Source organism: Varanus komodoensis, unplaced genomic scaffold, assembly GCF_004798865.1.
Source record: "Varanus komodoensis strain SLA01 unplaced genomic scaffold, ASM479886v1 scaffold6_4, whole genome shotgun sequence".
Classification (NCBI taxonomy): domain Eukaryota; kingdom Metazoa; phylum Chordata; class Lepidosauria; order Squamata; family Varanidae; genus Varanus; species Varanus komodoensis.
In genome coordinates, this window is record NW_025336347.1 from 21,031,646 (window position 1) to 21,084,254 (window position 52,609).

Consider the following 52,609-nt stretch of genomic DNA (forward strand, 5'->3'; position numbering starts at 1 on the left):
GTCTGTGCAAGAAAACACCAAGACCCTGAGATGTCCATTCTTCTATTACTAAAAACAAAGACAGCCTTGCTGGTCGTAAGAAAACATCCACATAAAATGTAATACCTTGACTGAGGTGACTCAAGGGTCACGAAATGTGCAAACCTTTGAGATCTCCAGATCTCACCTGGCAAAACTGTGAGCGCCTTCATGGTTGTTACCTTGAGCGCTGCCAGAATGTCCCTGGGAAAGTGATTCTGAAAGCATCCAGTTTCTTCCTTCCATGACCTCCAGGGAAATACCCTGTGACTGCTCCAGAAAAGGTATGTGGAAATGGGGACCGGAGAAGCTGGGTGAGGCGCATGCTTGCTGTGGCCTCTGGAAGATGTGTGTAGAAACGGAGGGAAACACCAGGCTGGGTGCCTTGCTTCTTGTGTCCTCTCATTTCTTCCTGTGCCTGAACGTGGCTCCTGCAAGGACTTCTCCTCTTAAGGGTGTATGTGACGTGATGGCTCAAGCTGTATTTCAAGGGCCTAGTAGCCTTTTCCAGGATAACCTATGATTAGTGCTCCCACCTGTAGGGGTTGCTCAGGGTTTTAACTTACAGTTCAGTGGGGAGATTCAGCAGCTCCCCCCTGTTCTTCCCATGGCCGTCCCCTTTCTGGTCGCTCCCCAGCCTCGGTGCCCCTAGTTGTCTTGCCAACTTGTCAGCAGGTCTGCTGATGCTTTTATTGCAAATTTCCCTAACATGGTAAACTCTAGCTGATTTGGACTACACTTCTCATTATCCACGACCACTGGATAGGCTGACTGAGGCTGATGGGAGCTGTAGTCCAAAACATCTCGAGGATGTTGAAGAGCACTGGACCTAGGACTGAACCCTGCAGTACCCTACTAGTTACCTTCCTCCAGTCTGAGAATGTGCCATTGATGAACGCCCTTTGTGTCCGATTTAGCAACCGATTTTGGATCCACCTAACAGTTTTTCTATCATTTTCTGTCAGTTTTCTCATGGTCCCCTTTGATCAATGCCAGCAGTACCATTAATAAGCAAGTGGGCTGATGCACAGGTGTGTGGGATATGTCTACAGAAGCTATCCCACGCGGCCACCAGCACTGGAGAATCCCCGTTCACTATATGGATATGATTTCTGTGAGGGGAAAACTAAAGGCACATCCTTGTGCCAAACCTTTTAAGCTTGTCTAGGTTTCTCTGGGTTTTCTTTTTGTCTTCCAGGCCGCTAGCTATTCCATCTAGTTTAGTATCATCTGCAAATGTAATTATCTTCCCACGGATTTCCCTATCAAGATTGTTCATAAAGATGTTGAAGAGTGCTGGTCCCAGGACTGAAGCCTGTGGTACCTCAGCAGCGACTTCTCTCCAGGCTGAGCAACTACCATTGATGGTCACTCTCTGTGACCTGTGCTGGAGCCCGTTGTGGATCCACCTAGTAATAGTTCTGTCAAGCCCACATTTTGCTATTTTATTTATTAGGATGTTGCACAGCACTTTGTCTAAGGCTTTGCGAAAGTCTAGGTAAGTTGTATGCTAACTTTTTATGGGGCCATGAGGGGAAGGGTTTTTGGGGGGGTTTTTTTGGTAGTTTTCTATTCTTTTCCTTTGTTGGGATTAGTTGTTCTTGTGCTTTAAGAATTCATTTTTTAAAGATGTCCATCCCCCCTGGACTCCTCTCTCCATTAGTGTGAGTTGCCAGGGTATTTTGCTTATTGTTGACTTGAATGTCTTAAAATTGGCCCTTTTGAAGTTGGGGATACGCATTTGGCTGCGGCAGATATTTGCCTTTTGCTCAACAGAATTCAAGAATGGTGTGGTCGCTTTCACCCCAAGAACCCGCGGTTGTTACTCTATCTACTAGATCATCTTTGTTGGTTAGTTTTCAGTCGAGTGTAGCTGTTCCCCTTGTCTTTTCCTCCACTATCTGCTGGAGGAGGTTATCGGCCACACATGTGGCAGATCTCTTTGAGGGGCCAGGTTTGGCTGAATGTGTCTCCCAGCAAAGATCAGGGAAGCTGAAGTGGCCCATGAGGACCACGCCATGTCTTCTAGCTGCATCGGCTTATTGGTTTTCAAAGATAACGGCTTTGTCTTCCCTTTGAGTTGGTGGGCGGTTGTAGAAGCTGATCACCGTGTCGCTACAGCTTTTTGCTCCTGTTAGGTTGAGCCAGATGCACTCAGTGTGGAAACTTGACTCCTCCTCCTGTATTTCATTGCAAATACAAGTATTCTTTATTATTTATTTATTTAGAAAATTTCTATGCTGCCCCATTCGCCGAAGCCTCGGGGAGGCTCACAACATAAATCAATTAAAATAATATAAAATAAAATAAGTATAATGTATAGTGCAATGTATAGTGCAATGATTCCTTCCCTTTTATCCCTTCTATTTTTCTTGAAGAACTTGTATCCATCTAATTTTGAACTCCAACTGAGAGAAGCATTCCACTATGTTTCAGTAATTGCCAGAAGATTGTAGTTGCCGTCATGTACTTGGAGTTCAAGTTCATGTTTATTACCCATGCTCTGGGCATTGGTGTAGAAACATTGCAGCTCCCTGGGGTATAACCAGGTTTTGTTTCTGGGTTGTGTTATGTTGTGTTTTGTCTTACGTTGCCTGGGCCAGCTGTGCTGATGAACCATGGATAGGTAACCAGGAACAACCTATGCAGAGAATGCATGGTTGTTGAGTTGTGAACTGTGGTGTATTCATGATTAACAAACCACCATTTGTTACCATGGCTGGATTCAGAAATTATGACCCATGTTTCAACAACAACCCATGGTTTAATGACAGCCCACACTCAACCTATATTCAAACCTTGAATTATGCTGTCTTAACCCAGCCAGAGACAGGAGTCTTTTCCAGCTTGCCCTGGAGATACTATGGATTTTAACTTACACTTCAACTGGAAGACTCAGTAGCTTCTGCGGTCTGGAAACTGCTGCATCAAAACAGGTGGTTACTACTGAACTGTGGCCCTTTCTTGAGTGCCTTGCTCTGCCCAGTTTATTGTTCAACTGTGTTTTTAATGCCCCAATTAAATCCCCCCCTCCATCTTCTCAAAGCAGGGATGGAGAACCCGTGGTCCCCCAGAAGTTGGACTACAGCTTCTATAACCCCCGACTGCTTTCCGTGCTGGCAAGGACCAACGGAGTCCACCAGCTGGAGGGTTGAATCTGGGTTCAAACTGGGCCAGCTGTGCTGGCAGATGTTGATTTCAGTACCCCATCCTTCCTTCTGCAGCTCCTCCAGCCTTGTGAAAACTCTGCGTAGGGAGTCAAAAGACCCTGCTGAATGGGGTGAGCTGTAGGGTGTGGCAGGGAGGGGAGGGCGAATTCCCAAAAACTGAGGGGAGGGACTTTCCATGAGCAGAGTCCCTTCCTCCTGGGGAAGGACTGTCCTGGATGCTAGCCATAGTCTGAGCTGGTATAAGGGAGTTGCAAAGGAACATGGTAATCTGCAAGTATGTGTAGATCGAACGGAGAAGTAACTTGATTAGCTGAGTAAAAAGCAGGTAGTAAACCAAGTAACTAAAGCTACGCAGTTACTTCTGGCTCTTGTAAACACTCTTGGGAGCAGACTGCTGCTGGTGATTAGCTGTGGATGACGTTTGCTTCCAACCTGGCTCCCTCGCCATTTTGCCAACCCTTCTGTTGGCCACTGATAACATGAGGAGAGGCGGGGGGCACAAGAAGAACAATTTAACAGTCCTGAAAAAGGAGATACCTGGCAAATGGGTTAAGAAAATGTGTGAGAGAGATCCCTCTTCTTTTGCTCTTCCTTACTGAAGGAAAGCATGAAGGCAGACCAGCGCGGAAATGATCAGCCAGCGCCTGTCAGTGGTGAGAATTTGTTAATATCATATCGCTTTTGTGCACTCATTGATTGCTGAGATACGTACAGCCATGGGCCCCAGGAGAGCCTGAAAAGGAGTAGCACCACTCAGAACTGACTTTTGCTCTAAGGAAATGGAATTGAAGGACACCCAAGAAATCACTGGCAAATGTTTTTCATTCATAAGGTAGAGGAAAACTGTGTGGGTGTTCTTTGGATCAGTCTGTAGTACTGTCCTATTGCATATTATTCTATTCTATTGTTTTCTGGTATTGACGTAAACTGCTTTGGGATTTGTACAAATTAGAAGTTTAGACATGCTGAGAAAAATGAATAAATCTCAACAACTCCAATTCCCAGGCCTCATTACTGGGGCAGCCTAGCTAGTGTAGCTTTGAGTTACATTTATTTTAATCTCTGTACTCTCCTTGATTCAGTGCAGGGATGTGCACATGATTAACCTCACACCATTCTTGTGAAGTTGGTTATGTAGTGACTTGGTTCACACATAATATTAACCCATGATTTGTTGACTTCCGGGCTGTTGTGTTATACAGCTGTATTAACCATGAACAACTCAAGAAGAGAACCCATGATATGTTGTTGGTTTGTACACTCTGGATTGTTTAAATCATGGATTGTTGTTACATGTCAACCCAGAACCGTAGGTTGTTCTACCAGTCTACAAGGCAATCGGCAAGAGTGTATTGGCTCTACATACCAATATTACAGTGCTGCAAAAGTATTTGGGGCACAGGGAAGGAGTGGTTGAAGAAGGAAAGAAACAAAGAACCCAGGGACTGAAAAAATAAACTCTGGTTTGTCCAATGGACTTCCAGATAAACTGAGAGATGGCAACCAACACTGTGATAAATAAAACATGGGTTAGCATTATGTGCAAACCAGGTTACTGAATGGCTTATGGGGACTCTATCAGTTTTGTGAGGATTTGAACCAGGATCTATACACTTTAACCGCTAAAACACAGTGGCTGTCATGATTTGTAAACAGGTCCTTTCTTGGAAAACAAACTGTTTATTAGAAGAGGAATAAAGTCCACAAAAGAGTAACTTCACCCAAATATGGGCCTGAAATTAATGTCTGGAGTTTTCTTATATTTCTATCCAACAGAATATGATCATTGCTTTATTTTAGAGACTGCAACATTTCCAGTATCTTTATTGGTATTATTACTATTCTTTTTTTTTTTAATCCAGTAGTCAAAGCTTCCAGTCTGCTTAGAAAAGGGTATCAATTTTCTGTATTTCTGCTCCCAACTTCTCTGCCTGGTAGCTTCTTGCAGGGACTGTTCTCCTGTGAAGAGTGTGGGCGAAGCTGACAGGGAGCAACCGTGTTCTGAGGCGTATGATCCCCAAAGTAGCCTGGATCCTCTTTTATAAAATCGGTAATTCTCCCTTGTATATCAAATCAACATCATGTAGCCATCAGCCATCAAAGGCCATTAAACAAGCACTTTTAGTGATATGAAATCTGAGACAGAAATGATACAACCAGTCACATTATTCTTTTGATGCTTCCTTCCCTGTTTTTTTAAACAGAGTTTGCTTCATTCCTCAGAGACCAGAATGGGAAGAGCAAGAAAATGAAAGCTTCTGTGTCTTCTTGTCACCTCAAAATGAGTTCCTTCCTACTCATTCTCACCATTTTCTGGGTTCTCCCAACTATTAATAATGTACATCCTGGTAAGAATCGTGTGTGTGTGACTCTGTCTGAAGCTCAGTTGCTTCTGGCTGAAATGTTTTACATTCCTCTGAAGGGGCAAAGAAAAGTTGTGTGTTACATTTCCTGCCAGGTACGACGTCTAAAAATTAGAATGAAATTGTATGGAATGGCCTAGTGGAGCAGAGCAGAGGTGTATCTACTCCAGCGTTCTGGGCTCCTCTCTCCACATGTGCCCGTGAACCCTCACTCAGGGAAGCTCCCTGGTCTCTTCCTACAAGAGGCTATTCATCAGTTGCATATCTCCTTTGGGTTTCATGGCAGAACTGAGATCTGAGCACTATGCAAATCTCTTTTCCTTTCCTGCAGTATAACCTCTAGGTGGCACTGTGGTATAGGCAGAATAGTGCAACTGCACAAGAGGAAATCACATACAGTGGTACCTTGGCTCACGAACGTAATCCGTTCCAGGACTCAGGTCGTGACCCAAATTGGTCGTGAACCAAGTTAAATTTCCCCATAAGGTTCAATGTAAATGAGGTTAATCTGTTCTGTAACCATTTTTTAAATCAGAAAAATGTGAAGCAAAGTGACAACAACAAAGATTGTGGCCATCTCCCCCATCCCGCACCCCAAGCACAAGCGTGGCCATCTCCCTGCCCCCCCCCCCCCGCCAGCATGACTGCAATTGCACCCATCATCCCTGCAGGCGCCCGTCATCCCGGCATACTGGGGGGTGAGGGAAGAGACGGGGGTGATCGCAGGCGCACTGGGAGAGGGAGAGATGGGCGCAAACGGTGCGCTGGGGGTGGGGAGGTGGCCGCGATCGCAGTTCTGTTCGTGCAGGGAAAGGGTGCCTGATCAGAGGCGCGCTCCTGCAGGAAAGACAGGCGGCATCTCAGACATCTCCCCCGCAGCTCTGCTTTGCTGCTCCCGTCTTTCCTGCAGCAGCGCGCCTCTGATCACGGATGCCTTCCCTGCACGAATGGAACTGGGATTGTGGCCATCTCCCCAGCGGAGATCAGAGATGGCTGCGCTCTTGGTTGCCACCCAAAGTGGAGTTCGCAACCCAAGTAAAAATTTTTCAGTAATTTTTGTTCATGACCCAATTTGTTCGTGAGCCAAGGCGTTCGTGAGCCGAGGTACCACTGTATATTTTCAATGCTCTAAAACCTGCTGACGTGCTGGTTAGACACAGAAGTGAAACTGGTGGCTTTCATCTAAAGCACCCATAAACAGCCATGAATATGAAATGGTGAGTGCAGGATGAAAGCCTTGTGTGGCATTAGCCCTAACCCTTACATCCTATGGACAGAGCAGATCAATACTTCCCAGGGCTTCTCCACTGCCAGATGCAGAACAGCACACAGGAAACTGCCTTAACACCGAGTCAGAACTGGTTCATCTAACTCAATATTGTCTGCACCTGGATAGGTAACCTGTGGCTCTACTAATATGTTAGCCTACGACTCCCATCATCCTCAGTCTTCATGTCCAGGGTTCGGGACTATGGGAACTGTAGTTCAAAGCATCTGGTGGGCGCTGAGTTAACTACCCCTGCTGTACACTAGGGATGCATGGGGCGGCTGCTTTGGGAGTGGGAATCCATCAGATTCCCTGGGCTCAGCTCCCCAGACTCCAGTCCACTTGACACAGCTGTGAGTCTGCATTCCTGGTGCGTTTGCCCAGCATTTGCAGGGCCCTCACCAGGAATCGTGCCCCACGCTCTGTGCAGGCAGCATCCCTCTTCTGTGCCGTGTGCAGCGGCCTTCGCAGAAGAAGGCTGCAAGTTGCACCACCTTTGTTCTGTGAGCGTGCATGGACTTCCTCTTGGCTCGGCTCACCTTGCAAGACCCTCTTCCACACTGACTAGCAGCCACTCGCCAAGGTTTCAGACAGGCGCCTTTTCTGCGCTGCCGGAGATGCTTCCGTGTACAAAAAACCCACTCCACTGCTCGACTGTGGCCCCCTCCACCCCCGGATCAGTTATTTCTGCCTGGTTTTGCACAAAAGGCCTTTTCATGCAAGGCGTGAAACAAGGAACACACTATGCTGGATATATCCAAAATGGTGGCTTTGCTTTTCAAGTATTCTTCAGCCCGTTGTCCCTGGCACATGGCTGGGGGATCACTAGTCAGGATAAACCCCCATGTATGACACTACTTGATCAGCTTAAGTAACCATTTGTGATTGTTTTTGGTTTGGTATGCAATGCAGCCCAGCTGACAGTGAATGGGCCACTTCAGCCGGTCACTGCTTTCCTGAGCAAGGATATTGTGCTACGCTGTCACCTGTCCCCCAGGACAAGCGCCCAGGACATGGAGATAAAGTGGTTCCGCCCCCAGAAGTCTTCGTATGTCCACCTTTATCACGGCGGCAGAGATCATCTGGAAAGGCAGCTGCCAGAATATCAAGGAAGGACCGAGTTTTTGAAAGATGGCATTGGTGAGGGGAAGATTGAACTGAAAATTCTCAATGTCAGCTTTTTGGATGAGGGACAGTACCACTGCTCTGTTAAGCAAGGGAGTTTCCACCAGGAAGCCACACTGGACATGCGACTGGCTGGTGAGCATGAGAATCCTTTTTAAATGGATGATTTAAGCTGTCATTTCCTAACGAGCTTTAGGGCTATACACTTAAGTTTTTGGAGCGGGTGAATTTGTCAGATTTCCTATGCGCCTTTCTGTCTCTCAGATCGCTCCCTCCGCTGTTTCCCATTGTGTTGCTTGTGGGGGACAAGCGTCAGCTTTCCATAAGAAACATCAAGCCACTCCTGGGCTTCTCCAGACAGCAGCAAGTCCCCTACACTGGCAGGCTGTGTGCCTGGTCCTTCAAGGACAGGCTGTACAGCCCTGTCCAGGTCAGCGGACTCCCATCCCGTGGGGAACTGGAGGATGGTGGCCAGGCCTGGTGCAGGCTCTCCCGCTAGGTGAAGCCAAGCGCACACGGGCTGCTGCTGTCACATCACACGTCCGCTGCTTTTCTCATTGTGTCCCCATTGCTGCCTGCAGTGTGTGTGCTGCCTCCGCAATGCACACTTCCCCCTTACCTTATCACGCCTCTTCCCTCGTGTGCGACCCTACCTGTTCCCCTTCTCTCATCATACCCACAAGAGGATCCTCAGCCCAAGCCAGAAGAGGGGTGGCTGAGAGCAGCTACGTACTGCCCTCTGTATTGCTTGGAGGATGTCTTCAGAGTGAAAGGAGGGCAGGTGGCTCATTGGTACCTTCGCCACGGCAGGAGGGAGGGCCTGGCCGGTGCCCACGGTGCCCTCCAGCGATTCTGAGCTTGTGGCTGCACCCTGCTGGCCTGCTTGCCCCCTGCAGCAAATGCCATGGCTAGTCGGGCTCCCTGCAGCACCTGCTGGAGTGGTGCAATTTGCTGATCAGCCGGCGCTGCCTCCTGAGGCGGGGGCTCCACCCCACCTCATGGGGGGACCAGCCGTGATGGTGGCAGCAGCAAGAGGAGAAGGGCTGCAGGTTGGTTCTCCCTGCAGGACAGGCGGAGCCCCTCCTCACGGGTCTATCAACTAGTGCTAGCCCTGATAGCCCAGCGGAACCTCCGTGTTTGGTGTATCACTCCATGCCACATACGGAGAGCGGCTGTCGCCTGCACCCCCTGCTTGCACACTCTGCTCGAGACATTGGCCTGGCCGCTGTTGGAGGCAGGACGAGAGGCTGGGCAGATCCATGGTCTCTTTCAGCGAGACTGTTCTCAGGGTAACGTTGTTTGGAACCAGCTTGATGCTGTACGCCAGTGAGGCTGGAAGGGGGAAGAGGGAGGGAGCATTTTGGCCAGAGCAGTTTCCAAGAGCAAGCGGGGAACCCGATCACCATTCCTCTTTATTAGACATCAGTAGGAGCAGAGTCTTGGGTGATCTGGGAAGGTGACAACACTCTTAATATTCTTTTGTTACAAAATGCTCTACAGAGTAATTGCTCTGTTTGCCATTTCTCTTCCCACGTGTCTTGAGTTGCTTCTGGAGTCACCCAAAGGTATTTATTTTGCATTGCATCAGATCTCTGCTAGTGGCGCCAGGTTAGGGGCAGGCAAGTTACGGCCTTCCAGATGTTTTGGCCTGCAACTCCACTCAGCTCTAGCCGGCACAGCCAATGGTACAGCATGTTGGGGGGGGGGGGGAGGTTGTAGACCAAAACATCTGGACTGCCATATATTGCCTACCAGTGGCATAAGCCACACACTTTTTAGTGGCCATGGGGACTGCAGCAGAGGTGAGAAAATGATCGTGGGACAGGGTTGGGCTAGATATTTTGAGCTCTGACAACTCAGTGATTCTGTTGTGTTGACTCTGTTGTTATCCTATTTCGTTGGCTCTGCTACAAAAATCTTTGACCCAGATGTTAATAACGCTTTAGATGTGTATTTTGCTTGTGTTTGCTTCAAATCCAGTATCAGGCACTGCTCCACTCATCGCCATTGAAGGTTACCAAGGCAGAGGGATACGAGTAGTGTGTCGTTCCAGTGGCTGGTACCCAAAGCCAGAGATCCTATGGATTGATCCCAGTGGGAGACTTCTCCCTGCACCGGCTAAAGCAGCTTCTCAGAAGAACAGTGGGTTGTTTGACGTACAGAATGAAATAATCGTAACGGGACATTCAGATCAGAAGTTGACCTGTGTGGTCAGGAACCTCCTGCTCAACCAGAACCAGAGCTCGACAATTCATATAACAGGTAAGTGAGCAAGAAAAGAAAAAGTATCCTGGGGCAGCAATGTGGTCCCGGGGGTGAATTCTGAGCTAGCCCAACCTCCTTTGGCACCAAAATATTCTGGAGTGTAAACCCAGAAAATGAAGAAAATGATTGATCTGTTATTTATTATTTTTCAGATCACTTCTTCCAAAAGGTTTCTCCCTGGATAATCGGTCTGAGTGTATCGTTAATAATAGCTGTGCTGAGCCTCATTGTATCTGTTCTTTACCTGCTTAACGGAAACAGTGAGTATGTGGGTTGTTGTGCAAGGTAATCTCAGGGGAGCAATATCCCTCCTTCAAAAGGAGGTGCTTGCCTGCCAGATTCCCTTGAATGGTTCGAGCTCTTTTGCTGGGGTTTGACATGTGCTGCCAGAAAGAACAAGGCCTGGTTTTGCATTCACACACAACACTTAGAAAGCAAAGTTTATTCATCAGAAAAATAGAGAGCTAGCACAAGCTTTTAACCTGATGCAATCCTGGCAGCAAATATTCCTGCTCCATCCCATTCTTACTCTAGATTCCTAAACAGATTCCTAAATTCCTAAAGCGCTTCCTGCCCAACCGCCTTACAGATAGAGAGAAGCTCACAGAAAGAAAGGGAGCCTAAGATTACTACCTGTCTGTTGGTTGTTCTGGGTAGTAGACTTTTGACAGCAGTCCTTTGTATGAGCAGGAAGGTGTTGGGGAAAAGAGGATGCTTGGAAGGGAAGAACCTCTTCCCCTGGTTTGAGGACTTGGAGGCCCAACTAAAGAAAAGTGTCAGTTGTAAAACAATAGGTTTTATCAGAAAAAGACAAAAATTACATGGTCTCTGAAGTGGGAGGCACACAGTGAGAGTCTCTCTGAGCTGCTCAAAGGCTTTAGCATAATGCTCGTCTAGCACAAATTATCTTATCCGTCTGAATGTAACATGATACACCTTCAACGGGCAACTAGAAGGCAGTATGGGGGGATATTACCAAGGAAAGGAATCCTTCCAGCATCTTCCTCTTCTGCAGTCAATTTGCCTGCAGAGTCCTTCTTATATCACTTTCCCGCCCGGGGTCGGGGGATGGGAAAGATTCCTCCAAGAATGCATGACGTTCATAGGCTGGGGTATGCCAGGACCACGTTTTGAGCTTGCCTGCCTCCTTTTTTGAAGCGCCTGATCTTTATACGATTTCGCTCTGTACCTGCCACTGTGGGAATGAGAAGTTTCCCAGACTTACACTAATAGTTGGATGGGAGCTTGGCTGCTTTTTGATGGTAACTACTGCTGGTTGCTGTGTGGCCACATTTAATTTCCTGGGGTAAAACGCTGAGTTTTTTGCCTGTGTTGGCCGGCTGCCACCCATGGGTAATTTCCAGCTGTCTCAGGACAGTGGGTCATCCTCCTTGCAGGGTCACTTTGCCTAGTAGCTTTCAGGGGAAATATCTTACTCTTTCTCCACAAGGATTCCAGTGCTCATTATTCAGCCATTGATCCTTACCTCAATCACACTGGCTAGCCCAGGCTAGTAGCCCCTTCCTCCTGAATGGAGCTTATTCAACAGGTGCATGGCCTGAATGGAGCTTCTCTTTGTGGCACTAATATTGATATATTCACAAACGACAGGGTAGCCTGCCTTATACCTGCCACACCAGCAGTAGCATTATATGGTTTCGCCACTAGGTGGCACTCGACTCAGTTGCATCTGGTGGAGACTGAGCTCTTCTGTCAGTGTTGAGTAGCAGTTATACCTTCCTGACTGGTGTGTCATCCAGACTGTGTCTGACTCTGTGTCCCCCTAGCTCTGTATCAGTGCTGGCTGCAGATTTTAGAAGGCCCCTGGGAAAGACTCCCCTTAGTACTCCCATGGTCCCCCACGGCCAAAGCATTTTCCAGAAGCACAAGCACCCAGAATGAATTCCTGAGCGAAGTTTGGTTAACCCAATACAGTATTCACCTCCAGGAACTCTCCTTATGAGCATGCCTGGGCCCCATCCTGTTGGGAGGGGTCTTCTGAATGTGAGCACGCCTCCTCTCTGCGCACCGATCCTCTAACTGGGCTGCCCTCCTCTACTGACGTCACATCATGGGGTCAAGTACTGTACCCACCTTGTCTCTTTCTGAGAACCAACCCTGTTCCGAGTTTCCTCCCACCAACTGTACATCTTGGTTATTCCCAGAGGCTGCTTGACCACATGGGGAGCCTGGCCTTGAGATAAGCATCTCAATGTCTGAAACTGGCCCACAGTCCAAGCCCCCGCTTGCCTGTCTTCCTCCTCCTCTGAACTCCAGCCAGCCAGCCTGAGAATGTGAGCCCATAGCAGCCATCTTACTCACTCCCAGCGCCCCTGCATCTCCTCCTCTGCATGGCCGTTATCTGGGTCACAGTAAAAGGCAGGTCAACGAGCAGGCTGTGATGAAGAAGGGATGGAGCAAGCCCAAGAGTTTCTGTTAGTGGGGCCTCCACAGGTGCCCATCTATGACGACTCTTGATGTCCCATATTGTCTCTGCTCACCAGCCTTGGCTCTCCAGGGTCTCAGGTCGAGGTCTCAGTGGTTACCTGATTCTTTTAAGGGACTGAACATGGGACTCCCTGCATGCAAACCACATGCTCTGCCACTGAGCTCTGGGAAAACTCAGCAATGCTGTAGCCGTGATGACCAGAAGCCTTTAAATTCTTTGCTAAAACAGAGCTGATAGGATGTGATAAGCGGGTTGTATGTTTTGCTAGACAAATCAATGCAACCACATCCCATAACAATTAAAATGTTTTAAACGAAGGACAGGTTTTATTCATATTTAAAATTAAGGGAGCCATCCTATGGTCCCCAACACTGTTTGGGAAATCCTAGGATTTTTCCGAGTTCAAGCATTGAGGTTCTTCGACCTTGGCGCATGGACTCCGAAGGCTGAGACTCTGCCACTCACAGCTGGTGCAGAAAGGATCACGTCTGGTGCCTCCCAGGTTGCTGCTGGTCCTCGAGACAGGGGAGGCATGCTGGGGGATGGAGGGGAGGGCAAGGGGAAGCTTCTGGGGCCAGAGTGGCACTTACTCCAATCCACACCCCAACCGTCTTTGCTCTCCCACATCAGCCCTAAATTTAAACCAAAAATAGTAAGATATGGGTGGTGAGGACAGTGAGGCATATGGCCACTGCACCCTAAACCTTTCATTGGATGCTCATTCCAGGTTCAGGAGCTTACCAGGAGCTCTTTCGAGTAGTGCAAGGCCTGGTCCGTCCAGGTCCGAAAGAAGATCTGATTCCACCCTCAAAGGCCCACTGTGACGACTTTGCCAGGCATTTCAGGGAGAAAATTGCTCAGCTTCGTCGTGAGCTGGATTCCACTATTGAGTCAGAGGTCTTAAGGGAGACACCGATGCTGCCGTCTGGTCCAGAATTATTGGATGAATTTCAGTTACTGCGGCCCGATGATGTGGACAAGGTGCTTGGACAAGTACGTCCCACCACTTGCCTTTTGGACCCTTGCCCGTCTTGGTTAATAAAGGATTCCAAGCACGGGATTGGAACCTGGATCTTGGAAGTGGTTAACGTTTCTCTGAGGGAGGGTCGGGTGCCTGCCCCTTTAAAGGAGGTGGTAGTCCGACTGGTCCTGAAGAAGGCGTCACTGGATCCAGAGATGGCCACTAATTATAGACCAGTGGCCAACATCCCGTTTCTGGGCAAGGTGTTAGAGCGAGTGGTTGCGGGACAACTCCAAGCACTCTTGGATGAAACTGATTATCTGGACCCATTTCAGTCCGGCTTCAGACCCGGGTACGGTACTGAATCTGCCTTGGTCGCCCTGTACGACGACCTGTGCAGGGAGAAGGACAGGGGGAGTGCGTCCCTGTTGGTTCTCCTGGACCTTTCGGCGGCTTTCGATACCATCGACCATGGTATCCTTCTGGATAGGCTTGCGGGATTGGGGGTCGGAGGCACTGCTTTGCAGTGGTTCCGCTCCTATCTCAATGGCCGATTCCAGAAGGTGCTGCTGGGGGACTATGGCTCTGCGCCATGGCAGCTATGCCATGGAGTACCGCAGGGGTCCATTTTGTCCCCCTTGCTGTTTAACATCTACATGAAACCGCTGGGAGAGGTCATCAGGAGGTGTGGGCTGCGGAATCACCAGTACGCTGACGATACCCAGCTCTACCTCTCGTTTTCCACCAATCCAGGTGAGGCAGTGGCTGTACTGAACCGGTGCCTGGTCGAGGTAATGGGCTGGATGAGGGCCAATAAACTGAAGCTCAATCCAGACAAGACGGAGGTCCTGTTGGTAGGCGGTTCAGGCTTCGGAGAAGGTGAATTGAACCTTGTCCTGAACGGGGTTGCACTCCCTCCTAGGGATAAGGTCCGCAGCTTGGGAGTGCTCCTCGACCCAGAGCTTTCACTGGAAGCTCAGGTAACAGCAGCGGCGAGGAGCGCTTTCCTTCAGCTTCGGCTGATTCATCAGCTGCGCCCCTATCTGGAGTATGACTGCCTCGCAACAGTGACTCATGCACTGGTGACTTCCTGTCTTGACCTCTGTAACACGCTATACGTGGGGCTACCCTTGAAGATGGTCCGGATACTTCAATTGGTTCAAAATAGAGCTGCCAGGCTGCTGACGGGAACTGGATGTTATGTTGACATGACTCCAGTTTTCCGGCAGCTTCACTGGCTTCCCATTGAAGTCCGGGCCCAATTCAAGGTGTTGGTGATGAACTATAAAGCCCTAAACGGCTTGGGTCCTGGTTATCTGAAGGAGCGCTTACGTCCATATATGCCCAGCCGCCCCCTGAGTTCAGCGGGAGAGGCCCTCCTCCGGGAGCCCTCAGTGAAGGAAATTAGGAGGGTGGTTACTCGGAGGAGGGCTTTCTCAGCGGTGGCGCCTAAGTTATGGAATGCGCTCCCCAGAGAGGTCCGCCTGGCGCCGTCATTATTTGTTTTTCGGCGCCAAGCAAAGACCTTTTTATTTAAGCAGCATTTTAAATGTTAATATTATTGAATTTTATTTGGCCAGGGCGGCTTATTTTGTTCTACTGTATATATTTTAATTGTTATTGTTTTAATTTATTGTGTATTTTATTCGATGTTGTGAGCCGCCCCGAGGCTTTGGCAAGGGGCGGCATAGAAATGTTTTAATAAAATAAAATAAAATAAAAAAATACCAGCATCTGCTGTGACAGTTAAGGGATCAAGCCCTAAATTTACCTTTCTGCAATTTGAACATCTGTTTGAACTCCCTGTACTCTTATTCTGTGATGTTATTCTTTCGATGATGACGAGAATTCTTGTGCTGTAATTATTTTGCTAATCATCTACTCCTTAAAAATCAGTTATCCACAGATAACTGATGACAAGATTGTATGTTTAATATTTACAGTAGTAATGATGTTTTTCTTTCCTTTCTCTTCTAGGAAAGCTCAGAAAAGAACTGAGTAAGTTATTCTTCAGTTTTTGAGAAACAAAGATTTGACTACAATCCAATGCAAAGTCAGCAGCTTTGAACCCCACTCATTAAGCATATCTATTGGTGCAATTCTGTTTTTTAAAAGTGTAGTTTAATTTTTAGGCAAACAGTTGAGGGAACAGTCAGCCTCAAAAGCTCTGGTGGCTGAATCAATGCATAAACTTTAGGAGCAAAGAAAACTGGCTTACACCAAGTCAGATCAAGGCTCTATCCAGCTCTTTCTTTTCTATGTTGAGAGATTTAATACATTACATTTGGCAGTTACTGCACTGTTAACCACAGCATCTGTTTTTAGGTTCATCACAGCATTGGGACTCCAGCTCTACACAAACAGCCGTGCCTTGCCCTGCCCTGCCCTGCCTTGCCACTTTATGGGATTTTCAAACCCATTCAGTTTTTTAAAAAAGGAAGTTCATGAAAAATAAATCTCTAAGGCAGCAAAGTTGCCAACTCTTTCCTAAGAAAATACCTAACCTCCCCCCACAACCCCGCAAGAGGTGTAGAGTTCAGCAGCTTGATGCAAATCATTGTTTCAGTTCTGAAATAGCTTGAATTATTGGAAGGGATGCTGTCATGCTAACTATGAGAGGGGCCCAAGGGATTGCAAGTGATACAGATTTTAAATTAAGATGCCCCCTAAAACCGGAACGGACTACCATCACGATGATCATCGTCAGGAAACACGGCACCTCTAACAGAGAGCAGGACCATTTGCCTGACTTCCCCATAAGCCTTACATTACTGCTGCGACTCTTCTCTTGATGGATCCTCAGATCACAGACTCAACCACAGGAAACACCAAGGTTGTCCCTCTGATGAAGCCCATTCCAGATTATATCTCATTGCATAAACTTGTGTTCAATCTTCAAATGATTTAGGAAATCATCTTGTGGGGACCTTCCCATGTTGAAATGAAACAGGGCAACCTGCCCTAAACAAACTGCAATTTAATTTATATTCACAGTTCATATGTTCATGGGAGTTTTAGTTCTTTTTTTAAATTATGTGCTTGCTTTTAGGTTGGAGGAACTTGGTGATGCCAATAGAAAAAGGTAAAATGGTGTGTGTGCGTGTGCAGGCAGGCATTCTTTCACTGCATGGCTACACTGGCGGTGAATTTTTCAGATTGTTTTCCAATGTGTTAAAGTTGTGTGATGTACTTCATTTCTGAGTGGTGGGCAGCATTGTGTTTGCATGAACGTAAGAACATGAGCCAGTGTGAGAATAAAATGGAGAGGAAGAGGATTGTGTAAGCCCCTTGAGGTTCCTTGCAAGATAAAAAAGGCAAGATACAAACTGCTCACCCTGTGGCCAGTCAGCTGCTTGGAGGAAATATATAAGTCAGAGTAATTTCATTTTTCATGGCTATGCTATTGGCATTCTGAGCATCTTACAAATGATTAACTGTAGAAAGGCAATGTTGAAGAGCTCGGCATCTGCCAGAAGGGACTCCATGGAAATTCTTAGGTCTCCTCTGTTCTGAGGTACAGAATGTTCGACGTTGCCCAACATTATGAACAAATTGAAAAATTGTCTCACCTGAAGGTCTGGACTGACTGGTTGTCGTGTGTGTACACACGCGGTCCCTCTTTCGATGGCAAGGTGTAATACCACACCTCCTTCCAAGTGTGGCAAGGCAGCCCTGCTGCTTCTGGGACCCCTCCTGCCCATTCTGCTGAGGGGGGCCCTGGACTTCTACCCCAAACCCCTGCTCTGAGGGCACCACTCCCTTGTCTTAATGCACATATTTAAAATTATCATTATTATTGGAGGGGAAAGTCAGGAAAGCTGTTTGGAGCCATGCCTGCAGAGAAAGGTCAGGAAGAATGGCGCAAACCCTGACAGGAGCCCTTTTAGAAATTAAGAACCGGACCTAGTACTGGTGTAAGTGACTCGGTTTTCTTTTTGCAATGGGAAATGTCCTTTCTTCTTGTTCTGACTGAGGAGGAGGAGCTACAGCACTGGCTAATACATTCATTTTCTCCACCCCTTATTTCCCCCGACGCATTCCTCCCACCCTGATCCCTCTTCTACCCTGCAGCAAACGTGACTTTGGATCCGGACACGGCAAACCATGACCTGATCCTGTCTCCAGACCAGAAGAACGTCATACAAGGGTTCATGTGGCACAGCCTGCCGGACAACCCCGAAAGATTCAGAGCCGACCGCTGCGTGCTGGGAACAGAGGGGTTTTCCTCAGGGAGGCACTACTGGGAAGTGGAGGTGGGGGAGGAGGGCTACTGGGCGGTGGGGGTGGCCAGGCAATCCGTGAGGAGGGACGGGAAGCTCAGCCTGGAGCCTGAAGAAGGCATCTGGGCTGTGGAGAAGAGTCGGGTCCAGTATCAAGCCCTCACTGTTCCAGAGACTCCGCTGTCCCTGCAGAAGAAACCCCGGAAACTTGGGATTTACTTGGACTACGAGATGCAGCAAGTGACATTTCACGATGTCAATCACAAGACACACATCTACACGTTCCCCTCTGCCACTTTCAACAGCGAGCTGATCTTCCCGTTCCTGCACGTCGGGGTGGGGTGCTGGCTTAGGCTGTGCCCCTGAACTGTTCCTTACGCGAGGAGGGATGAGTGCACGGGAAGTGCCGGGCCAGCTGGCTAGGACTGGGGGACTGGGACTTGGGCCATCTGGGTTCCAGGCCCCCTCGGACCATGGTGCTCACGGGGTGGCTTTGGGCCAGTCACAGACTCTCCAGATCCCTGCCCTCCGCACTTCTAGCCAAGGGAAAGGGCGACAGGGCTCTGTGGGCAAGGACAAGCACAGCAGTTTGAGGCCTGAAAGATGCTGCTGAATTTGGCCTCTGTGTGCTGGCCGTGCCCCCAGAAATCCACTCTGGGAGCAGTGGACTTTGGCTCACTGCAACAGGTTCGCTCAGTGCCTCCAGCTGTGTTCAGCCTGGATATTTGTAAATAAACACAGATACTAGATAATGTCCCAGGTCTCCAGTCTGTTCATTCCGAAGGGATGAGTAAGCATGGCCTCCTGGGATTCCTCACTACTGGGAGCAGCGTGGTGAGCAAATGGCATCCTTATGGACTGAGCCTTTTTCCGCAGAACATTAGAATTTTTATTGCAAGCGTATAAAAGCTTGAGAGGGCAAGCACTGTAAGGGGCATCCACCATTCGCGTCATTCCTCCACCTCATCAGAAGTTGCCTCTTACAACTTACACATGCCCTATCCAGAAACAACTGAAACAGATGAAAAGTGGTTTCCCACTTCAAACAGTAGTTTTAGTCATGCAAATTTATGCATATTTGATTAACTCACCAAGACTTCTTGAATCAGGTGACAGCCCTAACTGAAGAGTTATATATAAAAAGAAACTAGTAGTCAGTTGGTCCTGGTTTTTAGCAAGGGTTTGCACACAATCCTAAAACATATTTTCCCTGCTATTTCCCTGTCCTTTCTTTTTCTTTTCAACAGAAAAATCTTTAAACATATTGGCTCCCAGACTTGGGAATCTCCCCTACAGCAGGTCAGACTATAGGGATGTCCACATTACACTGAATATGCATTCACACTGTATGTAGGAATTGTAGCACTCTTTTCTGTGTAGGGTTGCACCCTTAGAGACTTCCTTTAAACTGTACACCAACTGATCTGTTGTCATCTGGCTTCTTTCCCTTGCTCTTAAATACATCCTAGCCTTTGTTTCTTCTGTTAAATTGCCCACAGATTGTTTCTCCAACCCTCTTCCAGGAAATGTGCTGCTGGATTGGCTGGAAGCATTTCACAGTACTGGGTGGGGAATATTGGTACTTCCCCCCCTCCATCCTGCTGCAGCTTAAACCCAGGTCCACAACAACGGCTTGCCTATAGGGAAAATGGGGTGAAGCATCATGTACCAATTTTGGATGGGAGGAATCAAGGAGAATCTTGCCTCTCCACAAGAACATAAGAAGAGCCATGCTGGATCAGAGCGAAGGTCCATCCAGTCCAGCTCTCCATACAGTGATCGGATAGTTTCCGTTTCTCTCCATATAACCAAAGAATGCTATATAAGTAAGGGGAATTTGGAGGGATGCAGGAGGAGATCTTTGTTGCTGTCTGGGGATACTCTGATGACTTCAACTCTCTACCCCCCCACACACACAATTTCTGATGTGTGGGCTTCATTAAAGGATAACCCTAAATAGAGAGGGTTTTCCCCCTTCCTCTACAAGTCCATTTCAGAAAGTTGTTCTGAGACAAGTTGCTTTCCATGGAACTGGAGAAAAATGGCACTGCTGAAATAAAGATACGGGAGCCCGATGACCTCTGTTGCCTCTGATCGCCCCAGATTGTGCTTTCCCTCCTACTGCCTCCTTGCATTTTTCTCCCTGAGTCCCCCACTCCACTGAACTAGATGCCCGCCTTGCCCCTTTTCTTGCAAAGGAGGCAGGATCCTAAACACACTCACTCTCTCTTAACGCCTCAGGCAGCTGGCTCAGACAGCTGATTTGAGACATCATGAAAAAGAAGCAAATTACTCATTCGATCAATGCATTATGATTGTATTTTGACAGCCAAGGCTGGGGAGAGAAACTCTTGTAAGGTTTTTCAAGGGGCTAAAACAGATTGACTGGCTTGTGGGAAAGGGTTTCATTTGCTGCTCTGTCACAGGCAGCAAAATATCTTGAGTCCAGCCTGCAATGGCTATGGGGACCTGTGGGATGGGAAAAGGAAGCTGAGCTAGTGCAGAAATTATGTGGGTCAGAGAAAGGACTGGGGCTGCAGAGAGAAACAAGTTCAGGATTACATCAAATTTACTATGTAATCCAAACATGTTTTCTCTGAAGTAAACTGTACTGAATCCAATAGGATTTACTCCCAGCTTGAGTCTTCCTCCTTAGTAAATGTGCTCAGCACAGCAGCCTGCCTTTTCCACCCTGAAAACAGTTCCAGTCTCTGGGTCTAAGAGAAACCTGAGGAATGCCAGCTTTGGTGTTTTGAAGAACAAACAACCAAAGATAGCTGTGCAAGTCCATGAGAAAGATAAACCCAAAATCCACACCTGATCAATAGTCTTTTTTATCAGGAATTTACGTTTGTCTTAATAAAAGTATCTAACTATGCCTTTTGGTACTTTATGATTATGCAGTTCCTAGAAATTAAAAATGGCAATATTTGATGCAGATTTCTAGATATGTGACTCCATCAACATGTGTTCTAGAATCCCGCAATTTAAATCCCCATTTATTTCAAAATGAATTATTTGAAATAAAATGAGTAGCCAACTTTGGCAACAGCTCTGTCTCATCTGCTTCACATCCAGGAGCAGCAAAGCAATGTTCTTCAAGTCCTGAGGTCTTTGTCCAGTTTTGATGTTCTGGTCCTAAATGGTTCGAGACCACATTATATTAGGGGGCGCCTTACTCTGTCACAGTGTGCATGAGTTCCTGGAGGCCTAATACCCAGAAGAAAATGAAGAATGAAAAAGCAGGATGGGACTGACCAGGCTGAGGAAACCGAGAGGCCAGGAGTGGATGGAGAAAGCGACATAACAGACAAGAGAAGCCCAGCTGCACCATCCAGAGAGAGAATCGAATGTGAATGTGATGTGCCTGAGTTCAAGATAAGGACTAGCACATGTGTTCAAGATAAGGACCAGCACGTTCTGTGTGTCAGCTCTGCTCAGAGGAGTTCACTGTTCAATCCAGTTGGACTAAGCTGATAGCGTCAACTCTAAGGTATAAAATGACTGGGCTTTCCAGCTCCCGTGTGTGTCAGAACAGCGCTGCAGCTGGTCACCCACAGTCCCGATGGATCGCCGGGAGGGTCCACTGGCTCTGAGTATGAGTGTTGCTTGAATGCGAGTGTGAATGAGGCCTCTTGATATTGATGCTGATGATCGCTGAACTTGTATTCTTATACCTCTGTATTCTTTATATCATAGAATAAATGTTACATGCACAGTGTTTAAAACCAGATCTGGAGTTCAGTCTCTCTTTGAGAAGGGCTTTCCTTGGAAACCTGATAGTCTCCTCTTCACTGAATCAAGGGCCGCTTTAGCACGGTCACAACTCCATATATTCCTGCCCATTGCTTAAGATCAACCAAGTTCCTCCCCACAGGGAGATTCGGGGGGAGACTGCGAGGAGGAGGGCCTTTCTGTGGCAGCATCCCAACTCTGGAATATGTTGCCTCATGAAATTCACCAGGCACCTACTCTGCTGAGTTTCGGGCACCTGGAAAAACCTTTCCTTTTCAGCATGCCTATCACCTACAGACCATTATGACTCGTTTCACTGTTTTTATTATATTCTTATTTTATTTACTGTGTATTCTGATTTTATTTTGTTCTATTGTATTATGATATTTTAAATCATTTTGGTTTTATGTAATGTTATTTTATCGGTATTTATTATTTTAACGGCTGCCCAGAGAGCGTGGTGCTAGTGGGAAGCTTTCAAATAAATTCAATCAATCAATCAATCAATCATTGGTTATGAGGAGGGTAGTGAGTCAGGATTCTTCAAAGGTAATCCCTTCTATGTGAGTCACTCTCTAGTAACCATGTAAGTTTGCAGCCTAAGCACATGGTTTATTATAGTACATTGCTACAGTACATTGCTACGGTCTCCCTTCTCACTTGTCATGTTCAGTTTGCAATTAATAAGTACATGCTTGAGATGTCTGTAATTTAAGGCCAGCCTCCCACCTTCCATTGCTAGACTAAACCTGCCTGGTGCTTGAGCTCAGCTCAAAACTGTACTCCACAGCATGCCAGTAGCCAAAAGTTAAAAAGAAGGAAAGGGAAAAGCTCTCCATGCCCATTAGTAGTGCTATTTACGGCCCTTGAGGCTGCAGGTGGCCCTGTACCTGTGCCTATTAGCACAGCCCTAATGGTGCCAGTGGTTTAGAACTAGGGAAGAATGCTGAACTACAGTTGAATAAGAGCAGAAGTTAAAACTTCTCTTTGTGGCTGCACTGGAAAAGGAACTACATAGGCTTGTTCATACATGAGTAAACCATCAAAACTCTAAACTTAGCACCACCCCTCAACACAGGGTCAGATTAAAAGTAAGTTTACCAAAACAAAGAAGGAAGGAAGAGGGGGACTGGGTTACCAGAAATAAGAGGGGAAAGGGCAAGAGGGTAGCAGCACTAAACGAAAAGAACCAAGGCTGAGGCTTTTGTTTTGTCCTGATCCCAGGCACCTGCACTCCTTGGTGCACCACCAGGATAAAACAAGAGAGCAAGCCTAATATGTAGGTTACCTAATACAGGCCCCCTTGCCATGCAGGTCTCAGAAATTGGTAGGGGAAAAAATACCTCTCACTAGATCAGAATCCAGCAGGAGACAAAGATGCTCCAGGCAGAGTAACCACTCTGAGGAGACTCCTCTCTCCTCTACTCCCTCCGGCTGCCAGTAATTCTCATCTTTGCAGTTCAGGGCAACAACTCTAGCCAGAAATCCTTGGCAGGGACCCGTCCTTGGCAATAAGCCTTGGTACATAAATCGCTCCCTCTTCCCGGACATCTCCTGGACCAAGGAAGTCTTTCATTAACTCTTCACTGTCTTCTGAGACCTCCACTACAGTGCCATGCAGCTCTTTGCTGGCTCTCTGCACCTGAATCGGTCCTGAAAGACCAAGGAAAGTGCAGGAGCATCAAGGGTATGTTTTAAGCTTGCACTGTTTGATGCAACACACAATTCTGTCCTCAGAGCAAGGAGAGCTTCATTAGCTTCTCTGCCATACAACTGTAGAGAGCACTTGCTGGGATGGATTTCTTTCTCTGGGGATGCAATTCATGGGATTGCATTTACTGCCATGAATCTTAGAAATCTTTCCCAACCTTGTTGCCACCCAGATGCTTGGGATTACAGCTCCCATCATTACCCACTGGACATGCCGGCCACAAATTTATTTTTATTTTCCCAGTATTTTAATAAGTAATCTGGTTTTATTCTTGTTTTTATTCCTATTTTAGATGCAGTGCACGTTTTTTGTCACTGTTATGGGTTCTGTTTTTGGTTCGCTCTCTGTAAAATCCCAGAGACTTTTTTAATAATTGGGACACCATAAAAAACCTTTAATAAATACAGTGGTACCTCAGCTCATGAATGTCTCAGTTCACAACCAAATTGGGTAACAAACCCAAAATTTCATAACAACTTTGCCGCAGGTTGCAAACTCCGCATTGGGTGACGATCATGATGGTGCCCCATTGCGGTGATGCTTGAGGGTGGGGGGAAATGGCCATGATCATGCTGTGGGTGGTGGGGAGATGGCAGCGATCATGCGGGGGGGTGCGGGAGATGGCCGTGATTGTGCCCATCCTCCCTGCCCGAGTCTGACCGCCTATGGCCAAGGTTGCGCTTGTGCAGGGAAGATGGGTGTGAACTCAGTGGTGGGGGGGGGGGGGGGAGATGGATGCGATCTTTGTTGTTCTTTGGCACTTTGTTTCAAATTTTTATGAGTAAAAAAAAAAAAATAGATACAGAAAGGATTAACCTTATTTAAGGTTAATTTAAGGGAGCCAGTGTGGTGTAGTGGTTAAGAGCATGGGACTGGGACTCAGACAATCTGGGTTTGAGGCCCCGCTCGGCCATGGAGCCAACTGGGTGACTTTGGGCCAGTCACAGACTCTCAGCCCAACCTACCTCACAGGGTTGTTGTTGTGGGGATAAGACGGAGGAGAAGAATGATGTAAGCTGCCTGGAGCCCTTTGTAGGAAAAAGGCAGGATATAAATTGGAAAATAAATAAATAAATAAATTGAAAAATGTTTACATTGAATTGTATGGGGAAATTTGACTTGGCTCACGACCAAGCTGGGTCATGACTAGAGTCGTGGAACAGATTATTTTCATGAGTCGAGGTACCACTGTAAATGACAGGCATTGGGGTTTAAAACATCTGGAGGGAACTAGATTTGTGAGGTGTGCACTGAATCAATTTCAATGGGTGACTCTAAATTCTACGGTTAAGAGAAAGGGAGAAAATTTTTATTTTCTCTACTCCATCATAGACCTTCAATCCCAATTACCTTATAGAGCAATGATCTCTACAGCATTTTAATAATAACTCAAATGCATAGGTGAAGAACTCTGTATCTCTCTTGACATTCTTGGACTTCATCATTCCAGGACTGCATGGCCAATATGCAAGGATGACGAAAACGACCGTCCAAGAACATCCAGAGGGCTACAAGTTCCCCACCTATGTTATCAAATGGCTTAATCCAGTCTTTCATCAGCAGCTGCCCATCAGATGATTTGGAGTACAGCTTCCATCAGCCTCACCACTGGCCACACGCTTCCTGGGGAAGACGAGCACTTCAGCCTAACACACAGAGGGAACCAGGTTGAGGACGCGTGGTCTAAGCTCCCTCCTCCTCTTGCATTCATCGCACCCTACCGAACAACTCTTCCCTGAGTCCGATTACTTTGGCAGGCGCCTGCCAATCAAAAGCACAGCCAGAAAAGCCGTCCACGTGCCTGGCGGCAGACTTCCTACCGGTTGCCATGGCACCACAGACTATAGGCTGCTGTGTATCTAACAGGCTGAGGGCAGGAAAACACACACACACACGCACGCAGAGGGACATGGCAAGCTGCCTTCTACCGAATCAAGCCAGCGCAGTATGAGCGACCGCGACAAGCAGCAGTAGCATTGCAGCTTCCAGGCAGCAGCTTCCCCCAACCCCACCAGAGGTGCCAGAGCCCCGCGCCAGGGCCGGCCTGCCTGCCTCCCTGATACGACTCACCGCCGCAGCGCCCCTCCTGCCCAGTTCCGATAAAAAGGCCCGCCACGTGCTGCCCCCTCGCAGCGCGCGCGCGCCCGCGCCCCCACCGTCCTTTCCCATTGGCCATAACGGCCCAATAGCCGAAGAGGCGCTTGAGGAGCGGTGGCCAATCAGGAGTTTCGGTGCCGTGTGGAGCGGGGAGGAGTCTAAACAAATCATTCGATCGCTCCGGGTCTGGCGGGGCGCTGTTATCTTCCGCGGCTGCTGCGTGAAGCGGGTCGGAACACGGAGGGGAGGAAAGGTAGGCAGGGCTGGAGAGCAGTGTGCAGTACGCTGGAGCTGAGAAGGTGGGCACGCGGACGAGCCCGGAGAGGAAGCACGGCGGAGTGTCTGTAGGACGGTCCTCAAAGCAGTAGCGTTTTATTATAGGGCCATAGTCGCGGCCCCTGTTAAGAGTGAGTCGGCTGAATTGCATTGTGTAGTATTAACAAATGCGACGGGGGATGGGAAGGCTAGTCTGTTCTACGGCTTATACAGAGAGAGCTGCTCAGCAAACTGATTTCCAACTCAGCAGGAATGTAAAGAAAAAGGGATGACCTTTTTGTTTTTTAATGATTAGTTTAATTTGAATCATGTCTTCATAAAATAGTACATTTGGCTCTCATTGAAAAATAACACAGTTAAAATGAAATGGCATTATAAACATTCTAAATCTACTTTTTCAGACTCATAGAATGACATTATCAAGCACTCATAAGCATTAATGTTAAAATTTCCTTTCCTGAAAATGACTGCCTAGCCTAATTACAGCTTTTATTTCTTGGCAACCACTTGCACTGACTAAGGCTGCAGATCATAACAGACCATGGGGAATTAACCACAATCCACAAACCAACAAACAACCATAGGCTCTCTTTGTGATCCACAGTTAGCAAGTTATGGCTTGCTATCACAGCTGGGTTCAAACAACTCACATTCAACAGGAACCATACTCAGTTCCTAAGTGAGGTGTTCACGTTGACTGAACATAGTCCATGTTTTGTAGTATTGCTTTATGTACAAAGATACACAGCACAAATGGAGCAGAGCCGTTCCTATAAGGCAGAGAATCTGATCCTTCCAGGTTGACTCCCGAGAGCAGGGGCCAGCATTCCAACATGCCTCTATGTTATGCCATGCTAGTTGCGAAGTGCGACCCCATGGACAACTTTCCTCCAGGCTCTCCTATCCCCCACTATCCCCCACCCCCCAGTCCACCTAAGCTCACACTGACTGCTCCAGTGGCTCCATCCAGCCACCCCATCCTCTGCAGTCCCTTTCTTCTTTTGCCATCTATGTTGTGTCCGATAGACCTGAACCAAGGTGGGGCCAGTTCGTTGAGCACAATAACAAGAGGTGGCTGTCACAGTAACAGGAAATGGCTACGCGCTAGGAAAGCACTGGTATGCAACACTGAACACGCTACTACGTGCAGCAAGGAATGCAAAGGCATGCAACAATGAGCTTGCTAAAGCCAAAAGTAACCGCAAAACCCTTGAGCTTCTGTACTTCACGCTTGCTGAAACTGCTTGTAATTCTCCCACTGGCGTACAAAGTAACGGTTAGCGCCAGGTACATCCGAGTTGAAAAAGTATAAAACCTGTACCATCCCTATAGCAGGGGCCGCACTCCTCCCTGAGAGTTGGTCCCTGCACAGGTATATTAAAGGACCCTTCAACTCTCTATACTTCTTGTCCAGTGGTCTCATTCGATCGCGCTACAACAATCTATTGCTCCCAGCATCAGGGTCTTCTCCAGTGAGGCCTTCCTTCTTATTAGGTGGCCAAAGAATTTGAGTTTCAGTTTCAGTTTCATCTTCATCTGTCATCTCACAGCTTGCTTTCTGCTCTTTCAAAGTGCTGTTTTTGTATAAGTATGCATGCACACCCCTCTCCCAAACCCTCCTTGGCTGGTAACTTGCTTTCAAGAAAACACCCAAAGCCATGAAAAGAAAGTTACTTGATCTCTGGCCCCTGTACCTGTTCCTTGATTCAAAACCTGAATGGGCGGCCCCTTCAAAGGAAATGAAGCAGGGTAGACCCCTGAAAACAGTGCTGGTGAGCACTGAAGGAAAGGAAGGAAAAGGAAGCTACTCTGCTGTGTGTTTCAGATGCTTCCCTGCCTGATCACTGGGAGGCAGAACAGGTCGTCTGTAACCAGGTTGTGAGCCTGTAACCAGGTTGTGAGCGGGTTTTAGTAATGATGACTTCACCCTTAAATAATGTGCAGTGTCAGCGAAGGAAGGATGACCTCAGGCTGTGGCCCTACTCATGCTTAACAAGAGCAGGCCACTGGGGCATGGTGTTTGGTGGTTGTGCTCATGCATGAGTGTACCTCCCATTCCTGAATATTGGGGTTCTAGGAGATACTTCATTAGATTGGGAGTGCATTTCATAATTTTGGAATGCTAATAGTTAAAAACTGTTTTCGAGCATGCCTTGTAAAACTTCCTGCTGCCTCTTGTGTGTCATAGCTACTGGTGAGATTAGCACTTCCTGATTGTGCAAATGGAACGCCTCATTCAGAGCAAAAACAAAACCAAACTTGATCCTTGTACTTTACAGAAAATCAACACCCATGGCTGCACCAAATCCAGAAAAATCCCTCCAGGATGAAGCCACTTGCTCTATTTGCCTGGATTATTTTCAGCACCCAATGATGATCATTGATTGCGGGCACAACTTCTGCCGAGACTGCATCGCCCAGTGCTATGCAGGATCAGTTAATGTGCTTTCCTGCCCGCAGTGCAGAAAGCCCTTTCCCTTGCAAAACATCCGGCCAAACAGGCACTTGTGGAACATTGTAGAACTGGCGAAGCAGTTCAGCCTCCGACGGGCGAGTGAAGCTGGAGAACAGAAGCTGTGCAAAAAGCACCAGGAGCCCCTGAAACTCTTTTGTGAACAGGATCAAACGTCCATCTGTGTGGTGTGCGATAGATCCAAGTTGCATAAAAACCACACGGTCACTCCTATAGAGGAGGCTGCCCATGTCTATCAGGTAATGGGGGCCAGTGGAAAGGGTTCATGGCATTTCTCCAAATGCTGGATGGGATGATGGGATTTTGGTCCACCAGCTTTTGGAAGGCCGGTTTACAGGAACATGTTTTTCCAGTAATGGTGTTTGGATTCCAAACTAATGGTCTGCTGAAGAGAAAACATGGTGAATTGAGGGAGGGCAGATTATGAGAGAAAGCCAGCTATCCTCAGTGAAATAAATCATAACCCACGGAGGGGTATCTTAGATGGACAGGAATTGGGTAAAATTTATTTATTGGTACAAAGGAAGCTGCCTTGTTTAAGGGTTTTTGATCACCTGCTTCCTGATAGGGCATTGACCCAGGGAATTTCAGCATGCAAAGCATGTCTCTGATACGATTAGCACCTATAATGGCCTGCTTTACACATGACGCTAGCCATGTGGTTTGTTGAAACCTGGCTTGTCACTGTGTCCACACCCATCCATACAAACCCACCGCATGCAGAATTCTTGGTTGACAGCATCTGTCTTGTCCAGGTTGTGGCTTGTCATGTCTAAGTCCAGAGCCATGAGTTATCCCTGGTTTGTTTATGCCAATGTCTGCTCTGAAACAGAGGCATTCATGAGTAATTCTCAGAGTTTAGTATTTCATTGTGTTGGATAGGTTAGTTTTGCAGCTGATTTTTATTAGTACAGTGGTACCTCAGCTCACGAACGCCTCAGTTCACGACCAAATTGGGTCACGAACAAAAATTTCATTTAAAAATTGACTCAGGTCACGAACTCCGCATTGGGTGGCAACCACGATTGCGGCCGTTTCCCCATCCACCTGAGTGGGGAGATGGCCACAATTGTGGTGGGGGTGGGGGAGATGGTTGAGATCGCACCCGTCTTTCCTGCATGAGCGCGCCTGTGATTGCGCCCGTCTTTCCTGCACGAGTGCAACCGCAGTCTCGGCCATCTCCCCACAGCACGATTGCTCCTCTCTCCCTCCCCCCCGGTGCACTGGGATGACGGGCGCGATTGCAGTCATGCTGAGGGGGCAGGGAGATGGCCACACTCGGAGTGGGGGTGGGGAGATGGCCGCGGTCTTTGTTGTTCTTTGTCACTTTGCTTCACATTTTTCTGATTAAAAAAAATAGTTACAGAACGGATTAACCTTATTTACATTGAACCTTATGGGGAAATTTAACTTGGCTCATGACCAATTTGGGTCACAATCAGAGTCCTGGAATGGATTAAGTTTGTGAGCCAAGGTACCAGTGTAGTTCATTTTGTTTTGAGGTTTATGGTATATGTTTGTTTCCTACTGCGCATAGGAAGTCATATTGAAAAGCCACCTTAGGAAAAAGATTTCAAATGTTTAGGATAGTGTAAAAACACAGAAAAGCTGGAAACCACCAAGCAGTTGGCAATTGGGGGAGAGGGCGTGGCTAACTGTGGAGGCCCAGAAGCCCTGAGTCCGTTCCAGGTTGGCCAGGCTGAGGTTCTGTGCCGAGACTAGTATTATTAGCTAGTCTTGGACTGGCCAAACTGGTTCAGCAACAATAAAACATGGGCTCAGTTTACTGCTGTCAGGACCCATAAGCCTCTGCATGTGAAGATTTATGTGCATCTAGTACAGGAGGAGGTGTGTCAGCATCGATCGCCACTGCCTTGCACTTTGTGCCTTGCACTCGTCCGGATGGCCGCAGAGGGAGAGGAAAAGAGCTGGGGTTGACGTGGTTCCATCTTGAGTTGCACAGTTTGGGGTGGCCCAAAGTTGCCGCCTGGCTGCACAGCTCCTCCTGTTCCTTCTGCTTTGCTATGCAAATGGGCAAATACTGGCATGAAATGTTGTGCCAGCAAGTGTCCTGCACCCAGAAAGGTGGGCCAGGCGTGATTCACTGGCATCTTGTAGAGGATAAAACACTTCTGTGTAGGTGTACGGGTATTATTTGGGATGGCACAAAGCTTACAGTAGGTTGTATAGCCCTCATTCCTCACTTGTCATCTGCAGGCATCACATATTGATAAGTGTTGTGCAAAAATGACAGTTTCACTCAGAGAGAATTCTTCTGAATCTCCAAGGGAATAGTCCCCCTTCCAGTCATGGAAATATACAGTATGCAACCTCCTTGAAAATAAGGAACTGGAAACAGTAAATAACTTCAGTATTACCCCAGATTGGTTGGTTGGTTGGTTGCCTGCGTGTGTGGAAAAGAAACCGTAAGCTGAAAATGTGTGTGTCTTTCTCAGGAACAAATACAGCACTGTTTGAAGACTCTGAAAGAAGAGAGGGACAAGGTTTTAGCCTTTAAATCGAATGCTGCCGTGCCAAGCGAAGATCTGCTGGTAGGTTTGGCAAGAAATGGAAGGCGGTCGTGTGGGGGACACGTAGCAGCGATGCTCCCTGTGCTTTGTGGGCATGTGGCACTTGCATGGCAGTGGCTTGTCCTAGAGCACCCGAGCTCCAATTTTGTGGCAGGATTCTCAGGCTAAGGGCAGTGCTTTTTCCTAGAGAAATAGACATAACAGTCTGCAGATTTAGGAAGAGGCGACCCAGCATGGCCAGTGGCCCAGGGAGAGAGACGTTGTAGTCCATCAGTCCCTGGAGGGGCACCGGCTCCCCACTCCTGCCCTAGAGGAATAGCTGTTGCCCACGTCCAGCTCACAGACACCATGGCCTGCCAGCAGGTCTGAAATGGCCTGGGCCGGGGTTTGCTGCCCCTGTGGCAACACTCATCTGGAAAGCATCTCAGGTCCCCATGGTTTTCTTTTCTTGTTTGTCTCTGTTTGCATCTGTCCAAACCAGAGGGAAGCCGAAGTGGAGAGGCAGAAGCTTTTGTCAGAATTTCAGCAGCTGCACCAGGTTCTCAAGAAAAAAGAGCAACTTTTGTTGGACCAACTGGAGAAGTTGGAGAAAGAGGTAGAGAAGAGGAAGGAAGACCACGCAAACAATTTTTCTGGGGAGATTTCCCGTCTCAACACCCTAATCAGCGAACTTGAGCAGAAGTGCCAGGAGCCACCAAGTGGGTTGCTCCAGGTAAGTCTGCAAGAGGCAGCTGCTTCCCCTTTGACTGCACAATTGTCAAGGTTGAGCACTTCCATCAAGGGAAGTTCAAATGGTTCCTCATCACTGTTAACTTTAAAAAAAACTGAAGACATTTATTCTACTCTGCATATATAAGATCATGTACTTTTATAATGTTGCTGTGTCACCCAATAGCCAAAGCTCTTTGGGCAGCTTACAAGATCCACTTATACATTACAAAAACATAACAAAACCCCCCAAACATTAAAACAACAGAATAAAATGGAAATAAAAGCCATCAGCAGTGTGAAGATGTAAAATGCACTAAAAGGCTACAATGTAAGCATCAGCGAGCACCTCTGAGGAGGGCATTCCACAATGGAAGGTGCCATCGCTGAAAAGGCCCTTCGTGTAGCTCCCCACCCCACTTCATTTGGCCAGGGAATATGGAGGAGAACCTTGAAGATGCCCTTCGGCCTCTTATGGGAGAAGACTGTTCTTCAGGTACTCTGGGCCCTATCAGAGCAGGGCTGCAGAAACTTTCTGCGCAAAGGCCAAATTCCATTTTAGGGAATGGGCTGGATTTTACTGGTGGGTGAGACTGAGGGCAAAGGGGTGGAACCAGCAAACCAGCATATTTTGTGACGGAGTTCTTCTGCCAGTAACTAAGCCTCAGGAGAATTTTCAACTTTTGGAATGGGACTAAACACTTCAGAAGAGCTGGGAAGCCACCAGATGGCTGGTGATAGAAGGAAAGGGATGTCATCATCTAGGGGAGCCTAGTGGGTCAGATTTGGCTCCCAGCCTGAGGCTCCCCACTTCTGGTTTAGGACTTCAAAGAAGTTTGCTGGAAACAGACTGGAAGTTGGCCAGTGTGTGTGTGTTTTAAGCTGTAGTTGCATTGTGCAATCAGGTGCCTTTGAGGGCAGTGTGCAAAGATTCTGAAGGTCAGCGGGGCTGGTTAGGGCTTAGAGATCACTCAGGCACACCATCAGCACTGATTTTTCTGCTGAAAGAAAGAGAGGATGTTAAGCTAATAATGTAATAGCAACTTCTGAAGAAGGGATTCGAAAGATGTGCATGTTAGACCGAAATGTCTAATCTGTTTGTATTACTCCCCCTTTTCTCCCCAGGATATTGGAAGTATCTTAAACAGGTACGAGGTTTCTTTTTCTTGCTATTGTTTCTCCATACCTGAGACTCACAAGACCTAGAAGCTGGTGGCGGGAGGGGCAGTTCTGAAGTCCTGTTTTCCAAGCAAGCCCAGATTTTATTTGTCGCCAGATTGTTTCCATGGAAAATACAAAATGGGCAGGGTGCAGTCCAGCAGGGATGTCCATAAACCTCTGGACTCTGCGGATTGCAGGCATCCTATGCAGGGCAGGAGGACGGTAGAAATGATCCTCATCTCCGCACTCCTCCTGGCCTGCAGTTCAGCTAGAGAGGCCTCTCCGGCTATCCCGCTGCTGCGCTTCAGGTGAGGAGGAAAGGAGGCCGGAGTGCTGCCGGTCTGTGTTGGAACCTGGCAGCCCCAGTCTCCTCCCCTCCCTGACCTGCTCCTCACCTCCTTTACGTCTCCTCTGAGGTTGGACGTGAAACCCCGGAGAAGCAGCCGAGGTGGTTCCTTGCATGCTGGCTGTGAAGGAAGGGAGGAGGGGTGGATTGTGCCTCCCCCCTCGCAGGGGGTCTCTTTTCTGGGTAGTACTAGGATCTCTGCCCAGCAGCATGTTTTATTGGACTAACTTAGGTTGATGTCAAACAGCCTCCCCACAACCTGTTTCCCTCCTCAAGTTTTGGATTTCAACTTGCTGGCATAGCCAAAGACTGGAAATGCTGGGCATCGGCATTCAAAAGGTTTGGATGGCACCAGGTTGGGGAAAGCTTATGTGGGAATATGCAAGCTTTGGACAGAAATGTATTTCTTCTACGAGTGCATTACCTTTTGAAGGGTTTCATTGTGCTTGACACTTAAGTTCAGAGAAGGAAAGTTTCCCGCCCTGCCCCCAAGAGCCAAATGCAACCCCAGAAAGCCCCTCTGGAGGGTTGGGTGACCCTCGTGGGACCAGAGAGGAGAGGAACCACCTCTGAATTGGTTTCAGTTAACTTACCTTAGGATCTAAGCCATCAGCTTCTCAAATAAAACCTTATAATCAGGACTCAAGATGCAATATAAAAAGCCTGTCTGCTTATTCTTTCAGCACATTTATGGTTTTTAAAATGTTTGCTTTAAATAGTTTTCACAAGTAGTTTTAAATCTCGGTGGTTCAAGACCACAGAGGCTTTGTTCCACAGAGGAACTGCTGCTTCTTTCTCTCTCTTTCCCTCTTCCCTCCCCATTTGTGTGTGTGTGTGTCTGCATGTGTGCGTTTGTGTGTGTACACATATATACATATGTATGCTGAAGAAAAGAATGATGAAGAGTGCAGCAGTGGAGAAAAAAGTCATGGATTTTATTCAGTATTCATTAATCATGTTGTATTCCTCCCAGTAATCAGCATTCTTTGAGTATTAGCTAAAATTGTGTTCCATGTTGTAGGTGGGAGTTAAAGTGGGTTCCTGGCCAGGAATGACTGAGACTACGAGTTTAAGCACTTATTATTTATTTGTTTGTTCATTTATTAAAAGCTTTTCTACCCTGTCCACCACTAGCGTCCTAGGATGGCTTACGATGAAAAGACTGTGGGGCAAATGCAGGCCCATAATCAACAAGTCACCCTCTGCACTCGGCTGTGGCCCCATAGCTGTTGGACAGCGGTTTGCTGCCATTTATCACTTATGCAGCGCTTTACAATATGAGGCAAGGATTTTCAGAGTGCAGAATTAAACTGTGGAATGTTCTGCCACTGGATGGATGGATGGATTTCATTTGTATCCCACTGTTTTTCCAAGGAATTCAAAGTGGCTCACATCATTCCTCCTTTCAATCTTGTCCTTACTACAACAGCCCTTTGAGGCAGGTTGGGCTGTGAGTCTGTGACTGGCCCAAAGTCACCCAGGAAGCTCCATGGCTGGATGGGGCTTCAACCTGGATCGCCTGAATCCCAGTCCCGCGCTCTTAACCACTACCCCACACTGGCTCTCAGATATGATGACCACCAGTTTAGATGGCTTTAAAAGCAAACAGAAAAATCTGTGGAGGAGAAGGCCATCCATGCTCAATAGTCCTGCCTCTGGAAGCCTGTAGAAGCAGTAGGCCTCACAATACTAGTTGCTGGGGAAACAGGGAGAGAGGGCGACTGCCTTAAGGTCCTGTTTGTGGGCTTTCCACAGGCATCTGGTCAAGCCACCTACTGAAAGGAAACCGTCTCCCAGCACCCAGCTGCAGACGCATCGGTCAAGGTCTGTGTTTTCTTGGCAGGCCAGTTACACTGTCAAAACCCTTTCTGCATGTCATGCATTTGGCCCCTGCTGAGCACTGACTGAGCTATAGTTCCAAATTTCAGAAGTCCCTCAACTATATATTGATTGATACACTCTGGGGGGGAAAAAAGGTGCACCGTAAATTGTCATGGATTGGGTTCCATTTTGGTTTTGTACTAACAAGAATTAGTAAAGGGAAATCTCAAGTTCCTTTTCCAGTTTTCATTAAATCCAAATATTCTCAATCAAACTTGGCATGAAAATACAACCACGTAGGCTTAAACAGTGAGAAAGGCACAAGAGGCCAGCATTTCTTAGCATTCCTTATTATCAAAGTTTTCAGTCTTAAGGGAATGTTAGTTAAGTCCCATTTTTCTCCAAGGGCTTCTCTACATGAGGATCGAATTACGCTTGACATAGCAGGGCCACCCTCCAAGCCTTCTTTAGATTGGGGAAACAATTATCTGGTAATTGCATCATGAAAAGCTCATTAATTTTGGCAATTGTGCTGCATCGCACCATCACCTTTTGGTTGCACAGTGAAAAGTATGGAAAGGCAGAGAAACTAAAATCCTGGGGGAAACTGTGTAAAAGGGTCTATCTTAAAACCTGTGAAGGATCTAGAAGCAAAAGGCTTTTTCAAGTGGCAGGTTAAAAGTCACAAGTGGAGAAGTCCAAAACAGGCAGCCGAGCGATAGGGAGCTTCTCAGCTTGTGAGTTGATATGCTCAAAGCACCTGAGCGTATTGATGCACTTCCTGCAACATTATCTGTTTTACATGCATTTCAGCTCAGTCTCAGTTCAGAGTTTCCACAAATGGAGAAATAAGGTTAATGTGCATCATTCAGGGTAGATAAGATCCTGAGGCTGGTTCTAAATCCTGTCTTTGAGAAAACAATCCCCATCTCAAAATTCACTACTTAAAGCGGGGACCTCCAGTGTGGCGCTCAGGAGTGCCGTGGTGCCTGTACAGGCAAGAGGTGCCCTGCAAGCTGAGAGAGCCTTGCATTTGTTTGCACAGGTGGGGAAAGCTCCTCCTCGCCAGAAATGGCTGGATGGGTGGGGAAGTCCACCTCCCACCAAGGATTCTTGGGCCAGCTAGCCAGTATTTGGCGGCTGCTCTCCCCATGCAGGTGAATGGAGAACGTGCTCCATTTGTTTCCATGGACATGTGAGAATAGGAAGGGGGAAGGAAAGAAGGGACACATTGAAGAAAGGAAAGAGCGGGGAGTCCTGGAGGAAGGGAAGGGCAGAAAGGAAAGAAAGGATTTGCGGGGGTGAAAAGAGGCAATAAAGAAGTCAAGAGTAGGTAACACGCACACACAGTGCACATTCATGCATGCTCACAAATAGATAAGAGGCACTCCTAATGCTTTTGTGGTTTGCCCCTTGCCCCCCCCCCATAGCTCCTAATTCATGGGGTGCCCAGGCATTTTGTTCAAAATGCCAGGTGCTCATGGGCTCAAGCTGAAAACCTAATTCTATTGTAGTTTTTCTACCTTGTACAGTATTTGCTGCCCATTACACTATCGGTGATTACTGGGTAAGCAGAACTCTTAGTACAGCTCTGATGATAAGAAAAAATGCAATAACATTTTGCAAACTAGCATGCTTCAGATAAACATTGACTTGGTTCACCCAACAAGATGGCAGCTGCTGCAAACCTGCCTCTTAGAAGCTCCCCTTCGTCCACTGCTCCCTTACCAGCACTCTCCACTCCGTGCTCCTAAAAACTGAGAGGAAAGGACACTGAAGAGTATCCCAAACATAGTAACAACTTTAAAAATTATTAGTGGCCCTGTGCCTTGTGTGCAGAAGCGAATGCTGCTGCTAGGAAATGTATACAGTTTTCCCCTTAGTTTTATTTGTGTGTGTGTGTGTGTGTGTGTGTGTGTGTGTGTGTGTGTGTGTGTGTTTTCCTGCAAGGAACTCAGACTTACCTGATCTTCCTCCTTTCCTTTTTACAACAACCCTTTGTGGTAGGTTAAGCTGAGAGTCAGTGACTGACCCGAAGTCACTCTGAACTTCAAGGCCAAGTAGGGGCTAGAATCTGATCTCCCTATTTTAGTCCAACACTCTAACCACTATGCGACACAACGTTGCCTTGAAATGTGCCATGTTACCTTCTGTTTTGCTGCTTTGCCATGACATTTGTGCATATTTGCTGATCTTTCTTCCTGGACTGGAACCCAGAACTCTCTATGACAGCGAGTACCAGAGGCCAGTGGAGGAAAATGACAGACCTAAAGCAGCTTGTGGCCGCTGGACAGAGTAGCTCTTCCTACTGCAATGAAATGTGAAGCAGCCTTTTTTTGAAAGGGTGTTGATTAGCAAGAGATGCATGAAGTACAGCATGAAATGGTCAAGGACGATGCCAAAAGGAGGATACTGATATGCTGGACTAAACAGAGGCCAGTGGGTGTTGTGCAAGATTCTCCCCCCCCCCCAATATTGCAAATTATTTCCTTTCATAAAAGTTCAGAAAATTAATTCCAAGCGTGGGGGGCAGAGCACAATTTCCCTCGGAAGTAGGCAAATCTGGCAGAGCAGCTGCAGAAAGGGGGCTGACTATGGGATTGAATTCTGTGGCTGTACCATTCTGGGGGATGCTTGTCTGGGGGCTGGGAGGATTGGTGGGGGGGGGGCGAAGGCATGGCAAACCAGAGGGCTGTATTAGCTGTTAGGTTAGCAAATGGACACCTGACCTATGGCAGTTGACTCAAAGGGTGGCTTAGCATGATATGCAAACCGTGTTACGTTTTACTATACATCCTTTGCAAAATAACCCTTCAGCCTGATTGGTGGACATGGGGCAGACTTGCTCCACGTTCTTCCTGCATTTTAGCCAGCCAATCAGTTCTTGATAATCTGTTAACCTGAATTCGTTTTGGACCTGCTTGTGTCTTTGTGTGTTTCTTGTTTAATACACTAACTACTTCTGTTTAAATTTCCAAATTCCTACTTCGGTATCATCAAGCCTTTTCAGTGACTTCTTTTGACATTTTGTAAAAAGACACTGCGCGTTGCTTCAAGGGGGTGGGTTAGCAGTAGCCTTCCCAGCCATGTCAGTGCAGCTCAAATGAGGTGCTTCTGGAAATAATCACTTGCACCAGATTTTCTACAAACCATGAGAAACTTTATGTGCATAAAAAGTTCTTCATGGGGTGTCTCTTTCTTAAAATTTTAGGTGCCGGAGAAGCAGATTTCACCCTCCTACTACACCTGATTCTTCTGAGCTCAAGAAAAAGCTTCAGGAGGTCTCCTCCGAGAGTGCAACCCTGCAAGCAAAACTGAGGACATTCAGAGGTGCGAAATGTCATCTCTGAGGCTGCCAGGCTGGTGTGACATTGTTCAGGCCGTCAGGAGGTGGAATCACATGTCACAGCATCCCGTCCGGCAGAGAAGCCGCGTAGGGTGGGATGTTTGCAGAACGAGCCTAGGTGTGCCCCACAGGTGACCGTGCTCACCACGGGTTGTCTCCTCCACTCCTTCCCGGGTCTTTTGGCAGGTATCCCCAAGGAACCACAGCAGGACGCATTTTATCAGCCTCGTGTCATGAGCGCAAGCCTTTTTGTGCTTTCCCCTCCTTTCTTCTTTTCAGGAGATCACTTTTTGTGATCTTTGAGTTGACTACTAATGACGGATTCCCATGGTTTTTGAAAGGGACGTATGTTTTATGTCTGCAAATGCCCCTTTCAAAAAACCCTTGACTAGCCCTGTCAGCAAATCTCATTTAAAAGGAACTGGAGTTTAGACAGCTAACTTCTGTGCTCCCATAAAAAGGGTATCTTTTCCACATCCCCAAGCACCAGGAGTCTTGGGAAAGGGTGGAAAAGATGAGACACCTATAGGATCTTTCCACAAAGCGGCTTATCTGCTGTCCACCTCCTTTTGCAAGTAAAGGTCACTTGCAGCTTTTTGTCAATTTGTCTTTTGACAACTGTCAGAGGAAAGCAGAATAAAAAATTCTCATAGCTCCCAGCATTCTCTAACTTTGCTATCCTAATGCTTGCTGGGAATTATAGGCCCGTTCCCCCACTAAACACTCATAGGGTAACACCCTTAATTCCATTTTACTGTCACTGAAATTAGTGGGATTATTTTGTTGTTACTAATTTGTTATATTGATATCAGCAGGATGGATGGATGGATGGGTAGCTTAGTCTGGATTCAGCCCAATAGCATCACATCTTGTGCCTGATGAATGGAGTGAAGGTCTTGTGAACATAAGGGCCAAATTGCTATAATAATTTGATGCATGCTCAAAATGTGAGAGGAAGAGCTCATACTCTTCAAACACAGAGACAAATACATGATATTAGACTTGTGCTTGAAGAATTGCCAATTTCCAGGATATTGACAGTTTTGTATGTATATATGCAATGAATGTCTATATTATCATCACATTTACATCCTGCCTTTTTTATCCCCACCCTTTGGGATAGGGTAGGCTGAGAGCAAGGAACTCACCCAAAGTTACTCAGTGAGCTGCTTAGCAGAGTGAGGACTAGAACCCTGATCATCCAAGTCCCCAGTCCAACAATATTCTAGTCTCTACAGATACACTGATAAATATATTAATTAACAACAGATGATTCCAGGTATGTTTATTCTCTTTCTCTCTTCTTTTAGAGACTCTAACAGAACCAAAGTGGATAAAAGGTTAGTTTCTACAGAATGTGGATAAGAACAATAAAGGGACTTCCCTAGGCGGCATCTTGGTTTAGACATACTGTCACATTGGGACTTGGTGCCAGGCAAGAGCAAACCTAGAAGGAACTGGGGGTCAGACTAGATGGCCCAGGAGACCCCTTCTGACTCACTCTGTTTCTGTTTCTATGGTCTCTTGTACGCACCCCTTGTGCTGAGCAATTAGTTCCTGATTTTTGGAAAGGGGAAGAAAGGAAGGCACCAATACCAGAGTACAGATGAAGTCTTAAAGGTGCACAAAAAAAGAAAAAATGAGGTGCAAATTTAGTCAAACATGTCCTGCAACTTCCAGCAGGCCTCAGCCAGTGTAGCTCAGTGGGGCATGCTGGGAGTTGAAGGCCTTTTTTCTGTCCAAGCACACAAAGAAGTGTGCCCTAAGGTTTCATGTACCTTTGAGACTTCTTTTCGTGGGGAAGTTAACTACATATCTCTAAAATGTGCTGTGCAGGGTTTTTTTTGTCAAATTTCTATTATTTTCTCTATAGATCCAACACTAAAACAACAATTATTCAGGACATCGGACATATTGGGTTGACATCTTATTCTTTTTTACAGTCAATAAAACCATATTCAGTTCTATGCATAGTCCCGTTTCTCTAACCAATAATAAAAAGTGTTTCAAGTTTGATAGAAGTATGTATCTTCCTTCTCCTTCAAAGACAAGGTCAATCTGTCCATCTCCACGCAGTTCAAAATTTTTTTTTAAATCAACTCTTCAGTAGGTGGCTCTTCACTTCTCCAGTGTTGGGCAAATGCAATCCTTGCCACAGTAATTATATGTAAAGTCACATATATAGCTTGTTTATCGAAGTCATCAGGAATAATACCTAATAGAAAAACTTCAGGTTTAAATGTTAAAGGTTTTTGTAGGATTTCCTCAAGCCATCTGTGTATTTTAGCCCAGTATTTTTTGGCCTTAACACAAGTCCACCACATATAATAAAAAGTACCAGGTTTGTGTTTACATTTCCATCTATTTGACATATTTGGAAACATTTTTGCTAATCTATTTGGCAATAAATACCATCTGTAAAACATTTTATAAAGGTTTTCTTTATATGACTTTGCTAAGGTTATCTTAATATTTCTTTCCCACAGCTTTTGCCATTTCTATAACTCAATATTATAACCAAAATTTTGTGCCTATATTATCATAGTTTCCTTAACTTGTTCATCTTCCATTTTCATATCCAAAAGAAAATTATACAACCTTTTAATCATTTTTTCATCTGATTTTAAAATCATTTCATCAAATGCTGTTAGTTCCTTATAAAAAAACCATACATTCTATAGTCTTTAAATATCTCAATTGTATTTGAATATTGTGCCACCAAGAAAGATCAATACCCTGCTCCTGTAGTTCTTGATTCGGCTTCACTTTTACATCATTATCTAAAATATCATCATATCTCACCCATCTTTATCTGCAAAAATATATTTCGGATCCAATTTTTCTTTAATATATAAAGCCAAACCTCTTTTCTTTTGATGAGCGGAAGATATAAATAACTTGCCAAGTTTGGATGTTCCAAAAGTTTATGGTGTTGTCTTTTTATATGTGTTTCTTGTAAACAAATTACATCTAGTTTCAGTTTTTGGAGTTGAGAAAAATACCTTTTCCGTTTAGAGGGTGTGTTTAATCCATTTATATTGAGAGAAAACAGTTCAGTTCTTCCTTCCATTTTAAGAGCAGTATTTATAAAATATATGTATATCTATTTGTATTTAGCCTTCACGCTTCTACCTCTTCTCTTTTCTTTGGTTCCAATGACTGTTCGTCCTCTTGTTGGTCTGTAGTTACTATTTCTCCTTCTTCTGAATGGAAAGTTGTTACAGCCAGTGCCTTGCAATTTTTCCTTCTTTCCTTTTCTTCAGTCCGCTCTTCATCTTCAAATGAAGTTTTAAATTTTTCATAAAATTCTTGGGCTTTGAAAATTGACTCCAGTCTAAGTCTTGTGGAATTTCAAGTGAAAGATATCCCTTCTGGTATTATCCATCTGAACATAATTATTTTCTTTATCAACTTGGAAGTGAGAAATTGATGCTTCTTCTGTCCTTCTCTGATTCTCCATGGTATTTGTTTCAGAACAATCACCTCACATTCATCATCAAATTTTAATGGTTTATCATGTGACGCTCTGAGGACGTGGTCTCTTACAGATCTTTTTGTAAATTTAACATGAACTTCCCTTGGAAGTTTATGCCTTCTAACATAGCTTGAGTTAACTATATAGACCAGGTCTATCTCTTTATCATTCTCTTCCTTTTCCAAGTCAAGAGCATCTGCTAACATAGTATTTATTAAGTCACTTAGGTTTTCATTTTTTGCCTCTGGTATATTTTGAAATCTTAGATAGTTAGACGCCTTTCCCATCTCCAGTGTAGCAACTGAATCCCATAGAATCTCTTTATCCATCTCTTCAGTTTTCTTATCAATATCATCAGTCTTCTTTTCCATTTCTTGTATTTTTTGTTCATTTTGTCCTATTTTGGATCAAATATCTGTAAGTTGATTATTCATGTCCGAAAGTCTTTCAGCCACTTTTTGAATGGCATTTTGAATAAACTCTTGAGATGCTTGCAGTGCTAAGAGTGCCATCTGTAGGTCTTCTTGAAGTTTTTCCAATCCATAGCTTTTGGTTGATGTACTGGGCTTTGCGACGCAGACCTAGGTGCCGATGATGTTGCATGAGTCTTTTTCATGATGAAAATAAAAAATTTATTCAGACTATTGAAGTGGTCTGTTATGGCACTTGTTGTTGTTAGTCACAAAGTCATGTCCGACCCATTGCGACCCAATGGACAACATTCCTCCAGGCCTTCCTGTCCTCCACCATCCCCTGGAGTCCACCTAAGCTCACGCCCACTGCTTCAGTGACTCCATCCAGCCACCTCATCCTCTGCCGTCCCCTCCTTCTTTTGCCATCTATTGTTCCCAGCATCAGGCTCTTCTCCAGGGAGACCTTCCTTCTCATTAGGTGGCCAAAGTACTTGAGTTTCATCTTTACTATCTGGCCTTCTAAAGAGCAGTCAGGGTTGATCTCCTCTAGGACTGACCGGTTTGATCGCTCGCAGGAGTCTCCTCCAGCACCATACGAAGTGGCAGTGAGGAGTCACAAAAAGATTTTAGGTAGGCTCTGTACCTGTTATAGGACAAAATGGCCACAGGGTGGCAACAAAGAGTTATTTGTCATTATAACAAAAGAGATACTTTCTTTTTCATGCATGAACTCCAAAAAGAGTCAGATTGCCATGTCTCTGAAAGAGATGCACAGAAATGAAACAAAGAGAAATCTCTTTTCTACCGGTTAATGTACAGTAAGCTCAAACTTGATTTTGCGCCCTTGGGGAGATTAAAAAACAGAAGTCTCTTTTTTTTCCAGATTTCAAATTTCCCCAGTTTCAGTTGATCTCCCCTAGATTTGTCGCAGCTTAAGCTCTGCGGGGGCGGAGGGAGTTTCCTCCCTCTGGGAAAGGGTTTTTTTTTTATTGGTGCTTGTTTCACACGTACTTTTAAGGGCAGTATTTTAGGAAGATTATTTGCTCACCCAGCAGGTCCGATGTCCACTTTTAAGTTTTCCTTCTCTGTTAAGCCGGTGCTGACAGCTAGTAAGTGGGAGGTTCACCCCTTTCAGAAGTTCAATTCACTGAGAATCCACAAGCTTCCCCTGGTGTGTGGGGGACCCCTGCCCCCCACAAGCCAGAAGTGTGCCCAGACTTCTAATCCCTGCTCCGACAGGGCTTGGATGGGCCTCCCAAGGCCCTCTGTAGAACGGATTCCGGGATTCCGGCATGAAGTACGGAGCTCCCGTTCTTCGCTGCCGATCTCGCTGCAACATCAACCGGAAGAGCTGTGCTGTGCAGTTTTTATGATGAGACCTTGGTGGTATGGCAACATGGTCGCAGACTGCCCAGAGAGCTTCTGCTAATTTTCATAAATAAAGAATGTTATAAAGGATGAGAATTCCTGCATTATGATGCTTTCTTTCTAAATGCAGTTGTTTTATTTAAAAAATAAATGGCAAAGGGGAGTTCTATGAGACATGTGTAACCCTGCTCTGTAGAGCAGCCAGTCTTACTGTTGATTTTTCTGCACCAAAATTGCATTTTTCCAGCCCTACTTTGGTTTGAGTGATAAGCAAATGTGATAATGTTGCCTTCTCGATAACTTGTGCCACATTAATTCTTTCTGGTTGTTTGAAAAACTGATCCTGTGCAGCGATCCTTAGGCTGACTGTCACCTTTGTCCTTTCTCAGAGAACGTGACTCTGGACTTGGCAACGGCTCACCCTCGGTTCATTGTGTCCCCTAACCAGAAAAGTGTCAGGTGGGGCACCGTCCGTCAGGAGCTGCCCTATAATGCCAGGCGATTCGACCCTTCCCGCTGTGTGCTTGGCTGCCAAGGGTTCTCCTCAGGGAGGCACCAGTGGACGGTGGATGTGAACTGTGGGACCTCCTGGGCTGTGGGCATAGCCAGGGAATCCGTCCAGAGGAAGGGACCCTTCAACATCGCCCCGGAGGAGGGAATCTGGGCATTGGGCTTTGGCAATGGACATTACAAAGCTCTGACATCTCCTCCTACCGTTCTGAATCAAAGCAAATATATGACAAAGATCCAGATTAGTTTGGACTATGAAGGACGCTCAGTGGCTTTTTTTGATGCTGATGAAAAGAAGAGCCTCTTTCTCTTCTCATTGCCCAGGCTGAAGCCAGATAAAATCTTTCCTTTCTTCCGTGTTGGTGACATGAACACCATCCTTCATCTGTGTTGACTTCTCTGTGGTGTGGGGGGCTTAACCTGTGAGGTCAGTGTCGGCTCCTTCAACACATTCACAAGTATGAGCATGCTCTCTTGACTTGGTACAGCAGAGCTTCAGCTTTGCTAATGGGGGCTGTCTTTTAATTTGTCTTGACAATCCCCTATATATTTTAAATCTATATATTTTAATTGGAACTGAAGGTAAAGAAATTGCTGTTCTCTTTGACACTGTCAACGAAGGGCTAATCAAATGAACCTTCTGCTTATTACTGCAGGGTAGGGCTTGTACTATCTGTAGCTTAATTGACTACCTGTAGCAAGATCTCTCACTTTTAAAGATTGTTGTGTTTTTAAGAATTAGGCTGGGAAAAATATGGAAAAATCAAATGTGTGAATCAGGGTACAATGTACACCATTTAAAACTGTTAGCACATGTAATTTTTAACAGGTTACTTTATTCGCCCCTAGATTTCCTTTTACTCCGAGAAAGATTCCAGTGTATAGCATACACAGATCTTTTAACAGCTGTGAATGGTGCATGTATTTTAAATTACAGCCTTTCTTAGAAAATCTACTGAAACAATGATGAGATTAGGATCAAGGTGCAACCCTTAGGTATCTTGCTGTGCAAAGTGGCAGTTGTGTGCACCATGGACAACAGGTATCAGGCACATGTATTTTGCATTGGGATATTTGTGTCCAGATAAAGCAGTATTGTCAGACACAGCCAGAAGTCATGGCTGTGTATAGTAGCTTATCCAAGCCAGAGTGAGAAGAAAGAATTAAGACTAAAAGATTTATAGAAAAGTAGTATATGTTTTCTTTTGTAAATAGAAAGATAAAATGGATCCACTTTGTTTTAATTGATACGTTTCATACATTCCTATATTCTAGAAGTGTTTTTAATTGCAGGCCTTTTCTGTAGAATAAAAGCTTATCCAGGTTAACATGTCTAATTTAAATAGACACACACCCTGCTTATTTTGAGCTGTATATTTTATTTTTCTATTCAAGTCATGGATGAAAATATTTAGACAAATTAACTTGCTGCCTTATCTGTGATTTGAAAAATGAATAAACGTTGACAATTTGTCATTAAACTTATAATAACTTGTTATCATTCACAGTTCTACTGCATTTCACAATCAATCCCTTTCATGTAATTGATTTGTATTTGCTTTACTCTTGTTTCATGTACATGCTGGGTTTTTCTTTTTTGTAATGTAACTGTTTCATGATTTCATTTTTTCTGTCCCTTTTTGATATACATGAGTATTTGGGACAAATTCTGATGTAGCTGTAATTGCAGGAAGAAACTTGCTGTGATGTAGTTGTGCTCAGATGATCCTCTGAACGTTTCCTGGTAACCTGAACCGGCCATCCTTGTGTACAACCTTTTTGGTTCCAAAGGCTAAACATCATCTTGGCTTGGGGTGTCACATGCCCCACCCAAGATTACTGGGGGAGGAAGCAGAAGAGAAGGCACAGTGATGAAGTATTGGGGGGCGGGGGGAGAGCTGGTAGCAGTGGGGGCTAGAACCACCCACAGGGGCCATGTTTCATGCCTGAGTTGTGGACCCCTGACCTGGCTTTTTGTAGTGGTGGTCCTGGGATCAGTTGGCAAAACTAGATGCTCGACATGGTGATTACACATCAACTTACGGACTAGCTAGCTGTGTGCGTACAATCCAATGTATTGCAGAAGAACATCTTGTACTGCAGACTGTTTCCATCCAAGGTGCTTTAATACTGTTTAGGATCAAGACTTCACTCTATGCATGTTTAAAGGTTGGAATTGGTCATATATAACCTGATCCTGTCTAATCCTGGAAGCTAAGCAGGGTTTGGCCTGGTTGAAATCTGAATGGGTGACTTAAATATTGTGGACCACCCAGAGAGCTTCAGCTATGGGCAGTATAGAAATGAAATTAATAATTAATGTCTACATTTTATTGTTCTTAATAATTTAGAAAAGACCCAATTAAATGATTGGCTGAGTTATCCCATCGATGGCATTAGGTCTAAGCATAATTATCTAAGCCCAACCCCTTTTCCTACTCTTATTTCTGAATAGAAAAACTTTGAACTACAAGTGCTGATCTACCTAAAGCCATGAGCCAAGAATGCAGGAAGTTGCATGCACTCAAGAGACATTGCACAGCAGACCTTCATGTAAGATCTGCTGGCACTGTAGATTGAACCTGGCCAGATCTTCCCATGAAGCTGATCAGTGGAAGATGTAGAACAGAAGAAAGGAAGCAGGTCACACAGTGCATAGACTGGCATTCACTTCCACAAGATACAGTTATGGCCACTAAAAGTGAGCCGTCCCGAGATGCCTTGCACGGGGGGCAGCATAAAAAGATGAATGAATGAGTGGGGGTGGGACAAATTCCTGGAGGATGGTCTCTGTAGTGACTAGTCCTGACGGCTCCGCTAGCTCCAGCATCGGGGGCACTTTGCCGAGGCACACCGGCAGCTGGTGAGCTTGGGTGGAAGGCTGCTGCTGCACTCAGGCCCTGCCTGTGGGTTTCCTGTGGGCAGCTGGTTGACCACTGCAAACAGAACCGGGTAGCATTTAAGAAAAAAGATCCATGGCACTGATCGCGTAGATGATAGATATGGGTAAAATATACTATGATTCTTCAAAATAGTCGTGCCCACACTTTGACCCCAAATATCCATCTGTAGAGATAAAAAGCAGGTTTCATTAAATTCTCCACCTGCTCTGTTATTACAGGTAGCTGTTTATCCTTCCATGGTCGTGATGCTAGTCATTTAGCTTCCAAGGGACCATGGAAAATCCATTTACATTGATCTTTCTTCAGATTCTAAGAGATGGGTTGGTTTCAAAAAACATGCAGCCTTGAATATTAAAGAACTTACACTCACAAGATTCATCCAAATGTATTATCTTCTCCTGAAAGGAAGTGCCTTTGAGCATTACCAAAATGCACAATGAGAAGCATTAGCAGTGTTGCACTGAAGATACATAAATGCATAAGCTTTGCTGCATGTGTGTGTGCTCTTGTTCAGCTTGCACTAGAACATCTTCGATTTGGCTATTTCCTGCAGAGACGGAAACTGCCTTGAAACCACTTCTATGAGATATGGTTGTGTTTTTGTCTAGTGTCTGACTTTGTTTTCTGAACTGCTCTTCCTGGGAAGAGGTGCTGCCTCCACCCAGACCTTTGTCAGTCCTGAGATGGTCCCTCTCATGTCAAAAAAAGGACCAGGCTATGCCAAGCCATAACCCTGAACAATACATTTCCCTGACCAGGTATTTTGGATGCATCTTGCTGCAAAATAGTCAGCTGAGATGCAATCCGTCTGTGCAAACATGCATATGTGGCAGGGGGAGAACAGCCTGCGTCTATCTACTGCCCCTTGCTCTCTCTTCTGGGCCAATAACTTTTTGAATGAAGGCTTTTCTGCATGTGGCATTTAATCTGGCTGCTGGCTGCTTCCTCTTTCTTTACAGCATCCTCCAGATGAGTTTTCTTTCTTAGGATTTCCCTCTGCCTTGTTCTCTGCTCCTATATATTTCCTGCTGGTGCTGTGATAGAGTGGAACTGTAACTTTACACCATCTTCTGTAGCAAATACTGGTGTCATCCATGGAAAAGACTGCATTGTCCTCCCTCTAAAAAGTGTGAACATAGCTAGAAACGATGGGAGAGGTCTGGGGGAAGGACTGTGTGATGAGAAGATCCCACAAGCTTGAATGAGTGAGGGCTCATCCATGCTCAGCATATTTCACACTATTTAATGTGGGTGAGAATTACCCAAATGTTGCAGAACAACTATAGCCAAAACAAAGCCTGGAAAGAGACAATCTGGGCAAGGAGCTTTATGTTTTTCTTGCAAAACAAAAGAGGGAGTGATCTTCATTTGTACTTTCTGCCTGTCCAAGGCTCACAGTGGTTTGTCCAGAATAAACTGCTGTAGATTTCTCAGACTTGTTGATCTCTCTCCGGACAAAGAATGTTGTTGCCTTTATGAGCCAGATGCAGTCCTACACTGAATACGGCTAGATTATTGAGTGTCAGATCCTGCAAGAAAGAGGCCAAATAGATCGAAGAAAAGCAAACCAGCAATATTTATTAAGAATACAGCACACATGGCTGCCAACATATTATTCACGTAAGGCAGAATGTCTTGGAACTGCACAGTACCTAATTAGAAGAATGCTTTTACTGTTTACCCCATCAGCTCTCAACTTTCTCATCTATCTTCCAAAGGGCCGGAATTTCCCTCCCTCTGTTCATCCCTTATCTAAGGACAACCCTTTCAAGATGCAGCTCAAACACTCATCCTTGGCCTGGTTCCTTCTTGCGCTCTCTTATCTAGGAGCCCTTCTCCTACAGCTACCTAACTCCCTAGTCTTCTCTTTAACCCTGCATTTATCAGAGCAAAGGAGACACCATTTTCCCCCACACTAATATCACTCATGGGGTACCAGCGTGTCCGTCGTCCTTGCCTCTTGTATGCGTATTTCCCCTCCTTTCTCTTTCACAGCTATTGTGGTGATACTGTTACATCTACAGTGATGGTAATAACTAATCAGGCTCGGCTCCAAGCCGCATTCTGCAAATCCTGTTCTAAGTGTGGCTGTGAATTCTGGTTTGAAAGGAGCTGTGGCTAGCATGGCTGTCAAAACTGTCACATGGCTCCTTCCTGGGCATGGCTACAATGAGCTGAGAGCTATGTAAGTTGGTGGGGCATGTGAGTAGATGGGGAACAGAAGGAGCAAGGATTAAGAGGCAACCTGCCTCCCCCTCCTAATCCGTCCTGCTTTATGTGATTACAAGAACTGGAAGGGGAAAGTGCTGGCTGGTCGGGAAGCAACAGTGGATCAAATCATTTGAGGCTGCTTCCAGCGATTCACTGGACTTGAGCCAAGGTTATAGTGGTCCAACTTATGGCCAGAATTTCATGTCAATTTGGAGCTGAGCCCAGAAGTGAGCACTGGAAATTCCTAACTTCATGCATGCTCAGTATTCTTAATGTTGCAATTGTCTCACCAGTCACATAAATCTTTTCATTCATATCAGCAGCTTCTCAAAAGTAAGTAGTTTCTTTTTCAATGAGCTTCACAGCTGCATCGAGACTAGATCCCAGATCTCCTGAGTCCCAGTCCATATACTCTTTACCACTACACCACACTGGCTATCTTAATGGGTATTTGTATTTACTGATTTTATTGGACTGTACTTGTGCCGTCCTCACTTATAAACCTTCAGAATTGGACTGATGTGTATTTTTAAACGATTCAGATCCTGCCCCACCTTAATTTTACTATGTATTAAACTGTTTATGTCGTCCTTTCAAAGCAATTTGCAAATCTTTAAATTATAAAACCAATGTTTATTTGCCAGGAAAAAGTCCATATGGACTGCAGAATGCTGGAAATTGTAGGACTGTTTCTGTCTAAACAAGCTCAGGATTACACTTCCAAAGTAATGTAGAAAACAAAAAGAATTGGGAGGGAGAAAGAAAAAAGCGAATTCAGATGCTCAATTTCTGGTGATAAAGCTCAGCATGAACTGATGAGGCAGTCAGGGGGTCTAACTGCAGCTTGCTTGCCTTTTGATGGCCTCAGCAAGTAGCCAGAAGGAATATGGTGTGCTGTAGAACATGCAAACTTCATGCAGAAGGTGTGCTAGTGTCACGAGATCCTTCAAGTGGAAAAGATTTCAGGCTGTTTGTGGCCCTTTATTTACCCTAACCAAATCTCAGACACTGCATAGTTTGAATTAGAGGCCAGACAAAGAACACGCCTCTTTCTAGCAACATGAAAAAGAAACTGATCCTTCCCTTCAAGGTCAGAAGAAAGCGCCATGGCCACTGCAAGCCCAGCACAAAGCCTCCAGCAGGAAGGTTTTTGTTCGATCTGTATGGAGTTTTTTGAGGATCCAGTGGTGGTCACTAATTGTGGGCACGGTTTCTGCAAAGCCTGCAGCACCAAGTATCCGCAGGTTTCTGATGAACATCTCCCTTGCCCTGAGTGCAGAAAGGAGTCTTCCTTGAGAAATATCCCACACAGTGTAGGTCTTGGGAACGCAGCAGAAGCAGCCGAGCAACTCCACCTGCATCTGGAGAAGAGCCTGGAAATTGAGAAAATGTGCCGGGAGCACAAGGAAGCTCTGCGTCTTTTCTGTGTAACAGATGAAATCCTCATTTGCGCATCCTGCATGTCCAAGGCTCACCAAAACCACACTGTTGCTCGCGTGGAAGAAGCTGCCGCAGATTACAAGGTAACGGTTTACTAATTTCTCCAAGGACAAAGAATGTTCTTGCAGCTCCAGGCCCCGTGCAGTGTTCAGTCCTTAGTTCGATCACAATTAGCTAGTGAGCATCCCACGGCATATCCCCCCTTTCTTTCCCCAGCCTTCCACCCGGTTTCCTTTTGTGGGAGAGGGAAGAGCGTGCAATCTGCAGTAGTGTGAACGCCGAGCAGGGTTGCCTTCCTGATGCAGCCCCACAGGTTTGAAGCAGACTGCAGTGAAAATTAATGCGAGTATAAATGCAGCCTTGCACCATCATTATCTTCCAAAAAGGAAGTGAAGAGGGCATGGAGGGGCTGAGCCTAGGATGGAGATGTGAAGGTCTGGGTGGAGGGGCGGGATGGACCCCCCCCCATACAAAAAACAAAATGCCCCTTTCTTGAGGGAGGGAGGCTGCCAAAATCGGAGGAAATTGCCCCCCCCCTTGGGGAATTGCAATTCGTTTTTCTGGGACTTAGATCAGCATCTGACTGTCTTTTAGAAAAGGGGAATTTTAGGATCACTGCAAAAAAACACGGAGGAAATGGGTTTTTTTTTCCTTTGGGGGATTGCAGTTGTTTTCTGGGCCTTCATATCTTAGATCCGCATCTGACTGTGTTCTAGAAAAAGTGAATGTTAGGATCAGTGCTGAATCATAGGGACTGATGCTGCAGTCTTCATCAAATGCATGGTGACTGAGAGGCGTCTGATGAAATAGGGCAGTGGCTGTAATTCTTGCCATTTATATGGCAACAGCTCCTTTGTTGACATAGGTTGATTGAAACTAAAATTCCCTAACAATCTTCCTTTGAATAAGTCTCAAGTTACCAGAACTCCCCAAACTTTAAGCTAGGCCTGGGCAGCTTGTGGACCTTCAGATGTTGGGGCCTTCACCTCCCACTAGCCCTAGTCAGCCATGGTGAGCAAAGATGGGGGTTGTCTGTCTTTGCCTGTGATTAGACATTCTCCAGAAAATGCTTGTAGCACCGGAACTATTTTGGCTAGAAAAAGCAGTGGTTTGTTCTGTCCTTGACTGCTCCTTTTGACGGTCTATCCTTAGGTAAAACTTTTAGAATACGTAGAGAATCTGCAGAAAGAAGCAAACAGGATTTTGTTGGTGAAACTGCATGGAGAAGAGCCTGGTCAGGAGCTTTTGGTAAGAACTGACATGCATGATTATGAGCTGGCAGCTTGCAAGAACAGGGCTGCCTGTGCGTTGCTGTAGCCTGTGATTAGACAAGGACCCGAGGTGGTAGCTCACCTTCATGTACTTTCTCACATTCCTGACCTGTGTTATATTATACAGTATGTTATGCTAGGAACTGGAAGGAGGAAGGGCTGGTTTATTGCTTTGTCATTAGTAGTAGCAGAGGAAAACCACGGAAGAAGCTCTTTTGGCCAGCTTGCGATGTTTGGTTGGGCCTGAGCCAAGATAAATTTCATCCCACAAAGTCCTTCTCAGAGAGTCGCCGCCATTGCCTCAAGCCTGGAGCACTGGAAACTAATGGCAACAGAAGGGGAAACATCAGGGAGGCCTAACATTAAGGCCTGACCATCTTCAGAGGCCCTCCTCCGGCCCCTTTGCCAAGTGGCAAAAGCCCCTAGGAGAGGGCTTTTTCAGTGATGGCACCCCATTTGTGGAATGGGCTCCCCAAAGAGGCTCAACTAGTGCCTATGACAGGGTCTGCTTGAGTCAGGTGGAAGGCTCTTTATACTCCCAGGCATTTTAAGAACTGGTTCTAATACTTTAATCTGTTGCTGGCTTTCAGTTGGTTTTTATGTGGTAGAGACAGGTTTATTCCTTGGTGATGTTTTGATCTTGGTTTAATCTATAGTGGTTTTTATTTCTTATTTTCAAATTCGTACATGTTTTTAATGTGTTGTACACCTGCCTGAGAACTTTGGTTATAATAAAATAAAATAATCTAAATCCAAATATAAAATAAATAAAATTTGTAACAAGCCAGCAACCTCATGAGTATAAAATGTTTACTTTTTATATGGATACTGCTAGCCCTGATGGGCCTTGGAATGGCCATGGCAGTCTAAATACTGCAACCTTCCCTCTTCTCATGCCCACATTCCCTGAACTGTGGGTTTTGGCCCCAAGACTCTAGCTGCAATTCTGGGTGAGGAATGCTTCCAAGAACTGCA

At 46.0% G+C, this 52,609-nt stretch overlaps 2 protein-coding genes across 12 annotated transcripts; both read left to right on the forward strand.

Moving 5' to 3' along the window:
- The first annotated feature begins 3,641 nt into the window (after positions 1-3,641).
- LOC123034588 (butyrophilin subfamily 2 member A1-like) lies at positions 3,642-18,592 on the forward strand. Of its 8 annotated transcripts, none has more exons than XM_044452038.1 (9): positions 3,642-3,841; positions 5,127-5,238; positions 5,393-5,536; positions 7,731-8,078; positions 9,924-10,205; positions 10,361-10,468; positions 15,596-15,616; positions 16,668-16,700; positions 17,690-18,592. In XM_044452038.1, the coding sequence occupies exons 2-9, from the start codon at positions 5,199-5,201 to the stop codon at positions 18,202-18,204; spliced, it is 1,491 nt and encodes a 496-aa protein (XP_044307973.1). In that variant the 5' UTR covers positions 3,642-3,841; positions 5,127-5,198; the 3' UTR covers positions 18,205-18,592. The 8 variants fall into 8 exon arrangements, with proteins under 8 accessions (XP_044307973.1, XP_044307972.1, XP_044307976.1 ...); XM_044452041.1 differs by having other exon boundaries at positions 3,644-3,841; positions 5,412-5,536; XM_044452044.1 differs by having other exon boundaries at positions 3,647-3,841; positions 5,412-5,536; positions 7,816-8,078.
- A 6,957-nt stretch (positions 18,593-25,549) lies between these two features.
- Positions 25,550-45,294, forward strand: LOC123034586 (zinc finger protein RFP-like). 4 transcript variants are annotated; one of them, XM_044452034.1, is made up of 9 exons: positions 25,550-25,634; positions 27,937-28,369; positions 30,587-30,682; positions 31,143-31,373; positions 32,495-32,517; positions 34,632-34,700; positions 37,909-38,027; positions 39,354-39,383; positions 43,689-45,294. In XM_044452034.1, exons 2-9 carry the CDS (start codon positions 27,950-27,952, stop codon positions 44,201-44,203), a joined length of 1,503 nt encoding a protein of 500 aa, XP_044307969.1. In that variant the 5' UTR covers positions 25,550-25,634; positions 27,937-27,949; the 3' UTR covers positions 44,204-45,294. The 4 variants fall into 4 exon arrangements, with proteins under 4 accessions (XP_044307969.1, XP_044307968.1, XP_044307971.1 ...); XM_044452033.1 differs by lacking the exon at positions 25,550-25,634 and adding an exon at positions 25,641-25,788; XM_044452035.1 differs by lacking the exon at positions 25,550-25,634 and adding an exon at positions 25,662-25,680.
- Positions 45,295-52,609: the final 7,315 nt, after the last annotated feature.

Coding starts and splice junctions, on each gene's coding strand:
- LOC123034588 (XM_044452037.1), top strand. CDS start 3,796: ATGAAGGCAGACCAGCGCGGAAATGATCAGCCAGCGCCTGTCAGTG. Junction 3,842..5,392: donor TCAGCCAGCGCCTGTCAGTG/GTGAGAATTTGT, acceptor TTTTTTAAACAG/AGTTTGCTTCATTCCTCAGA. Junction 5,537..7,730: donor TATTAATAATGTACATCCTG/GTAAGAATCGTG, acceptor TATGCAATGCAG/CCCAGCTGACAGTGAATGGG.
- LOC123034586 (XM_044452034.1), top strand. CDS start 27,950: ATGGCTGCACCAAATCCAGAAAAATCCCTCCAGGATGAAGCCACTTGC. Junction 34,701..37,908: donor CTGCAGACGCATCGGTCAAG/GTCTGTGTTTTC, acceptor TTAAAATTTTAG/GTGCCGGAGAAGCAGATTTC. Junction 39,384..43,688: donor AGAACCAAAGTGGATAAAAG/GTTAGTTTCTAC, acceptor GTCCTTTCTCAG/AGAACGTGACTCTGGACTTG.